Source organism: Rhizophagus irregularis, chromosome 6, assembly GCF_026210795.1.
Source record: "Rhizophagus irregularis chromosome 6, complete sequence".
Lineage (NCBI taxonomy): Eukaryota > Fungi > Glomeromycota > Glomeromycetes > Glomerales > Glomeraceae > Rhizophagus > Rhizophagus irregularis.
Genome location: NC_089434.1, coordinates 1,761,084 through 1,816,668, shown reverse-complemented (window position 1 = coordinate 1,816,668; position 55,585 = coordinate 1,761,084). Strand labels below are relative to the sequence as shown.

The 55,585-nt window shown below is 26.7% G+C and overlaps 12 protein-coding genes across 13 annotated transcripts; 6 read left to right on the top strand and 6 right to left on the bottom strand.

The window, feature by feature from the left end:
- Positions 1-2,404: 2,404 nt before the first annotated feature.
- OCT59_026139 (uncharacterized protein) lies at positions 2,405-3,772 on the top strand (the record flags this gene model as incomplete). Of its 2 annotated transcripts, none has more annotated exons than XM_066142979.1 (1): positions 2,405-3,772. In XM_066142979.1, the coding sequence occupies one exon, from the start codon at positions 2,405-2,407 to the stop codon at positions 3,770-3,772; it is 1,368 nt and encodes a 455-aa protein (XP_065992544.1). The 2 variants fall into 2 exon arrangements, with proteins under 2 accessions (XP_065992544.1, XP_065992543.1); XM_066142978.1 differs by having other exon boundaries at positions 3,416-3,772.
- Positions 3,773-18,646: 14,874 nt separating this feature from the next.
- Positions 18,647-19,463, top strand: OCT59_026138 (uncharacterized protein; the record flags this gene model as incomplete). Its single annotated transcript, XM_066142977.1, has 7 exons — positions 18,647-18,668; positions 18,730-18,771; positions 18,832-18,900; positions 18,962-19,018; positions 19,105-19,161; positions 19,238-19,306; positions 19,459-19,463. 7 exons carry the CDS (start codon positions 18,647-18,649, stop codon positions 19,461-19,463), a joined length of 321 nt encoding a protein of 106 aa, XP_065992542.1.
- A 4,122-nt stretch (positions 19,464-23,585) lies between these two features.
- Positions 23,586-24,569, bottom strand: OCT59_026137 (uncharacterized protein; the record flags this gene model as incomplete). Its single annotated transcript, XM_066142976.1, has 6 exons — positions 23,586-23,705; positions 23,793-23,857; positions 23,934-23,996; positions 24,094-24,150; positions 24,208-24,238; positions 24,558-24,569. The coding sequence occupies 5 exons, from the start codon at positions 24,567-24,569 to the stop codon at positions 23,808-23,810; spliced, it is 213 nt and encodes a 70-aa protein (XP_065992541.1). The 3' UTR covers positions 23,586-23,705; positions 23,793-23,807.
- A 3,470-nt stretch (positions 24,570-28,039) lies between these two features.
- On the bottom strand, positions 28,040-28,285 carry OCT59_026136 (uncharacterized protein; the record flags this gene model as incomplete). The annotated part of the gene is made up of 1 exon (XM_066142975.1): positions 28,040-28,285. One exon carries the CDS (start codon positions 28,283-28,285, stop codon positions 28,040-28,042), a length of 246 nt encoding a protein of 81 aa, XP_065992540.1.
- Positions 28,286-30,882: 2,597 nt separating this feature from the next.
- OCT59_026135 (uncharacterized protein) lies at positions 30,883-31,552 on the bottom strand (the record flags this gene model as incomplete). The annotated part of the gene is made up of 4 exons (XM_066142974.1): positions 30,883-31,037; positions 31,117-31,331; positions 31,412-31,439; positions 31,522-31,552. 4 exons carry the CDS (start codon positions 31,550-31,552, stop codon positions 30,883-30,885), a joined length of 429 nt encoding a protein of 142 aa, XP_065992539.1.
- Positions 31,553-31,842: 290 nt separating this feature from the next.
- OCT59_026134 (uncharacterized protein) lies at positions 31,843-32,611 on the bottom strand (the record flags this gene model as incomplete). The annotated part of the gene is made up of 2 exons (XM_066142973.1): positions 31,843-32,252; positions 32,329-32,611. The coding sequence occupies 2 exons, from the start codon at positions 32,609-32,611 to the stop codon at positions 31,843-31,845; spliced, it is 693 nt and encodes a 230-aa protein (XP_065992538.1).
- Positions 32,612-33,341: 730 nt separating this feature from the next.
- On the top strand, positions 33,342-33,815 carry OCT59_026133 (uncharacterized protein; the record flags this gene model as incomplete). Its single annotated transcript, XM_025330823.2, has 1 exon — positions 33,342-33,815. One exon carries the CDS (start codon positions 33,342-33,344, stop codon positions 33,813-33,815), a length of 474 nt encoding a protein of 157 aa, XP_025168221.1.
- Positions 33,816-36,504: 2,689 nt separating this feature from the next.
- OCT59_026132 (uncharacterized protein) lies at positions 36,505-37,462 on the top strand (the record flags this gene model as incomplete). Its single annotated transcript, XM_025332714.2, has 8 exons — positions 36,505-36,637; positions 36,712-36,723; positions 36,803-36,844; positions 36,905-36,955; positions 37,022-37,078; positions 37,168-37,236; positions 37,307-37,375; positions 37,455-37,462. The coding sequence occupies 8 exons, from the start codon at positions 36,505-36,507 to the stop codon at positions 37,460-37,462; spliced, it is 441 nt and encodes a 146-aa protein (XP_025168220.2).
- A 2,958-nt stretch (positions 37,463-40,420) lies between these two features.
- OCT59_026131 (uncharacterized protein) lies at positions 40,421-40,792 on the bottom strand (the record flags this gene model as incomplete). Its single annotated transcript, XM_066142972.1, has 3 exons — positions 40,421-40,582; positions 40,682-40,716; positions 40,789-40,792. The coding sequence occupies 3 exons, from the start codon at positions 40,790-40,792 to the stop codon at positions 40,421-40,423; spliced, it is 201 nt and encodes a 66-aa protein (XP_065992537.1).
- Positions 40,793-41,918: 1,126 nt separating this feature from the next.
- OCT59_026130 (uncharacterized protein) lies at positions 41,919-42,164 on the bottom strand (the record flags this gene model as incomplete). The annotated part of the gene is made up of 1 exon (XM_025311802.2): positions 41,919-42,164. One exon carries the CDS (start codon positions 42,162-42,164, stop codon positions 41,919-41,921), a length of 246 nt encoding a protein of 81 aa, XP_025168219.2.
- A 10,887-nt stretch (positions 42,165-53,051) lies between these two features.
- On the top strand, positions 53,052-53,980 carry OCT59_026129 (uncharacterized protein; the record flags this gene model as incomplete). Its single annotated transcript, XM_066142971.1, has 8 exons — positions 53,052-53,160; positions 53,237-53,248; positions 53,320-53,361; positions 53,424-53,492; positions 53,553-53,609; positions 53,685-53,741; positions 53,818-53,886; positions 53,970-53,980. The coding sequence occupies 8 exons, from the start codon at positions 53,052-53,054 to the stop codon at positions 53,978-53,980; spliced, it is 426 nt and encodes a 141-aa protein (XP_065992536.1).
- A 977-nt stretch (positions 53,981-54,957) lies between these two features.
- Positions 54,958-55,449, top strand: OCT59_026128 (uncharacterized protein; the record flags this gene model as incomplete). Its single annotated transcript, XM_066142970.1, has 2 exons — positions 54,958-54,990; positions 55,246-55,449. The coding sequence occupies 2 exons, from the start codon at positions 54,958-54,960 to the stop codon at positions 55,447-55,449; spliced, it is 237 nt and encodes a 78-aa protein (XP_065992535.1).
- Between the last annotated feature and the right edge of the window lie 136 nt (positions 55,450-55,585).

The following is a 55,585-nucleotide window of genomic DNA, read 5'->3' as shown; positions in this document are numbered from 1 at the left end:
ATTTTGAATTATTTAAACACTAAGGCTAGAGAAGCAAAATATTTTATACATTCCTTAGTTTGTAATTTAAATAATTTATATATATATATTATGACTTATTAATAAATTTAAAATCAATATTTTTACTTGTTAAATTAAAAAGAGAAAAAAAAAAATTAATAATTGAAACTTTTAATGTAAACATATAGGAAATGTCAATTGATATTTTTAAAAATATGAAATTTTATGGAAGATTGCTCTTTAATTTTATCACATGATTTTATCATTAATCTTGAAAATAGGCTACTATAGTACGATAACAGAAATTTGATTTGGAGTAAAAATATAATCAACTGAGTTTGGTATATTATAAGCGTTTAAATTTAATTTTACAGAAATCGTAGGATGCCTGGCATGCAAAAAATAAACGCGAGTTAATGAACAATTATTAAATCATTATAATGAAATGTAATCATATGAATTTGCTTATTATGCTGTTGTACTATATTATTTCCTGTTTCTGAGTTTATTGTCCAAAGCGTTAGCAAAGGACTTTCTATTCCACTCAAAAAAGCATGCAATGTCTGTCCGTCACGCCATATGTATGGTCAATAAAATTTTATGAAACTATTATATAGAAACAATAATAACTAATGTAATAACATAGTAACAAAAATAAACAATAAATTATGGCCAATGAGATTTTAAAATCAGGCGTACGCTTGTGTAGAAACAAAATATAAATGTTATACATTAATTTTTGTAACGAATTATGAATTATAATAATAAATTATCTTTAACTTTAGCAATACATATTTTTGTGTAGACAATTTCAATTTTTTACGATGAGTAATTGATTATGATTATAATGCTTCGGATACTCCAACAGTTCCTGTTTCCTAGTAGTAATTATGTATGAATTAAAAAAAAATTGCAATTTAAAAAATACAATTTATTAATAAGTTCAATATAGTTTAGGTTTAAAACAAGCTAGGTTGTTTATAGAAATCAGGCTTATAAGAAATTGAGTTTAATGTTATAATGTTAGTATATTTTACAATAAGACTTGATTTACTCAAAAAGGTCAGTATAAGATTCTTAATTTATTTGTTTGATACTTTTCTTAACTCATAGAATTGTAGAAATATTATCATCTCAAATAATACGAGTCTATTCATTCTGCTTTATTAATATAATTTATTTTTATTTTATTTACTAATTTTAAAGCTTTTTTTTACAGGAAATTTTCCATGTATAAAAAAAAAATTAATGTATCACTAATGCAATAATCACTACTACTGTCAATGTTATTTTTAAATTTTTCATCACAATCCGTACTTTAGATTCACGCTATCTTCTATTTTTAGTTTTTTTTTTAAAAAAAAATATTTATTTATAGGGATGATCAACAAGCATATCTAAAAATAGTTTATTTTGTTTATCTATTGTGTAATTGTCACATGACATTATTCTGATCATACTAAAAATTCGAATTTATAAATACACGTCAAAAATTGGTGAGGAAAAAAAAAACTCTTTCCGCTCTACCCAATTTTTGTTAAAATGGCGCAGTAGAATTACTTTTATTATTACGAACTAGACGTTTTTTTTATTTTATTTTCGCTAGCTATTACATTTTCTTTTAACTTACAACAACTCGCGAATATACACAAGTCACTCCATATCTTTTAGTATATACATATGGTAAAAGTTTTACTTTTAATAGAATTATACAGTCAAGAAACAACGTCATATATACCCCCTTTACGTAATATACACCCCAGTAGTTATATAAGAGTTTTTTTTATTTTTTACTGTTGCTACATTATATACTTGAACCTTTATATTTTAATATTCAAAATATAAAATTTTTACTATCTTTTATTATTATATATCCCTTAAAATGTCTTCCAAAAATTTTTCTTTGGAAAAAAATTTTTCGAAAACTCCTTTGCAGGTATCCCTGAAAAAATTCCATGTGACCAAACCAAATCGATCAGGTTACAACAAGATATATGAAATACGTTGATCAAGAAGTTTCTTTTTTGAGCTTGCTGATCATAATTCGAACACCAATAATATTCAATTAACAATACACACAAATGATTATCAGATGAACACAAAACCTATTAATTATAAAAACACGAGTTCATTTCCAAATAACAAATACCAAATTAGTGTTATGCTCACACACTTTTTTTCTTCACAAAGAGTTATACCCCGACGTATTCAACAAAAATATTTCAATATGATTCGTAATAGATTATTGGACCGAATCAATATTATAGAATCACGTGGTTCGTTGGTAACGTCCAGAAATATTCACACTCGAACTTTTTTTAATTTTAGTTACAAAAAATATAGATTTTATTTTGGAATTTTTATACCCTGTTCTCATAATCAATCAACTCCCGACACCTTCCCTATGTTAGGCAAATGTAGAATTCCTGCTCCTTTTATTATGTCACGTGATAGACGTGCTTGCGTCAATCACCAACCACAATTTTTTAAAGAACAGATTTTTCATAATATTAAACCCAAACCTGAACACAATGATAAAGATATCACGCCTGATTTTACTAATAGTAAAACTTCACATGCTAACCTGTTGTATTTTAGATGGTTAGCTGGACGACCAAAACATATTTTCTCTAAAAGAATGGGTATATCCTTTATTTCTTCTTACCATGCTCAGGACAATGTATCGGTCCTGAAATTTCACAACAAACACATGTACAGAAAAAGACTATCCAACTTTGAAAAGATTCCAAGTCCTAATCTTCGTACACGGAAAAAACAAGAAATTCGTTTTAATCGCGCTTGTCGTCGCATATTCAATAAGATGAAATTACCTCCTGGACGTACCGCTCAACACTCAGATTATTTGGCTATGGGAAGAAAATACCGATTCCTATTCGTTAAATCACAGTATATCAACAAACCAATCAAACATTTATTATACAAAAAGGACAACATCGCTCCGAATGCTGACAACTACCAATTTTTTATACCTTTTTATATAAACAATTCCCAACACGCTACTACAATCAAGGCGAATGTGAATCATCTTGGGGCTCGTATTCACATTTCTTCTACTTTACTATCATTCGATAATTTGATTCCTTGGGTTGAAGAATATAATCCTATTCCTAACATGTTTATCCCGTTAAAATACCGAGATATTATCCCAAAAGAACCTATTTACATTTTGACTGAAGAAGGTGATACTTATATTCCACCTGGATCTAGACAGTGGTTCACTTATATGTACAATTTAGAAAAGAGAATCAGAAGACAACAACGTTTCGATGAACAGGATCGCCAACTCCAGGCTGAAGCTCTAGCCGAATGGAATTTACGTGAACAAAATAATAATGCAAGGGCCGCTTATTATGGTACAAGTCGCAAACATTTAGGATCACGTTTACGAGGTCCAATGATACTTACAACTGTAACAAATTGCTATGATGAATATATACGCCGTCATATTAAAGACAAGAATCACCCCGATCATATCAATAATGAAAGAAAACAGCGTAATCTTAACAAAAATTTATCTAAATTTTTGAAACAATTTACATTCAATTCTCTTACTCGTCAAGACGACTTATCAGATGATACAAAAATTTTAGAACATCGACCCAACAAACACGATTCAACTCGATTTACTAATACAATTTCCAACAATTTATCACATCCTAACAAACGTCCTCGTCCTTCTACTGATACATTAGACAACTCCACAGTAGCTGGACCGTCAACTAATTCAGAAAAATTTTTTATTCATATGTAATTTTGATACATGAGGAGTTAAATACCTTTATCAAGTAGTTTAATCTACATTTTATTTCATCTAATTTTTTTTATATATATATATTTTAACAAAAAACAACTTAAAATAGAGTGAAACATTCCACTTCTTACAGTATTTACAAGTGGCGACCTTGGTCGAAAGAAAAATACGGATTCTTATTTTTTAGTTTGAATTGTTTTAGGTTCTCTCGTTACGGATGGGTCTTTAGGTTTTATTTTTTTCTTTTCCCCATTCGAAGTATTAGCGTAGTTCTAGTAGTTTGAATAGTATTGTTCGAAGGGTGGGGTCCCGTAGGGGATTAATTTCCAAAATTCTATACTAGCCTATTTGTACCATCATGTAAATGATGTTTTACTCTTATTTTGTAATAGTTTTGGGAGTACTACTCTTTTAGTAATAAAATAAAAATAAATAAATAAAATAAACACGTCAAAAATTCCTTTCCCAGTTCATTTACTTATTTTTTTTTTTTAATACCAATAAAAATTTTCTTTTTAAACTTTTTTAATTAAATTGCATTATGTCTACCATTCGATATGAATTAGTTAGTGCAACAGTTCAAAGAGCATATTCGTTAATTAATTATAATATTCACACTGATACTCACAAACGACATGAATTTCAAAAACAAACAATTCTTGCTGATAAACTTCTTACAGATGATGAAAAAGATGAAGCAATAAAACATATAACTAAAGCTTACGACCGAGATAAAATTCTTCAAAATACAGGAACAAAAAGAATTTGTGAAAATTGCAATCAAAAATGCTTAGCTACATTATATTGTGAATATTGTATTCGTAATTATTTAAAAGAAGAATTTTCACATTGGACATCTGGAAATGATAATATTGATAATTTAATACAGAAATGTCAAATGGAATCACTTATGCCAAATACAATAGTTGAATGGATTCCATATAATAATTTAAAAAATATTAAATATCTTACAAAAGGTGGATTCTCCGAAATTTATACTGCAGATTGGATTGGTGGAAATTATGATGAATGGGATTCTAAAAAACAACTATTGAAAAAAATTGAAAGACCTGGAACACAAAACTTTGTAGCAGGTGTAGTACTCAAAAAATTAGAAAATGTTGAAAGTGCAAATCAAAGTTGGTTTGAAGAGGTTTGTATTCTAAATGTATTCATAAATTAGCCATTTGTTTGTTTTACAATAAAAAATTTTATATTTACAGGCTAAATCACATTTAACTATGAATAATGAATGTACAGAAATTGTCCGATGTTATGGAATGACACAAACTCCATCAAATGGGAATTATATGCTTGTAATGATGAAAATGGATATGGATTTAAGAAAATATTTACAACAAAATAATGAACGACTTACATGGAAAGAAAGAATTAAAATTACTTTTGAAATAACTAATGCACTATATTGGATTCATGATGAGAAGGCAATTCATAGAGATTTGCACTCTGGAAATATATTATTTTCACAATTTAATGATAGATGGTATATTAGTGATCTTGGATTTTGTGGACCTGCTGATAAATCGTCAAAAAGTATATATGGAAATCTTCCCTATATAGCACCAGAAGTTATTAATGGAAAAGGATATACTTTTAAATCTGATATTTATAGTGTTGCAATACTTATGTGGGAAATTTCATCTGGATATTCACCATTTATTGATTATAAGCATGATGATTATAATCTTGCAATGGATATAATTAATGGTATGAGACCAAAAATTATGTCAGATATTCCTTTAGAATATAAAAGTTTAATGGTACAATGTTGGGATGCTGATCCATTAAAAAGACTTGATATTGAATCCCTTCTGAATAAAATAGGAGAAATTCATTTATCATATCAAAATATGCCAAATGAATTATTTCAATCAAAAGCAAAAAGTAATTTTGAAACAAAAACTAATACAAATTATATGAGTAGTAGCAGATTATTTACAAGCAAAATTCATCAATTTGAAAATTTACCTGAACCAAAGAATGCAATAGAAGGTATTGTTTATAAAATTTTTTTGTTTATTGATTAAGATATGACATTACTAATTTCTTTTTTAATTTAATGTTTATAAAAGGACAAGAAGGTTAATATTTTTTATTACTATTTTTTAACTATTATAATAATTTTTTAACCATTTTGAAATAGCATTTCATAGTAAAACATATGACTTTAGTATTCCTGATAATAGTAAGTATTTATTAAAATTTCATTTGATGAATTATTTATTAAACAGATTTTCGTTTTTTAGTTGAAGATTTTAATAATTCAAACGATCAGAAGATTAATAAAACATCAAAAATGAATAGTATTTTTAAAGGTAGTAATTTATTTATATATTCAAAATTTTTGAAATAATATACAAATTTATCTCAATTATAGCCAGCAGTAAAAGTTTGTCTAAAATATTTAAAACGTTAAAAATAAATTCCAAGAATGGTATGTAAAATAAATTTAAATCTTAATTTCTTGTTTAAGCAATATTTATTCAATAAAATTTTATTTGTTTTATTTAAAAAATATAGAAATTCAAAATAATTATAATTATAAAAAAGAAACAATACAACATGTGAAAGGACCTTGTATTGGTAAGTAGAATATTTGTTATAAATTTTTAATTTTGCAATATTTTAATTAAATAAGTACTTTTTTATATTTTTATAGATGATGATGAAATACATAATAATCCAAACCTTCATTCGGAAGAACAAGATGAATTTGAGATTCCTGATGGTTAGTTTCTTAATATTAATATTTTATAAATAATAATATTTTAATTACTAATTGTTGTTTATTTATATGCATTTTTTTTTTAGATGGATTTTAAAATTATAAACAAACAATATTGAATATTTTATTTTGAATTATTTAAACACTAAGGCTAGAGTAGCAAAATATTTTTGCATCCTTAGTTTGTAATTTAAATAATTTTTCTATTAATAAATTTAAAATCACTAGTTTTTTACTTGTTAAATTAAAAACACAGAGAAAAAAAAATAATTAATAATCGAAACTTTTAATAATGTGCAAATAACAGGAAATGTCGATCGACATTTTTTTAAAACATGAAATTTTATGGACGTGCTATCGAAACTTTACTGCTTTTTATTTTACCTTATCACTAGGGTTGGATCGGTCCTAGCAAAGACCGGTCCTGCGTCGGTCTTGGGACCGGGGACCGATCTATATGATTAATATCCAATAAAAATGACTCATTAAATTAATTAAAAAACGTGAGAAATCGTTTTATTTTATTAAATTACTTAATAAAAAACGTTTTCGCAACGTTTTTTGTTAAAATAATTAAAAAAACGTTGCGAAACGTTTTTTATTTGTTAAATTATATGTCAAAAAACGTTTCGCAATGTTTTTTGACTGTTTTAATAAAAAAACGTTGCGAAACGTTTTTTATTGTTAAATTGCATGTTAAAAAACGTTTCGCAACGCTCTTTAACTGTTTTAATAAAAAACGTTGCGAAACGTTTTTTCATTTGTTAAATTACATGTTAAAAAACGTTTCGCAACGTTTATTAACTGTTTAATAAAAAACGTTGCGTAATTTAGAAGCTTAAAATCATAGGGACAAATTTCTTAAGTTTAAATTGGTCCGGTCCCGGTCCAGTCCGGTCCAGGTTGAAAGACCGGTCTTTTTGGGACCGGACCGGACCGGACTAATCCAACCCTACTTATCACATTGATTACGAAATTATTTTTTTTTATCAGTAATCTGATGTGACTAAAATTTATTTTTGGAGTAAAAATACCACACTAATAGATTTTCCAAGCAATTGAGTTTGATATATGAGTTAAGCATGGATATATTATGTAGTTATTCAAACGAGCTTATTATAAATCCCAATTTATTTTACTAAACAAAACTTGAAGTAATCATACTACTGTTGACGTTATTATTCAAATGTTGTGTTGAAGCATCAAGTTATTATTGGAGTTATAATTTATTATTATTTGAGTCACACATGAACTTTAATATCACAATTATTTGAATTCTCTTTTTTTTTGCCAAAAGAATGTTTGTTTCTTTATTGTAAGTTAAGGGATTTTTTGATTTAAGTTATATGATATTTGCAATATATTATCAGTTGTTACTTTTATAAATTTTAAACTAATAATTTCATGCTATTGTTCCTTAAAGGCAAAGTAGTATGAATATTAAAGTCTCATCCTAACATAAAAAATCTACATATGAATGTTAAATAACCTGAAATGTTTAAATTGATAATTATAATATTATTTGAACAATGATAAAAAAAAATATTAAGAAACTAACCATCAGGAATCTATGAATTCATCTTGATCGAGGGTTTGGATTATTGTCTGAAGCGTAAGCGTTGGACACTTCAGATTAGAGGTCTTCAAACGGGACCCGGAACCCAGAAACCCTAACCCGGCCCGGACCTGGATCCGGGTTTGGGCTGGCAAACTTTATTCAAAATTCACCCGGGCCGGATCCGGGCCGGCACATGAATTTTCGTTAAACCGGATTTTCATAATTCTGGCCAAAATCGTCTTAATTCCAGCCGAAATTAAACTGGCCAAAATTAAGTTGGCCGATTTTTTTGTTTTTACAACAAAATGATATAATAAAAGTCCGGGTCCGGGTCGGGCCGGGCATTTTATGTTAATTTCCAAGTGCGGGCTGGGACGGGTTGTAAAATAGTGGTCGATGCAGACCTCTACTTCAGATACCCTCTAAACCAGATTTTCTATCTGTCTGCCCGCACGTGTGTAAACACCAATCAAATTTTTTGATACATGATTTTATTTAGCAAGATTTTCTTTCAACTCGGTACTTGAAACTTTCAAATACTGTACTGTCACGCCGTGGTCGCCGTGTGTATATTCAATGAAATTTTAGAATCAACATTGATGATTATGTGATCATTACCTAATTATTAGTGACACGTGATGATGTGCAATGATAACTGCGATTCAGGAATGATAATGGTTTCCGTTTTCTAGTATGTTTCATCAAAGGATAAAAAGTATTTAATTAAAACATATAAAATTAATTCGTAATTTGGTCAACCATATGTAGTATTTTTATATTCAATTTCGGGAAATTAATATTTATAAGTACAAAATGACATCTTATACAAATGATTAGATATACTCCATTCTGGATTCTTGTCTGTCTGCGCGCGTTTAAATACCAATTATATTCTAGTATATTTTGGTGGTATGACATTCGTGATCATATTTCAGGTGAATTTTTTATCTTGATATTTCAAATTCAATTGATAAAACAAAGGGAGTATTACTATTTGTGGATTTAAGCAATAAGGTTTTAGAAGAATTACCACCAATTTATGCAGCCGCATTAAAAAAGTTAACAGAAAAATCAAAATGAAATTCAAGTTTTTACCTTTTCTTCATCTTGATTATTTTTACTGCTGTTACTTTAGCACTTGACGATCATTTGGTAAAACGTTAAGGGAATGATGTAAAAGATGTTGAAACCAAAGTTTTTGCCTGCTATTCTTATCTCTCTTGCTAAGAAATATAGCGTCTCTCTTATTGCAAAGTGTCGTGCTAAGTTTTGTCGTGGTAGATGTCCTGATCAACTTTGCAAAGTTCCTAATCTTCTGTCTTGTTGTAACCTGGCAGTCCTGCCATGCAAAATCGGAATTGGTGCTCCCATTCCCCGTTTTAGCGGTCGGTGTTAAATAATGAAAAACCCTTAGAAAATTCATATATTTAATTATATACTTTATATTAGGTTAACGATTCAAAATAAACAAGACACGGATATTTATTCAGTTTTAATCCAAGTCACTCCCAGCCAAGGCATCACATGAAAATAATATGAAAGTTGTTACGGTGCAGATAGAAAGTGACCTGGAACTCTTTATTCGGAAATTCTTGATCACAAAAATATTGGTAAAAACTAATATAAAAAAATTCAACAACCTATCTTATTACCGGAAATAAACTTGTGACTGGATCATAAATTCTTTTTAGTACATCGGATAAATAAATTTTATTTATCTAATACTTTTACGCTAAGTTTATTACCATAAATGTGGGATAATTAATTAGTGAGTTTATATATTTTTTTAAAATTTCTTTCAAAAACAACCGAAGATATAATGAGTTAGTAAAGTATGAAATTTCATTTTTACGTTAGATCTTAAATTTTTTCCTAAATTGTTTCAACAATAATAATCGATATTAAAAAAAAATTTCAAGTAATCTATGTTAGATTTTTATATGACACTAACTAATGCTCAGTTAAAAAATGATGAATATTTTTAATTCAAAACACCGATCGATAATATAATTTTAAATTTGTTATATTACAATTTATTCTAACTTACTAAAAGGAAACGAACATTTTTTAACAAAATGAATTATTATTCGTTATTGGAATTCATGTATACAAAAATAATAAAAAATTTTCAACTCTAAATAATAACTTGAGCTTAAATTCAGCATTTGAATAATAACGAATTAACGATATTTAGTCAACTTTATTGTGTACCGTCTGAAAATATCTTTTTAAAGTTTAATAATCAAGCTTCCTAATTGAATATATTCCAAAGTTCAAACATACTTCGTTAGCCCAAGCTTGTTTATCACAGTATAAAATCAGAATTTATAATACTTGTAAGCAGATTTAAATTAACACAATTTGATTTAATATTTGGTACTTAAAAGCTTGTCTTAGTTTGTCTGAAATTAAGTTTCCGTTACGTCATTACCTTTTATCAAGATTATTAATAAAAAGTTTTTCATAAATCATGCGGTGAAACAAAATTTTCATGTTTTTAATAAAATTAGTTTTTTAACATGTAGATTATTTTACAAGTAAAAAATATTGATTTTAAATTTATTTGGTAACTATAATATATATTTTAAATTATTTAAATCACAAACTAAGGAACTTTTAATATTGCTTGTTTATGATTATGATTTTAAAATCATCTAAAAAATATATATAAATAATATTAATATTGTATAAATAATATTTTTAATTTGCTAATTTCTACTATTTATATTTAAGAAACTAACCATCTGGAATCTCAAATTTATCTTGATCTTCTGAATGAAGATTTGGATTAAATTATTATCTTTAAAAGGACAAAAATATTTAATTTAAACATTGCAAAATTAAAAATTTGTAGTAAAAATTTTACTTACATTAAATGATACTTTCACTTGTTGCATTGTTCCTATTTTTTTATGAATATTTTGTATGTCTAAATAAAAATTATATTAAATAATAAGTTAACGATAAATGTAAATCAAGAAGGATGTTCTTATTTATTTGAGATTAATAACTAACACAAATTTAAACAAAAGTTGTAAACAATTCTATTTAGATCGATTAATATTTTAAAATACCGAAATGGGTAAACTTTATTTCAAACGCTTGCACATAGAATTACGTGCATGTGAAACTTTGTATTGTTTTATGCTAATACAGATTGGTGTGGTTTTACGAAGACAACACATTTATCAGTAATCAACGCATTGGTTTGTCTACATTGATGTTGAAATTTTGTAAAAATGAATCGTAGTTTTGAGTATGAATCGGAAATAATGCTTGGTTTTTTACCTCACTCCCGAATTTATGTTATAGGTCCTTGATCTCGAGAAAGTTCTCGTGCGGAACTTAATGTTTTTATTGTATATCCTATATTTACAGAATTTTATCTATCAATAATTTATTTCAGAAATCTGGTGTAGTAAAAGAGTGTGGAAGTGTAGAAGTGAGAGTTACATAGTTAGAAATAAAAACGAATTAGCTATAGATATTTTTCTAAAAAGTAAGAGAGCAAAGAAATAATATGATGCTGGGAGCCTGGGACTTGCATTAAATGGCCTAGAATCCGCGTACTCCCCACTTTGATAGCATCATTTGTTTCTCTTGTTATCTCTATCATTTTCTGATTCTGAAAAATCATTGATAAAGCTTCGTTCACTTGCATCAAAAAATTTTTTGAGTAACGATCAGAATCATGTGACTCACATGATTAATATCATGTGATGGTCAGAAATTATTTTTTGCGTGGCTTGGATCGCGTGAAAATTTTGTCACGTTAAACTACTTGAAAGTATGGGTCCCATAACTACAAATCTCACATATTCAACACGCCACATAATTATTGGTCCATTCCCAGATATTATGAATTTTGAAAACAACAAGGTGATTTTAATAATATTTTTCATGAAGAGAATACCTGGCTTAAAAAAAAGTCTGGAAAAAATTACAAATAACAAAAAGAGCTGTTTTAATTTTGAAGTGAAACAGGCTAGCAAGTTGCTTTGCGCGCCATGACTATGCAGGGCACCTTCCAGAAGCTTTGTTGATGACCTTCTAGATCGTTGTGGTGAAATGAAATTAAAAGGCACCTTTTAGATGTTCTTGCTAACGTATCAGCCATGACTATGCAGGACACCTTCTAGATATCCTGTTGATGACCTTCTAGTTCGTCATGGAAGATCTGACTCATCTATTGTATTTTTTTGGTATTATCTAGAACCAAATGTTTGATCCAAACGTTGCCGCTTTTGGAAAGAGGTAGACTGAAGAATCCGATCGAGATCGCACGGTACTTTTTATATTGGTGTTAGATAATGTCATGTTCAAAATTAGCAAAAGGTTTTAAGTTCCCGCAATATCAACGACTTTTCATTAAATTAGCGTAACATTCTGGTGTAATTTTAGGTTGTTCTCCATCAAGAATTTAGGTATTACTCCATATATTTCATTATTCGAAATGTTATTTGTATCTAAGTTCATTGATGATTTCGATCATTATTTATGTCACTAAAATGATTAATAATCAAATTTGAATATTTACTCAAAATATAAATACCTCTTTGAAATTTGTCGTAAAATAAATAATTTTTCATTCCAATTAATTTTTGTAAAATTATTTTGTAAATCTCCTTCTGACGACTATAATATTTTTCAGTAAAACATTTGTTGTAATGATTTTAACTATTAAATTTAAGTTTAAATTAATTTAAGTATTAAATTTATTTATTAAGAAATTATTCAGTTCAGAAAAGTATCTAAAGTATTTACCTCATTGACCAATATTTTTGGAATTTCAAATCTTTTTAATATGACAGTTTCATTATTTCTTAACCAAGTTGCTTTATATATAACACCATATTCTTAATATATCCGTGTGATGGTTAAGAATATTGCATAACGCTTATAGAATTCGTAAGATTTACAGTATCATCTAAATTTAAGTTATCATTAAAGGCGTCTACTAAATCATTATCTTCATTGTTGTTTATAATAAGTAATATTTTTTTACATTTTTTTACATTGAGATTGACCTCTAAGTCCAAAAATAATATTTGTATAAAGTTTAAGACATTTCTTACAATATTTTGACAGTCTGATAATAGTCTGATACATTTCTACAGAACTTTTGAAATATTTCGTATTATTTTCTCCTTCTTTATTTCATGTTTATTACATTCCAAATCCATTTAGTAAACAAATATATATAGAGTAATAAAACATTTTTTACAATATTTTTGTGTTTTAACGAAAAGCGTCTTGATATATTCTTTTTCCACAATAAATACAATTTTTATCTTCACTATTAACAGAAATAAATTTAATAAGTATAGGACTAGATTTAATTTTGTTGCTGAATCAAAAGAATTTTCATCATTTATATCTACAAGTTCCATTTTATTATATTAATTATTACTTGTATGTTATAATATGTTATAAACAGGTATTGATAACGATAATGAATTTAGAAAGTTTGAACGTCTTTTATTTATATTTATATGATACCTTTATTAAGAGTTTAGAAAAATGATAGAACTTTCTGTTAGTGATACAGAAAGTATTTTCAAATTTATTCATAGAATTTTAAGAATTTATTATAAATACTATAGAAAAGTTCGTTTAAAAATTTTGAAGTACTTTATTGAAAGATAAAATGCATAATGATTGCGTCGACTTCTATTATTTTTGGTTTAGTTAAGATAGCACATGATCAACTAGTGGAAGTATCTTAAACATTTCAACATAGAAGATGAATCAGGGTTACAGAATAATTTTTTATAATCTGTATACCATATACATTTTTTTTTTTGAATGAAATATTGTAAAATAAAACTTTATTTAGTTATAATTTCTCATACAAAAAAAAAAGAAATAAAATCACTTGATTCATACATAATTATATAATAAACGTTTAATAACGTATTAAATACGATTATTGATATGTTAAATATTTTTTGGTATTTGATTGTTTTGTATCACATATTATGAGTACCTTGATACACTGATATGAAGTATGTATTATATTAATAAACAAATATTTGAAATGTCATGAAAGTATCTCTTATTTATATTTATTTTTTATTTATTAAAAAATTTATTATAGCTTCAATTGCTTCAATTACAAAATCATAATATTATTATGCAATCTATATAATTAAAAGCAAAATCTTACTAAAAAAATTCACTAAAAAACATTAAAAGAAAATTTTCGTGTGATCTTATTAGTCAGGAAACAATATCATTGACCAAAAAAATCTCACTAATCAAAAAAAAGTTTCCACTAAAAAAAAATTTTTACAAAAAAAAAAAAATTCCGTACAAACTTATTAATCGGGAAACAATATCAACTAAACAAAAAAATCGAAAAGCCGTAACACCACAGTATCGATCTGATGGGAAATGATCGCAAACGAAATACAATTAATAAGAAAAAGTATACTTTTTTTTTTAGTATTATCAGAATGAAAAAAAAAATCCGATTAAAATTTAATTAACCGGAAAAAGATTGGCTACCGCAGTCATGTGTACATTCTTAAGGCCAATCAAATTAAATTATTTATACAGAGTAATCTAAGCATGACAATTTTTTTTAAAATTAATATAGATGGTACTTTGCTTTACCATCCTTTTATATTTAAACTTGCTTTACGTATTTATTTATAAAAACTTAATAGTAAATCAAATGAATTTCATAAATTCATCAGCAACAATGAAATTAACAACATGAATATTTAATAACTCGTAGTTTTGCTTTCATCTTGAGTTTCATCGCTCTATTTCAGCTATCGAAAGAAGTGATTTTTAAAATAACGTCTAAAAAAAAAGTGTTAGCCCTAATTTAGGAAATAAATTAATCTAAAAATAGATATCATATTTATTATAAATTCATTATTTTGTATGGAGATTATAATTGATTTATATGAAAACAAAACGCGAATTTAAGTTCTAAAAATAACATGGATTCCAATTCCTATTAAATTATTTTTCTTCTAAATAATGAGAAGTCTAATAAAAAATCATATAAAATATTATTTTTTAATACGTTTTCCTATAATATATTTTAAATTGAATTTAAATAAAAAAAAATAAACACTAATGTGAATATTAAAGCTAAATAAAATAAAATAACATCGAGACAGAAAATATTTATCACTACAATCATGAGTTCAACCATTTAAAAATTTTTGATTTCTTCTCTTTTTTAAAGAGAGGTTGAAAAATTTGAATTGTAGAACTTAAATCCTGTAATGATAAACTAAACTTTCTTTTTTTTTGTTATTTAAATAACTAAGAGCATAAAATATTTTCATAAATCAAATGTATCATTTTAAATTACAATTAATTTTTTATAGTAACACCTTGTTAGTCTGAAGCGTAACGAAGGACTATATACTTCTACGCTTGATGACGTCATGTCCAGATGTCCGTGTAATTCCCAATAATTCCGCTCATCCTAGAAACTGAACCTATGTTCCTTAGATGACAGATTCCGTAATTTAATCACTACTTCGGACTTAATGACGCCTTCCGTTATCCTAGTTTATTGCCAAATGATATAATTGGTAGATGAACGTAGAGTCATTAAATATTTGTAATAAAGATTGTTTCATTTTATTATTATTTTATAAATAATTATCTTGACAGTAAATTTGATTTAAACCTGATCAAACCAGTCGCTGACAAGCGTTTAAGTTTAATTTTACAGAAATCGTAGAATGCCTGTCATGCAAAAATAAATGAATTAGTTAACGAGTTAATGAACAATTTACTATTAAATCATTATAAATGAAATGCAATCATATGAAATGTGCTTATACTGTCGTACTAGTATACGATTTCCTGTTTCTGAGTTTATTATCCAAAGCGTTAGCGAAGGACTTTCCATTCTACTCATGCAATGTCTGTCCGTCACGCTAGTGTATGGCCAATAAAAATTTATGAAACGATTACAGTAATAACGTAGTAACAAAAACAACAAATTATGCTATGGCCAATGGGATTTTAGAATCAGACGTAACGCTTGTGTAGAAACAAAATATAAATGTTACATATTAATTTTTGCAACGAATTATAAATTATAATAATAAATATCATTGGCTTTTTAAAGTGGTAGTAATAAATATTTTTATTTATAACTGCATCTTTTAACTATACATTTTTTAGCAATACATTATTTTTAACTTTAACAATACATATTTTTTGTGGACAATTTCAATTTTTTGTGATAAGTAATAATTGATCATGATTATAATGCTTCGGATGCTCCAACAGTTTCTGTTTCCTAGTAATTATGTATGAATTATAAAAAAAAGAATTGCAATTTATAATGAAACGAAAAATATTAATTTATTAATAAGTTCAATATAGTTTTGGTTTAAAACAAGCTAAGTTGTTTATAAAAATCAGGCTTATAAGAAATTGAGTTTAATGTTATAATGTTTGTATATTTTACAATAAGACTTGATTTTACTCAAAAAGGTCAGTATGAGGTTCTTAATTTATTTTGTTTGATACTTTTCTTAACTCATTATAGAGTGAGAATTTCAATAAAACTTGATAGTAATGTAGAAATATTATAATCTCAAATAATACGAAAGTATTCATTTATTCTGCTTCATATAATATAATTTATTTTTATTTTATTTACTAATTTTAAAGCTTTTTTTTACAAGAAATTTTTCCATGTATAAAAAAAAAAATTCATGTATCACTATCACCACTACTGTCAATGTTATTTTTAAATTTTTCATCACGCTATCTTCTATTTTTAGTTTTTTTTTTAAAAAAAAATAATTATTTATAGGGATGATCAACAAGCATATCTAAAAATATATTATTTTGTTTATCTTTGAACTTTAATTGTGTAATTGTCACATGACATTATTCTGCTGATCATACTAAAAATTCGAATTTATGGTTACACTATTCGGGAATCTTTTGAAACTTAAATTTCGTTGTCCAAAAATTCTTTTCCCAGTTCATATACTTATTTTTTTTTTTAAATCAATAAAAAAATTTTTCTTTTTAAACTTTTGTAATTAAATTGCATTATGTCTACCATTCGATATGAATTAGTTTATGCAACAGTTAATAGAGCATATTCGTTAATTGATTATAATATTCACACTGATATTCACAAACAACATGAATTTGAAAAACAAACAATTCTTGCTGCTGATAAACTTCTTACAGATGATGAAAAAACTTTTGCAATAAAATATATAACTAAATCTTACGACCGAGATAAAATTCTTCAAAATACGGGAACAAAAAGAATTTGTGAAAATTGCAATCAAGAATGTTTAGCTACATTATATTGTGAATATTGTATTCGAAATTATTTAAAAGGAAAATTTTCACATTGGACATCTGGAAATGATGATATTGATAATTTAATACAGCAATGTCAATTGGAAACAACTAGACCAAATGTGATAATTGAATGGATTTCATATAGTAATTTAGAAAATATTAAATATCTTACAAAAGGAGGATTCTCCGAAATTTATACTGCAGATTGGGTTAATGGATGTTATGAAGAATGGGATTCTAAAAAACAACAATTAAAAAGAATGGGAGGTCATGAAGTAGTACTCAAAAAATTAGAAAATGTTGAAAGTGCAAATCAAAGTTGGTTTGAAGAGGTTTGTATTCTAAATGTATTTATAAAATTAGCCAATTTTTTGTTTTACAATAAAAGTTTTTATATTTACAGGCTAAATCACATTTAACTATAAATAATAAATGGCCAGACATTGTTCGATGTTATGGAATGACACAAAATCCATCAAATGGGAATTATATGCTTGTAATGATGAAATTGGATATGGATTTAAGAAAATATTTACAACAAAATAATGAACGACTCACATGGAAAGAAAGAATTAGAATTACTTTTGAAATTACTAATGCACTATATTGGATTCATAAAGAGAAGGCAATTCATAGAGATTTGCACTCTGGAAATATATTATATTCACAATTTAATGATGGATGGTTTATTAGTGATCTTGGATTTTGTGGACCTGCTGATAAATCATCAAAAAGTATATATGGAAATCTTCCCTATATAGCACCAGAAGTTATTAATGGAAAAGGATATACTTTTAAATCTGATATTTATAGTGTTGCAATACTTATGTGGGAAATTTTATCTGGACAACCACCATTTATTAATTATAATCATGATGATTATAATCTTGCAATGGATATAATTAATGGTATGAGACCAGAAATTATGTTAAATATTCCTTTAGATTATAAAAATTTAATGGTACAATGTTGGGATGCTGATTCATTAAAAAGACCTGATGCTTTATCTCTTCGGAGAAAAATGAGAGAAATTCATCTATCATATCAAAATATGCCAAATGAATTATTTCAATCAAAAGCAAAAAGTAATTTTGAAACAAAAACTAGTACAAATTATACAAGTAGTAGCAGATTATTTACAAGCAAAATTCATCAATTTGAAAATTTACCTGAACCAAAGAATGCAACAGAAGGTATTGTTTATAAGATTTTTTTGTTTATTGATTATAAGATATGACATTACTAATTTCTTTTTTTAATTTAAATGTTTATAGAAGGACAAGAAGGTTAATATTTTTTATTACTATTTCTTAACTATTATAATAATTTTTTAACCATTTTAAATAGCATTTCATAGTAAAACATATGACTTTAGTATTCCTGATAATAGTAAGTATTTATTAAAATTTCATTTGATGAAATATTTATTAACCAAATTTTCATTTTTAGTTGAAGATTTTAATAATTCAAACGATCAAAAGATTAATAAAACATCAAAAATGAATAGTATTTTTAAAGGTAATTTATTTATATATCCAAAAATTTTTGAAATAATAATACAAATTTATCTCAATTATAGCCAGCAGTAAAAGTTTGTCTAAAGTATTTAAAACTTTAAAAATAAATTCCAAGAATGGTAAGTAAAATAAATCTAAATCTTAGTTTATTGTTTATGCAATATTTATTTGATAAATTTTATTTATTTTATTTAAAAAAATATAGAAATTCAAAAAGATTATAAAAAAGAAACAATACAACAAGTGAAAGGACCAGTTATTGGTAAGTAGAATATTTATTATAAATTTTTAATTTTGCAATATTTTAATTAAATAAATACTTTTTTATATTTTTATAGACGATGATGAAATACATAATAATCCAAACCTTCATTCGGAAGAACAAGATGAATTTGAGATTCCTGATGGTTAGTTTCTTAATATTAATATTTTATAAATAATAATATTTTAATTACTAATTGTTGTTTATTTATATGCATTTTTTTTTTGATGGATTTTAAAATTATAATTATAAACAAACAATATTGAATATTTTATTTTGAATTATTTAAACACTAAGGCTAGAGTAGCAAAATATTTTATGCATTCCTTAGTTTGTAATTTAAATAATTTTTTTTTTATATATTATGACTTATTAATAAATTTAAAATCAATATTTTTTACTTGTTAAATTAAAATACAGAGAAAAATAAATAATTAATAATTGAAACTTTTAATGTGAACAATAGGAAATTTCAATTGATATTTTTTTAAAAAATATGAAAATTTATGTAAGATTGCTTTTTATTTGACCTTATCACATGATTAGGAAATTATTTTTTTTTATCAATGATCTTGAAAATAGGCTACTATGATAGACAGAATTTAATTTGAAGTAAAAATACCACGAATAGAACTCCTAATCAACTGAGTTTGATATATCATATATAATTTAATCATGGATATACTATGTTGTTAAGCCAAACGAGTCAATTAATTCTGCTTATTATAAATCCTGATTTATTTTGCTAAACAAGCTTAGAGCAAAGAAGTATTTTTACTTTGAAATGTATTCAATTAAAATTATTAAAGAAAGCTTTGTTTAATTAATAATTTAAAAAAATCTCCAGGCAATACCTAATCATCAATTCCATGATAACCGTTATCATTATTATTCAAAGGCTGTTTCTTTTTTCCTATTTTTGCTATCAAAATATTGTAAGTAAAGGGATTTTTTTGATTTATGCAGCGCTATAATATGATATTTGCAAAATTTATCTGTTGGTACTTTTAAAATTTTTAATCAGATTTTTACGTAGGCCAATAATTTCGTGTTATTATTCATTAAGGGCAAAATATGAATGTTAGTCTTATCCCAACATAGAAAATCGATAAATTGCATTGAAATTTTTAAAATCGATTATTATTGTTAAAACGAATTAAAAAATTTCCGAGATATTATAGATCTAAAATGAGAATAAATTTCATGTATCGCTTACTATACATTTAGTTAGTTTTATTCGTTCTAATGGAAAATTTTAAAAACTCACCCAAATAAATATCCCACATTTAGTCGGTACAAACTGGTAATTATGGTCTACATATCCCGGCCGGGTCATTAAAATCGTACCAATTTTTTTATATATAATAGACCAATAAGAATTGCGTTTAATATCATGTGATAAATTAGCATTGTATTATCTGTATACAAGTATATCTTGAATTTTTGGCTCTTGTAATCGTCACGTTGAAAAATAAAAATACAGTATATCTTGACTAAATAAAACATTACATTCAATATCTGAAAGCTTTCCTTTATCTTTACTGCCCTGTTTCCACCTCAGACGTCTCTTTGAAACGCTAGAACTGCTACTTCAATTACTAAACGTGGATGTTCACTATTTGCTAATCTCATAACATCCAAATTTAATTCAACCGTTATATTTTATAAAAAAATAAATTATTTGATGTAATTCATCGAACACTTAAACAATATTTGTGAAAAAATAATTATAGATAAATTTTATTACATCATGCGCAGCACAAAAATTTTTTTAATATAATTTTAAGTGAGTGACCAGATTGGTAACTAATGTTAAATTTTATTAGCCAAAAAATTTTTTTGACTTAAAAACAGTTGACCGGGTCACACTAAGCCAATTTTAGATAGTATGTAAACCATAAATACCAGTTGTGTCGCCTTAAACTTTACAACTTTGCAGAAAATTTTATTAGAGACGAGATTTTTAAAGCTTTCAGTGCTAACTCTTTTTGGTATTAATCCTACATTTAAACTATTGATCACTTATTCGATACACAATAAGTGTTATATTAAAAAAAAGTTAAAAGAAAAATCTTTTTAATTTCATCCCTTAATTAAATAATGGCGACACCATTAAAATAATGATGTAATATATAAATATATCAGTTTAATATTGTCAAACTGGAAGTATATAAATATAATTTTTTTTAAAATTTTTTAGATGTTCGGAAAATGATTTACTAAAAAAAACAATGTTCAATTGATAATATGAAAAAATAATTGTTAATTACTTTATGTATGAAGTTGAAGTATATAATAATCCAAACCTAAATTATTAATAATACTAAATTCTTTAAATACTAAGTCAAGGTAATTTATACATTTCCTAGTTTGTAATATGAATAATCCTTTTATATAGATTACTTTACTCAGTTTACTGTATATTTAAAAAAAAAATTATTATCTACTTCTCTGGACAGTCTAGTATTGCACAAAATATCGCTTTAAGCGCTCTTTACTTTAAAAGAGACTGATATTTATTCAGTTTTAAGCCAGCTTTTTATTATAAAGTCCTTCCCAACCAAGGTATCACATGAAAATAATATAAAAATTGTTATGGTGCAGATAGAACATGGCCTGAAACTCTATTCTAGAGATTTTTGATCACAAAATATCTATCATCGACAATTACCGGAAATAAACTTGTGATTGGATCATAGTTCTTTTAGTACGTCGGATAAATATACTAATATTTTTACGCTAGATTTAAATGTGGGATAGTTAATTGGGTGAGTTTATACCTTTATTAAAATTTTTATCAAAATCAACTGAAGATATAGCGAGTTAGTAACTTAAAAATTCATTTTTACGTTAGACCTAACAATAATAATCGAAAAATTTTTCAAGTAATCTATGTTAGATTTTTATGATATTCAGCTAAAAAGTTAGTAAAATGATGAATATTATGCTAAGTGATAATATATTTTAAAATGTTATATTATAACTTAGGTACAGTACATCCTCCTACTTACAATAAAGAAATGAACATTCTTTTATTAGCAAAAAGAAATTATTATTCAGTTAGTATTTATGTATGCAAAAATAATAAAAATCTTTAACTCTAAATAATAACAATAACAACTTGTATTTCAACTCAGCTTTTGAATAATATGACATCAGTCATCTTATCATCTTCATTAGGTATCGTCTGAATATTCTTTTTAAAGTTTATAAATCACCTTAATTGAATATATTCCAATATTTCAACTTGTTTATCACTGTAATGATGCAATTTTTATTTGGTTTATTTAATCTCAATCTCAGAAAAGATATCTCCCATGAAATCAAGACATAAGTTTTTCGCAAATAAAACCATCTTATTGTTATTGTTGTTATTTAAAGCTCATGGAAATTTATTGAAATAAAAGTCATTCTAAAAGGGAGGGACAATGATATATGAGTCAACAGAAATTCTTTTTATTGTTATATATTATTAAAAGATTTGTATGAAGTTAACTGAAGTTTTTAAGAAAATTAATTTTTTGAGCATTTCCAGATTTTCAAAGGGTTAGTAAAAAGTTCCTATCGTCCATCTTTAATCATTTCAAAAAGTTGTGTGCATTCGAACAAAAATTTTATATCGTCATATGATTGCACATAGGGTTGCAGACATTAGTTTTTGAGGTAGCTGCTTCTTGCATCAACCCTTTAATTGGCAACCCGGATAAGATCGTCACTATTTTTATAAATTAGGTACTTAATAAAATTACTAATAGTCTGAATCTACTGTACATAGAAATAATTATAAATTCGAAGAATTGATTTTTTGAGCTTATAAGAAAGCACCTTTTATATTTTAAGAAAATCTTTGAAAATTTGTCAAAATACTTAATTGGTATATGTACATATACAGTAAAATAAATAAAATTATATTTTATATTTATGACTTATCTACGAACGCAGCTCAGATTTCAAAATGATAAAAAATCATAATAAATTTCCCCAACATTTACTAATACGTTTATCAGTATAGTGATAGTGCCAATCTTATCCGGATGGCAATTAAGTATTTTTTGTCATTAATACATACGAGGTAGTAAAGTAATAATTTAATTTAATTTTGGCCAAAATAAATGTGAAAATTATTAGCGGTGATCAATGAACAAGCAAGATAGATTTTTAAATATAAAAAAACTCTTATTTGTATTACAGCATATGTTGTATCTTACTGTGATTTGCACTAGTACCCTTAGCATAAAAGCCCTAATTACACAATTTTGCAAAATTTTAATGCTCATATTGACCACTACACGAGATAAACAAATAAACCCATTGCTGAAATTGTGATAATTAGTGTTATTATAGCATAAATCGTAAGTAAAATAAAAACATACTATTTAATGATAATTTAATATGGCAAAAAAAAAAAAAATTATTTAAATTACAAACTAAGAAATTTCTACTACTTTTTATTTTTTCGAAATTGAAATTATTTAAGCACTTAAGATAAATGATATTACTTATAAATCTAATTTATTTAATTTGTAAAATAATTCAATATCCATCTAAATTAAAATAAATGATATAAATAAATGCATTAGTAAATATTAATATAAATAGTTTTATATAATTTTGAAAAAAAATAAACAAACCATTAGGAATTTCAATTATTCTTGTTCTTCTGAATGAAGATTTGGATTATTACATTCATCATCATCTATGAAACAAAAATAATATACAATTAGTTATTGTCTAATAAAAAATTTTTAATAAATAAATAATAGTTTACCTACCATCAATATCACCAGTTTGTGGCTGATATATTGTATCTCTATAATTGTTATTTTGTATATCAACTATTATCAATAAAATAACATTTAATAAGTACTTATTTTTTATAAATAAACAAATAAACTCTAATTTGAGTATTTATTTATTTAATAATTTACTTACCACTTTTTGAATTTATCTGTAAATTTTTAAATACCTTGGACAATCTTTCACTACTAGCTAAAATTAAAATACTAGTTAGTAATTATTTAATATAGGCTGAATATTTGTAATTACCTTTAATAATATTATTTATTCTTTTACTATTCTGATTACTTGATTGACCAAAATCATCAACTAAAAATAGAATAATTATTTACACTAGACCATATAATTAAACATAAACTTAAAAACACTTACTATTTTTTGAAATATTAAAGTCATATAATTTACTATAAAATGCTATTAAATAAACAGATATATTTTTAATTTGTTAATGATTAATTGTTTTTTAATAAGAATAAGTATTAAATTCATATCACCTTCTTGTTCTTCTGTTATTATTTAAATTAAAAAAAAATGATTGAATTAGTAATAATAATAACAGAGAAAATTAAATATAGTTAACAAATATTAATAAATTATACCTTCTGTTGCATTTTTTGGTTCAGGTAAATTTTCAAATTTATAAATTTTACTTGTAAATAATTTGTTGCTTTTGTTTTCATAGTTTATTTTTTTATCTATATTTACATTTAGTTGAGGTAATTCATTTGGGTTATTATGATAATATAACATAATTTCTCTTATTTCTCTTAAAAGCATATTAGTATCAGGCCTTTCTAATGAATTAGCATTCCAACATTGTATCATTAAATTTTTATATTTCAAAGGAATTTCTGATATAATTTTTGGTCTTATACCATTAATAATATTAAGTGCAAGATCATAATCATGTTCATGATTATTAAATGGTGGTTGTCCAGATGAAATTTCCCACAAAAGCATGCCAATACTATAAATATCAGATTTAAAAGTATATTCTTTTCCATTAATAATTTCAGGTGCTATGTAAGGAAGATTTCCATATATACTTGTTGATGGTTTTTCTGCTGGACCACAAAATCCAAGATCACTAATAAACCAATAATTATTAAATTTGGAATATAATAGTATATTTCCAGAATGCAAATCTCTATGAATTGAATTCTCTTTATGAATATAATAAAGTGCATTAATTATTATAAAAGCAATTTTAATTCTTTCTTCCCATATTAGTTGATTATGATTTTGTTGTAAATATTCTCTTAAATTAGCATTTTTCTTTCTCATTACAAGCATATAATTTTCATTTGATGGATTTTGTGTTAAACCAAAACATTGAACAATTGATGGATGTTTATTACTTATAGTTAAATTTGATTTAGCCTGTAAAAAATAATTTTAAATTCAAATTATAATTTAAACATTAAATCCTTTAAAAGTAAATTATTAGTTTATTACAAACCTCTTCAAACCAATTTTGACTTGCATTTTCAATATTTCCTAACTCTTTTAGTATTACATGATGAGTTCCAAATCTTTGTAATTGATGATTCTCAGAATCCAATTCTTCATATCCTCCATTAATCCAAGTTGCTGTATAAATTTCAGAAAATCCACCTTTGGTTAGACATTCAATATTTTGTAAATTATTATATGGAATCCATTCAACTATCATATCTGGCATAAGTGACTCAATTTGACATTTTTGTATTAAATTATCAATATTATTATTTCCAGATGACCAACTTGAAAATTTTGTTTTTAAATAATTTTGGACACAATATTCACAATATGATATAGCCAAACATTTTTGGTTACAAGTTTCACAAATTCTTCTTGTCCCTTCATTACGAACAATTTTTTCTCGATTACAATCTTTATTAAATGAACTTATTGCTTCAATTTTTTCATCATTTGTAAGAGAATTATCAGCAAGAATCGTTTGTTTTACAAATTCAAATTGTTTGTGTACACTATCGTAATTATTATAATCAATTAATGTAATTGCTTTATTGATTGTTGCATGAATTAATCCCTCTCGAATAGTAGACATAATATTATAAAATTTTAATTTGTTAAAAAGAGAATATCTACTATATTTATCAACTCTAAACAATAAATTGGTATAATAAACAAATAGAAACAAAAAACAAGTCTTTACGCCCTTTTAAAACTATACATTCAAATTTAGCATGATTTACTATTGTATAATGTTACACCATATAAAGTTGTAATCTTATTTATTATAAACTCATTAAATTAGTATACATTTATGGTTAGAACTTAGAAGCGTATTACCTAAATGCCAAATGTAATTTTTCTTGTACTTTTTGTACAAAAAAAAAATTTGTTACTATGTCACGGCATTATACAATAAAAAAAAGTATTTTTTTTTCTTCTATGATTAATATTTTTTTTTAAAAAAAATAAACCTAAAAATAAAAAAAAATTCAAAGAAATTAATGGGCTAAAAAATAATTAAATTATCATATCAAGTAATAGCTTTGCTTGAATTGATTCAAAATAATAAATCGCTTTGTTTTGTTTTTTAAAAAAAAGCAAATATATAGATAAAAAAAAAGCAAATAAATAGATAAAAAAAAAGCAAATAAATAGATAAATAAATAAAAAGTAAATAAATAGATAAATAATAAAAAGTAAATAAATTAATCAATGAATAATTGAAAACACAACAAACTTTTAATATATTTAAAATGCTGCAGTCAGCTGGACAATAATTTTCATAGGAATTTTGTCTACACGTAATGAACGATCAATGTCAAAATCATCAAGAAATTGGATTAGTGTAATAATAATGCGTCTATCTTATCAATAATGTTGAACTTTCACAAAAATGATATTAGAAACACGCTGCATGAATAACTTAAACAACAAAAGAGGAAAAAGTACATTATAGTAATATTATAAATAAATAAACGCGAACGTAATATATCATTACGTAACAGCAAATCATCTTTTTAATAAAGTTAAAAAAAGAAATCAAATAAATAAGTGAATAAAATAAATAAATTAATCAACGAATAATTGAAAAAAACAACAAACTTTTAATGTTGAAGATTATAAATTTCTTAGTATTGCGCCTAGAATCTTATTAAACTTTCATAAAAATGATATTGGCAATATGCTGCATGAATAAATTGAACAACAAAAGTGGAAAAAATACATTATGATATTATAAAATTGGGTAAATAAATGAACGCGAGCTCAATATATCCTTATTCATCTTTATAGTTACATATATAATAAATTAATAATATTACTTGAAAATTTAAAACTTTAAACTTTTTTTTTTAGCTTTTAATATATGACTTACGTCATTTACGTTAACGTTAAAAGATTTTAAACCACGTAATGTTAAACACTATTAAAAGTTATAACGACGATTATAAAAAAATTCTATTAATATATATAATAAATATATATTCCATATTTCTAAAATAGATACCTAACATCATGTGATAAGATCGAATGATAAATATATGATAAATATATCTGCATTGCACTTTATGAATTAAACACACGAATGAAGGAGGAATTCGCGCAGTTATTGAATTAACAATAGTGGACCTTTAATTAACATGATAAAAAATTATAACAAATAATTGGTTTAATTATCTTAAGGTAAAATACAACGAAGATTAAATAATTCGTAGGATGGTATCTTTAAAGTAAGGTCTACGAAAATATATATTATTGGGCAAACTCATGCATAATACATAAAGTTTTATTGTTGCAAATGTTGCAAATGTTGCAAATATAAATATAAATAAAAAATAAAAAATATTACAGTTACGTACTGCGGACAAATAAATAAAATTGTAAAGTTAGTCAATTAAGTGTTTGGGAAGATAAGAATAAAGGAAGATTTTGAAAGTCTGAACAAAAGCTTAATAACTTGTAATAACACCCCAACAAGCACATACGAAATTAAAATAAATAATATCGATAATTTTTAGTGCCTTCTATCTATTCTTGAGTTTTTTTGTCGCCGTAATAGATTTTCTTTGCGATGAACTTCTGTTTCGTTTTACCGGTGTGATCTTATTTTGATAACATATTTCTTTCATTTCTTAAATAAAGCTTTTGCTTTCTGACGTAAGATTAAGAGTTTCGGTTTATTTCCTTTGCGTTTAATTTTCTGTTTTATAGTTCTATAATATTTCCTCAAGTTATAAGTTCTTTGTTGTTTGTCTCCTTGATTTTCTATTTGGTTTAATACTTCTTCGAATTCTTCTGTTGCATTGCTTATAACGCTTCCTATTGTTGCTATTGTTTCATTAGAGAGATTATTTAGTCGATACATATTCATATTCGTCTGTTCTTTTTTTTGTAGTTTGTCATTTTTGCTATTGTTTATATAGGCGAAAAATGTACTTTGTAACAAATGATAATGCAATGGAAGTTACATGAACTTTGTCAGCGGATTGCTAATATAACCTTTTGGGGCTTCGTATTCACTATCTTAGATAGTATAGAAAAATTACCCCTGTTATACGGCAGGTAAATTTAACTAATGTTATACTAAAGATATACTACTGTACGACAAATTACTCATACCAATAGTCGCACCATTTTTTTTGTTTCATGATTTTACACAGTCTCTAAAGCGGATTGTATTCATATAGTACAGTAAACTTACCCGATCGGCCGACCCTATGCCGATCATAATACAGTCACGGGATTCTCCAGTCACATGAAATCATTCACATGTTTCTTACACATTATGTATGACGTTTCTAATCATTCTTATACTAATGTAAAGTGTAAACGATTATCTGAAAGAAAAGATTAAATTTAATAAGGTTAATGGATTATTTCATAACTTACTAAATTTAAAAAAGAATATAAAGATTTATTAAATAGACAAAATATTACTTTATTATTTTAATGTTATTTTTCAAATCTGGATTAAAAATGACAACAAAATTAGTATTAAAAATTTTGCCCATCTTTTCTTTACCTTTCTTCTCTTACCCTATCCCCCTGTCGTGATTGATGTTTCTCAGTGTTTGGTGATCAGTCTTCTAAAGACTTGTTTAGGACAGCAATGATCTTTTTATTATTGTTTTTCTTAAAGAAAAAAAATTTCATGATAGTTACATATCGCAAAATTCTGTTCAATCTGGAATTAATATACATTTGCTTTACATGGAGTATTTATCCTTTCAGTCATTTTTATAAGTATTCTGGATTTTGTATAAGAATTCAGCGAGTATGCAGACGTTACAATATTTGTAGATTTTATATCACATGCCAATTACAGTTTTTTTCATCATAAAAAATTCAGTTACGTAATTATGTCACGCCTTCACTTTGTTTTAATAAAGTATATTAAGTATTCTGGGAACAGAATTTTTTTTTTAATATTTTTCCGTAGAGATTATATAAAAATTTTTGGTTGGTAAAAACTTATTTCACTTCTTATCTGCCACACTAACAATTGCACCCCTTTTTGTGTGCCAAAAAAAATCACGTGTTTTTCCTGACGGGCCGTCGGGCCATAAGCGAAATTTGTCAAGAAAATTTTTTATTAAAATATGCGAAAAAATAGATACAAGATCGTAGTACTAGACTACTAGTGTCCTATATAATTATTTTTTCTTGATTATCTCTTCTACACGGCGCTTCTTATTTGCGGGTTCTTCACTATCCGATACCCTATCTTTTAACACGGCAAACACTATAATTTCAAAAACCCTCTTCACATTCTTGCGTGATTTTTGATGGCGTCTTCCGTTAGTAAGATTCGATACTCAGTCTTACTTGTACAGTAGATACCTTCGGTACTATGTAGGATGAAATACCAGTCCGTGGCTAAGAAATTGTGAACCGAGTTAGTGAAAATAGTGATGCAAAGCAAAAAAAAAGATTGCTAGAGACATTTTCTCACCTGTTGAAAAATGCGCAGTAGGATATCGGAAACATGTGTCCGTTAAACGATCACTACTAAACTGATGTGTTATGCTATTTTAACGAGTGTACGCCCTTCTTTCGATTATAGATCTCAGGAAAAAAATTGTTCATAACCTTCTCACTAATGATGATTTTAAAAAAAAAATTTATTGCATCACAGAAATACAGAAAAACATGACAGAAACAAAATGTTTGTTTGGGTCAATTTCACAATAGTTATACAAATTCATAATGCTTTATCTGCTTTTTCATGTATTTCATTCTTGAATCAAACTTCTGATATAGTCGTTATCTTGTACTTAGTGCTATCGTATCCATCATAGAACAGATAGACAACTCGAAGGAATTCTGGATCCTAGCAACTTTTGTGTAGAAGGGAGAGTGATATTATCATCCTTATTATTAAACTGTTCTTTTTTTAATAAACTTCCTCCATTTTCAGGATACTTTCTCTCGTCAGCATGTTTCCTCACGACAATTCTTCAGCAGATGGCGATTTTACTGCTCAAGCATATAACAATTCTTGATTTCTCTCCCTATCATTACTATCTTTTGTAATTCCGTTGAACATTCCGTAACTATAATAAACTTCCTCCATTTTCAGGATACTTTCTCTCGTCAGCATGTTTCCTCACGACAATTCTTCAGCAGATGGCGATTTTACTGCATCGCTCAAGCATATAACAATTCTTGATTTCTCTCCCTATCATTACTATCTTTTGTAATTCCATTGAACATTCCGTAACTATAATAAACTTCCTCCATTTTCAGGATACTTTCTCTCGTCAGCATGTTTCCTCACGACAATTCTTCAGCAGATGGCGATTTTACTGCATCGCTCAAGCATATAACAATTCTTGTTTTCTCTCCCTATCATTACTATCTTTTGTAATTCCGTTGAACATTTCGTAACTATCAGGATTATAGCGAATAAAGAGAGTAGGGATGCCAAGTGCTTGCGCAATATCCCACAGAATAAGTATACAGGTAAAATTAGACCCGTATGCCGTAAATAGCTTCTCTGAAGTATATAAGTGTGGAAGTAAATTCAGGCGCGTACGTCGTATATACCTCGGATAAGCTTGCCTCTCCAATTTTTGTAGCATTGTTAAGGGCAAGTTTACTTAGAATGATAAAAGCGGGTTGTGCTACAACATGATGTTATGATGAACGATTTCTTCATTAATTTTATTATGAAATTCATCCGTCACATTCTTTTTACCTCACAGTTATATTCCCCTTTCTTGTGTTGATACTCATCTACTTCCAGTACAACTTTATGTGTGTCTGCATCAATGACAAAGTCTGAACGCTTTTTTGAACACACACAATCTTCTACAATGGAATCGTATGCTTCGTATAGAATATTGTTCACGTCTAAAATATATTTCACTCGAAGTTGCTTTGCCAAACGTGCTCTTGCTTTCGCTTTAGTATAAGTGCTACAATCAGCGCACTTTTGATCCTGTAAAAGGATATCAAGTAATCCACAATTAGAACATATTTTTTGGACTAGATCAACCATATTATCTGTGGAGTGTTTTTCGCACCTAATTGGGTTAGAAAGTCCGTGAGTAGCAGGCTTTTTACAATCTGAGATCATGCATAAACGTGAAGATTGTGCTATCATACCTTTATCTTTATGTGTGAAGCATCGTGACATTTTATAACATATAGTGCTCTTTTTTGACAATTAATATTATTACACTTCGGGCCAACAGCATTAACCATTTCAGGGTTTCGGTGGGCTTCGCAAAAACGTGCACTTTTTTCTCCAAAAGATTAAAAGTCGGTATGGTCATACAACAAGCTTTTTCACACCGCCGATTTACTACGTCAACCATACCAGCTGTTTTGTGTCTAGCGCAGTATTGGCCTTGTGCTTTCCCAGGACATTAAAGTAAGGACGAGTATAACAATCTGAGTGTGCGCGCTTTCTGCTTGCAATAATAATCATGCCATCCTGCTTATGCTGACCACAGAAAGTTTGTGATGACCCTCTACAGCAAAGAGCGCCTTTTTTTGACAACCCGAATATTTACAAATTTTAGTTTGGATATCAATCATTTCTGGTTTTTTGTGTTTAGCGCGTTTAGCGCAGAATTTGCCCTTATCTAAGCCAACAACATTAAAAACCGCGCGTGTAGTACATCCAGGTTCTAAGCATTTTCTGACCCTTAAGTGAATCATTCCATCTTTCATATGAGTGACGCATGAAGTTGCTTTTGAGCTAGAGAAACCTAAATGAGGAAACTTATAACAGCCATCTTCTTGACACTGTGTCTTCACGTTAACATGACCAATTGGCTTATGCGTAGCACAATAACGTGGAGCTTTTGAATCTTTTGGGCCAAACGAAGCTCCTTTTTAACAATAAAATTGTTGACAGAGTTGTGGCATTTTTATGTTAAACTAGAGGTGTCTAATTATAGAATATACTGTAAATTAAATCACGACCGGAACTTTCAGCACCTGTTACTGTCATCTGAGGTAAGATAAGCAAATCTTTAAGAAGACTGACAGCTGTGTAAAGAATTGTTGAAATATATTCACAGCGCATAACCTCATTTCTGTCAACAACTGGACCCATATTTTTTATTCTGCGAAGAATGTCGTCAAATAGGCTCTCCTCAGGATAAATTTGACAGAGAAAGTCATTATGATTGATTGGCCCTAACTTCTTTAACTTCTTTCTTACTTCTTCTTCAATAATCAGAGACATGTTTATCCTTAGAAATCTCAATCACGAAAATTACGTTTTTATTTCCTGCATTACGATAACGGAAGTTAAGACTTATAATTCATTATCTACACTGGAAGACATCTTGATTTCCTAAATACAAGGCCACAGTGAGAAACTTTCATTCTCATCAAGCGTAACCTCTGGTATATACATACCTTATTTTACGTTATTTTTTTGGGAATATTTTTGCGGGAAGGTTGGCTGAACTTCCACGAGTTCTTTCATGCTTTATATCTTGCTGGGGAAAAGTTAAGGAGATAAGAAAAGTGATTAGCATTGTCGTATGATGCCAAGAGCTCTATGAAAGCACATGTATATGGAATCTTCATACCTTTTCACATGGAGATCTACCCGCAAGACTCAAAGTTGGCTAATTCGTGTAGATCTTGAAATTGCGAGTCCCTTAGCTCTTCATAACATATGCTTTTGTCGTCAATATTTACTTTTACGGTAGGTCCTGTATTGCGTGTAGACTTTCTTTTACATTTTTCTCATGTTTGTGTGGGAAAAAAATAGAGGTAGTTAGCATATATATTTTCTTTGAAAATTATTATGTCGCACAGACCCTATCCGGTGATCAATCTATTTTGTCGCACAGGAGTACATGCATGTGGTTCAGTTCAGCAATAAATCTTCCGAGCTGATGATCACAGCTCCGGAATAGCATATCAATTTGAAATCTAAGTATAGAACTTACATGTTTTAAAATATGAATCGATTAGAAAGACGTATTCTTCTCATTTATCCAAGCGACTTGGATGGATTTGCAGGAGAAATGTATATTTATGAAGATCCTCTCAAAATATTAGCTGATGGCGCATACCATAAAAACTATGAGAAAAATATATTAGGCTCCGGAGTAATAATTTCTCAATTCATTCAGAATCGGTATTTACTGATAACGGAGGCTGGGTATCCCTTTGGATTAATTATGATTGTAGACATTGTGAATAAAGATGTTTTAGATTTAACGAAAGATACAATTGTCTCGATTTTATTAGAAGAAAAATTTTCTGAACCTAGCATTATCCTGACGTTGATCTTCATAAACATAAGAATAAGTCCAATAAAAATTACCAATGATCATGCAAACACCTGGTTCTTCGAACCCCTCTGGCTCGGCCCACTTCAAACCATCAATCGCTTAACCTTTCTCGGTCGTGCCTTCCTTCGTTGCTTATGAGGGATAGCCTTTTTTTCTCTTACCACGATTGTCTCAACTGAATCAAAATCTTCGGATGAGTCTGTCTCAAATGAATAGGAGGAATCTTTATTCCCCTCGGACCTTTTCACTAATTAATGAGGGAACTATTTCATGTAAGTCAACCACAGTTTCTCTATCTACACATTCGTCCAGATCTTCTAAATCAGTCTATCAGAAAACTAATTATCTAATAATCCTGAATATTTTCAGGTATAAAGAATGAAACCTTATTATTAAAAGTGTGTGTATATATACATATAACATAAGCAAAATCGGTCATTTTCGAAAATATAATATTTGCAACGATGATAGTATTATCGACAACGCAGATAAATTCTTAAATAAATCATTCTGTTCAGGATTAAGCCAACATTATCCGATACAGAGGCTTGCGCCGGACTGAATTGAGTGATTGACATAAAACTTAATATTTACATATATATTTTAATCCTGACTTCTAATCTGTCATGTACAGTATGTTACGAAATATTCATTATCTTGATAATTGATAAATAATAAAATGTATAAAAATAACGATAATTGATAATAAATAATAAAATCCACTCGACCATATTTTCAGCAATGCAATGAAATTGGCTTTTACTTTTCCTTTTTAATAAAGTTATTTACAATGCATGCAAGATATAAACAATAAAAAAAGTTATTATTGTTGTCTGTTTCTTTATTCAATGTTATAAAGAAATTTGCGTAAACAAACAAAAGAAAAAGTTTACCAATCATAATCAACATAATTAATTCACAAAGATGTAGTACGACAAATAAGTAACACGTAAATTACTTAAAGTTTTATTATTGAATGAAATTTGTTCAAAATTAGATCTCCATTTTAAAATATTTAAAGAAATAAATTAAATGTATTACAAGAATACAAGGAGTAGTAAATAAATTGCTAAAGAAAGAAATTGGTGAAAGTCTGATCCTAGATCGTGGGAATTTACTGCGGAATAGAATATAAATTGATTAAAAACCCCGTATTTTACACGGATATTCCGGTTGCTAAGCTATTTGAGTGTCCTTAAAATAGATAATAACCTAGACCTCAATTGAACTATCACGGGAAAGATACTTAAAAAAATTATTTATACATAGGGTCTAGGATAATAACCTTGAACCCAGAGTAAAGTAGAATAAGTTCGTCCAAACTATTATCCGAAGTCACGTGATTTATAAAATTTAGGGCCGGCACTGTAAAGGAATTTTTTTTTAATTATCCGTTTTATCCGGATTAACACAAAATCGGATATTCTACTGAACGGACTCTAAAATTTCGCTCATTTTTTACCGTATATCAATTTAATAATATTAATTGAATTTGTAATTGAAAAATTTTTCATTATGTCCAATATTCGATATGAATTAGTTTATACAGCGGGTATGAAAGCATTTACGTCAACTGATTATAATATTCACAATGACATACACAAACAATATAAATTTTATGAACAAACACTTTTATCTGATAAATCTCTTACGGAAGATGAAAAAACTGAAGCGATAAAAATATTATATAAATTTTATGATCGAGATAAAATTATATATAATTCAGGAACAAAAAGAATATGTGAAAATTGTAATCAAGAATGTTTGGCTACATCATATTGTGAATATTGTGTTCGAAATTATTTAAAAAAAAAATTTTCAAATTGGACATCTGAAAATAATGATATTGATAATTTAATACAAAAATGTCAAATGGAAACTTTCATACCAAGTAAAATAATTGAATGGATTCCATATAATAATTTAAAAGATATTAAATATCTTACAAAAGGTGGATTCTCCGAAATTTATACTGCAATTTGGATTGATGGAAAATATGAAGAATGGGATTCTAAAAAACAACAATTAATAAGATTTGGAACTCATAAGGTTATACTTAAGAGATTAGAAAATGTTAAATGTGCAAATCGAAATTGGTTTGAAGAGGTACGTTATCTAAATTTGTTTATTTAAAATTCATTATATTTTTATTAATTAAAAAAAATTTTAAATCCCTATATAGGCTAAATCACACTTAACTATAAGCAATAAATGGGAAGATATTGTTCGATGTTACGGTTTAACACAAGATCTATTAAATGGAAATTATATGCTTGTAATGAGAAAAATGGATTTTGATTTGAGAAAATATTTACAACAAAATCACAATCAGCTTACATGGAAAGAAAGGATTAAAATTATTTATGAAATAATTAATGCAATTTATAAAATTTTTAAAGAAAATGCAATTCATAGAGATTTACATTCTGGAAATATATTATATTCACAATTCAATGATTATTGGTATATTAGTGATCTTGGATTCTGTGGACCCGCCGATAAATCGTCAAAGAGTATATATGGGAATCTTCCTTATATAGCACCTGAAATAATCGCTGGAAACGAATATACTTTTGCATCTGATATATATAGTATTGCAATGCTTATGTGGGAAATTTCATCCGGACAACCACCATTTATAGATCATGAACATGATTATAACCTTGCAATGAAGATTATTAACGGTATGAGACCAAAAATTGTATCAGCAACTCCTTTAGAATATAAGATATTAATGAAACAATGTTGGAATGCCGATCCATTAAAAAGACCTAATATAAAGACGCTCAAGAAGCAGATAAGAGAAATTCATTTATCATTTCAAAATATGCAAAATGAATTATTACAACCAAAGATAAATAAAATTAATGGTTTAGAAACAAATTATATAAATGATAGGTCGTCTTCAAGTGGTATTTATAAATTTGAAAATTTGCCTGAACCAAGGAATGCAACAGAAGGTATAGTTATTTTCTTATTATTAATAAATTTATTATTATTTAACATCTTAATTTTTTACTATTTATAATAATAGAAGAACAAGAAGGTATGTAATGATAATTTTTATTTAAAGTTCGTCAGATTTTATTAATATAAATAATTTTAAAATCATATTATGCAAATAGGATATTATAGTAAATCATATGATTTTACTATTCCTGATAATAGTAAGTAATTATTTATATGTATAAAATTATTGTATTACGACTTACTTACGCTTACTTTAGTTGATGATTTTGATAAATTGAATACTCAAAATGGTGATATTTCTATTAAAGGTAATTAATTTTTATTTATGCATTAAATTATGATATAATCATTAATTTGTATGTTAATAATTTCAGTTAATAGCAAAAGATTATCCCAAATATTTGAAACGTCACAAGTAAATCTAAATTATGGTAAGTACAATCATATATTCATCTAAAATATTTAATAATGATAATATTATTATTTCATTAATATTCAATGATTTTTATTTAAATACAAGATGTACGAGATTATTATAAAAAAGAAGCAATACGACAGCAAATGAAAGGAACGATGATTAATATTAATGGTATGTGAAAAATATTTATCAAAATTTAATTAATTTGTATTATTTGTAAATTAAAGAATATATTTTATAGATGAGAATGAAATACATAATAATCCAAACCTTCATTCGGAAGAACAAAATAAATTGGAAATTCCTTATGGTTAGTATAATCATTATTTTTAAATAATATAAAAAAAAAATATACTCTTTATTAATTTGTATTCACTCATTTTTTTTAGAATTATGATAAATTGTATCATAAATTGACTTATTAATATAAATAGTTTTTATTAATTACTTAAATCTTTATCTTGAGTTGTAACCTTCCTTTAAGTCAGGTTAAGTTTTAACATACAAAATTGAATTATAATTTACGTTTACTCAGAAACTTTGGCCTTATTAATATCAGAAAACCGTCCTGATATTATCCATTCGGATTTTAGGCTGTTTTTCTTAGTATATTATGATGTATTTATCTCTAACTGTATTCTGGCTATATTTGCCTGGAATTTATTAATAATTTTAGAAAAGTGGGATAACATATTTAGTTACTTAATGTATTATTTTTACAACCAATTGTTAATAAATATATTGTTTATTTCATTTTATTTGTTAAACATACAGTTTAATATTTTATACAAGATAAAAAAGTCTATTGTTTTTTTGTTATGTGTCAATAAATTTATAAACACAAACTAGAATATTGAACTAACAATTTTATAATGCAAAATTCACCATTGATTGACGAATTGGGCCAAGGTCAAATCACACTAAATTTGGTTTAGTCTCGTCAGATATCAGATATTACTTTGTTGAAATTTCTATATTTCTACTTAATAAAATGTTCTTGTTAAGAATATTTTTACAGAATTTGTTTATGTCATGATAATTTCATAAAGTTCACAATTACCAATAGTTCTTGCAAAGAATATAAGGCTTCTTTCATTATACTATACAATTTACCATAATTGGATAAAATAATCTTTTATGACTTTATATTTTAGTTATTTTTAGTTTCCATCAGGAAATTTGTTAGTTTGTAATCTTGTGTTCTTACAAAAATCCATGTAACCTTATGTAAACTTACATGTGGAAAATGAGTCAAGAAAAATTTCTGACTTGAAAAGTACCCAAGTTATATAACTCGAGTTGATACTTGAGTCTTCAACTTGAATTTTGACTCGTGGGTGCAATGAAATATTTTATATCTAATGTAATATCAAATGATTGTGGATTTATCATTGATCAGCTGATTCAGTTCATGTGATGATCATTCAACGGTCGCACAGTAACGATTCAGCTGCGGAATTATTATTGAAAAGTGATCATGTGGACAGATCCAATTTAACAATCAAATTAACAAAGTAAATTTTTTTTTTAATTAGAAAAATAAAAATAAAAAGATTGATTTTTTATTAATAAAAATAGAACCGATAACCATTCTATATAATGTTGATATATAATTATGATTACAATTAATAAAACAAAAAATAATTCAATTTTCTTTTTTTTAACGAAAAGTACGAAAGTAATATGATTTTTTAATATTAGTAAATACAACTGACATTACTACACTTTTGAAGTCATATTTTCATTTAATCTACAAAAGATTATTTCATAATAATAATATCACCTGGTTAAAATTTTAAATCTATAAACACATTCTTAGTTTACACATGTAAAGGAAATAGCATCATATATCGTACAAATTGGGTTCAAATAAGTGTATTCTCAATATAGTACCAGAAAATATTTTTTAATGAGTTAGTAAATATTCATATTTTTAAATACTTATATTATTCATTTAATAAAATGATTTAATTTAAAATCCTTGTTCCTTTATTATATCTTTTCAAATTTTTTCGTTTCACTTATTCACTTATTCACTTTATACATCATTTGAATCAGCCATGATTAATAATCCTACAGATACATTATGGATTTTTGTGTATATTTAATCAAAGAATTTAAGGCTTTAATTATTACCATATCTATTTATGCTACAAGTTGGTATATTCAAGAATATGTTTTAACTAGTTTAATGAACGTTTATTTTGAAAGAAGAAAAAGAATGATATACAGTGTTCAAATCTGAATTATTGAAAATTTTTTCATGGAATATATTTCATTTTTTTTTAACGTTTACGAAATATTTTTTTTTCTTATATGAATAGAGTTATTACATACCGACAGCTTAAATTCTAAAATAAAGAATAAATATATTTTAGTCGTATCTTCCATTGTTTATATGTTTTTTACACTAATACAATTATGTCTGTGTACTTTATTATCTTATATACGTACTATATAGCTTCATACGCTCATATACATTTATACACAAAAATTTTCCCAAATCCAATTAATTATAAAGATATCATGAATGTAAAAAACTTATTATCTCTTTTTCATTTAAATAAAAAGCTACATATTTAACAAAATAACATAATATTACTAAGTCGATATTAAATGTAACATCAAACAGAATGAGAAACGAAAAAGAAAGAATAGTTACATCTATAATTAAAAGGAAAAAAGAAAACAACAAGAATAAAAAGAAAAAAAACTAAAAATAAAACTAAAAAGAGAAGAAAAAATGAAGAGTTCTATTTGTCTATGGAAGTAAAAATCTATATCCCAGTTTACATCTTCAACTGCCCTTCAAAATTACCCTGATTAATAGCCATAATTGCATAAGAAGTAAGAATTTCACCTGGCGCCAACGTTAAGACACCTATTTTAAAGAAAAAATGAATTGATACATGCCCTACAAAATTTACAAAATTTTTTAGTCACTATCACCTCATACCATATGAGGTTTACCACCCTGTTAATTATGCCTAAGCAGGGAACCCCAGGACACCCATGTGACCATCATAGGATCTATGGTAAATGGACTCATATAGTATTCAATAACAATTACTAAGTAAGTGACATGGCATAGGAGATATGTGTCATTTCCAACGGGAACCTGGCCTTCCCTTCCATATGGATCAGCTTGGGGATCACCTATATGGCATCATTGTAGCTATGCCTTCGTGCACAAAAGCAGATAGCTACTAGCCTGTAGCAAATGGTACGTACTACGAGCACATAAACCCCTATGTCAATTATAACAGTTCACCATCCGGAAGACTTTCAGTGAACCCTGCAGTGTTACACCTACACATACGTCCATCCGGTGAACTATTATAATTATACTTACCACTTAATGATATGACCTAGCTTCGTTTAGTGTCAGCTTGTCCACTATTGAAGGAGCTCTAGTAGTAGAAGAAACGGAACCAGAAGCTGGAGCGTGAATAGAGGCTTCAAGAGAAGAGTTTTCCAGAGCGGTAAGTTCAGCGGTATTTTTAGTATTCATTACTTCCTATACAAGCTCTATTGAGAAGTGAAAACAAGTGAATATTCGCGATGCATAACCAAAGGAAGAATGATAACAGTAATAAAATTGCAGTATCGTAAATACAGTAGGTACTAAATTTGGCAAGAACCACAAAACGTCTAAACTGACAGGAGTAGTTAGAATGGTTTTTCACTTACAAACAAGTTTTAATAGCTAATGAAAGACATTACCCATATGTTGTCCAAAGGCAGTAAATACAGTTCTTGATGTTGATATATCTTTTTTTTCCGTCTTAGTAGTTAGTATTTACTTGCGCGTGAAAAGAAATTACTTGCGCGTGAAAAGAAATTACTTGCGCGTGAAAAGAAATTACTTGCGCGTGAAAAGAAATTACTTGCGCGTGGAAAAAATTACTTGCGCGTGAAAAAAAGGTATTTACTTGCGCGTGAAAAAAAAGATATTTACTTGCGCGTGAAAAAAGGTATTTCTCTTGCGCGTGAAAAAAAGATATTTACTTACGCGTGAAAAAAAAGATATTTACTTGCGCGTGAAAAAAAAGATATTTACTTGCGCGTGAAAAAAAAGATATTTACTTGCGCGTGAAAAAAAGGTATTTCTTTTGTACTTACGCGTGAAAAAAGAAGGTATTTATTTGCGTGTGAAAAAAGGTATTTGTTAGATATTCATTTGAAAAGAAAGTATTTATAAAAAAAGTATTTAGTTGTGTTTGAAGGAGGAATGAAAGAGATGGAGGAGAGATATGTATTAAAAAAAAGAAAAGAACTGTATAAATATTATTTTTTTGTTGTACAATGATCATAGAAAAAGTATAAATGATATCAATATCTGCAATCAATTAAATCAATTACTCAACAGTATCAATACGTATGGTTATATTATGGCTTTTAATTACCTAATCATGACGTATTTTGTTTTTTTTTTATTAAAACTTGTAACGTATCTTTTATTAGGATAAAATTGCATCCATAAAATATAGATACCTAGAAACGCCCGTGCAAAACCGAAACGCCTCTATAACAAGAGTATATCTATCTTAATGAAGAACAAAACAAAAAAAAAATATAATAAATATAAAAGAAAATCAAACCCGTTCCTAATCCTTGAAAAAAGAAAAACAAAATGAGTGAAAATTTATAATAAATACTGAAGCTTAGCGCTATAAAAATAGATGAGTCCCAACGGCCCCACGCCCAGTAAACAATTATTCAATCTTTTAAAGTTAATAAACTAAACTATTAAATTACATTTATTCTAAAATTTATTATCGGTAATATTTTTTACGTGAAATCACGTGACTTCGATTAACAAATGTAATTTTCTCTTGTTGGTCGTGCCCTTCTTAATCTTCACGTTGCTTCTTCTTCCCATCCTTCTCATCATCTTCTTTCTTCCTTGTAATCTCAACAGCTAATGGTGAAGCTGGTTTTGGCCATTTCTCTCCAGTCTCTTTTTCATCTGTCCATCGGTGCTCCTCCTTTAGTTTATTTGTGAAATCATTGAGCTTCGTATATTCCTGCAAAATCTTGTTTTGCTCCGCGTGACTGATGATTCTATTACCCAAAAGAAGGAAATTATTTGTTTGCATCGCCCAATCTTTAAATTTAGGTAATACATCTCCAACGGCGAAACGTTCTCTTTGAGTTGACGGTGCACTTCCCTCTGATTGAGTTGATGGAGTAGCCCCTGCACTTCCTGATATCCGATGGTTGTTTAGCGCTTCCAGCAGTACTCAGACTTCCCTCCTGTTAGTATAGTAAAACTTGGAAATGGATGTTGAGTATATTTTTTTCATTATTAGGTGTAAAAATGATTTATTTAGGTTAAAATTTTTGGTACATTTATTGCAGTCTTTTTGCAGTGGAAAAAAGAAAGTAGTACAATGAACTAATTAAGAATGTAACACAATTGCGATAAAATCACGTGACTCGGGCAATCTGTTTTGGTCGATAATCGAAAATAATACATATCACATTATGATAAAGATATATTATTTCAATGTAATATGATTATCAACTTAGCTTTTAGTTTGATCTCTCCCTTTTAAATTTGGAATGTCCTTAGGATATTATAATATCCCATAATAAAACAACAGGATATTTAAACAGAATATTTAAATTCTATCATTCAGAAAAAAAAAGATTAATTTTCATATTATTTTCGAACCATGGATTATCCTTTTTGACTGTAATTTTTTTTTTTGTTAGACAATTTTTTAGAATTTTTTATAAAATGATTTTTTTTATATTTATAAAAGAATTTTAAATAATGCGACAGACTTATAATTATTCCCGTTTTCTTAGTAATACGTTAGATATTCTAATCAAAAATTTTTGGGATGCATTTCAGTTTGCGGAGCATAAAGTTACTGGCCTTTTTTATGCTCGTAAGAGTTTTGTGAGTTTACATTTGTTATCCTGATATCAAAATTACAGTAGGTTCTAATTTCACTTACGATGAACAATATTCAATAATATTGGAAGATATTAATATTTTCATAAATTCATAATTTTCACTATTGTTTATTTAACTGGTTCTTAACCAGTTAACGTTTTTCAGGTTTTCGGACTGTTCATTTGTACCTATTTTAGCTATATAAATAATATTTACTTTATATATACATTGTTACATACTAATTGTTAATAATGTTGGCTTGCGCTAAACCATCAATAAATTATTTGTACCCTCATCAATACTGTACTTCATTGAAAAAAAATTTAAGAAAAATATTCTTGCTATGAAAAGGAAAGAAAAAAGGGAAAAGAAACCAAACATTATTGTCAACTATTTCTTTCCGAATCTATAATTAGATTGAGATAATATAGTTTAATCTAGTGAAACGACCAACAAAATATATATTCTTAGGCTTTATGTTCTTTGCAACTTATATTGTATAACATGATTTAAAAATATTTAAGTTGTAAAAAAAAATAGAAGGGATGATAACTCTTTCTCGTAATTTTTGTTTACACTTTTTTTTTTATTCTTGTAGTTATATTTTCGTCATTTACGAGTTTTTGAAAATTTAGGAACAACCCTCAACTTGTTTTACTAGCCCTTTTACGTCCTTCTACTTGCAAAAGCTTTTTCTCACCGTCTTTATGTTTACAAATTATACTTCTACACCCAAAAGGCTTATTTTACAGCTTTACAAAACAATAAATTATTATCCAATTTCCATTCTCAGCTGTGCCCCGCCTCAGGATGTGATAACTATGGTGATACATTGTACTTTTATGACTGGATCCGAATACCATCGAATTCCCAAAACAGTTTAGGTCCTCCAATAAGATACGTGATAAGTTTATTTCTCACGTTGATGATAATCATCAGTTTTCCAAAGAGAGAACCGTTCATAAATATTTTCAGCATAACAGTCAGTTACTCAAAGATAAATTTATTGCCTTAAAAAATAGAATTTTCGCATTTGGAAGACCTCAAATACACCTAATAATGATTTGCTAGTCAAAGAGCATAATTGTTTTAATAGATAATAAAAAAATTATTGTAGTATAAATTGAGTTGATTATTTTGAAAATGATAATAAAAAATCGGTGATTCAACACATGATGGACGTGATGTACACGTGTTTATAACATGACTCATGGTTAATATATAAAATAGCCACTTTTTTCTCTTATTCTCTTTAACCCCTCTCTCCTTTCTTAGTTATTCCTTCTCGCTTTTCTTTTTCTTTTATTTTTTTTTCTTGTTAAGTATGGTAATAGGTAAGGTACAACCAACTCCACACCTCATTTTAAACCATAGGTACGACCAACTCCACGTTAAAATCTTTAAAAAGTTAAAGCCATACTTTAAACAAAATTTTTCAATAAAATTGAGTAGAGAAACCTGTGTTTAATGCTCGATCGACTTTCCCACATTACGTATATATACGTACGTATTTTATGTATGTATGTACATAGTACGTATTGTGTATATATGTAAACCAAATAATTTGATGGGGGAATGAGAAAGCTTATTTTTGATTTTACAAAAATAATTTTCTTTCTTGTTCTGATGCACATGTGCATTATTTGTTTTATTTGTTTTGATTTTTACATAAATAATTTTATAATTTTCTTTCTTGTTTTTAATGCATATGTGCATAAGTAGTAGTATCTAGGGCCAGAACATAACTAAAAAAACACAGTTTACATATAGAATTTGTTAAGTTGTGAATGTTATTATATTATATATCTATATGTCCGAACGTCTCTGCTCAATTTTTGTTCTTAATGACCCAAATATTATTATTTTTTTTTTTAATCCTATTAATTATAAACTGGTTGTATAAGAATACAGGTAAGTGGTTTCTTTTTTTCCCTGAACGAAGCTTGCCACCTCTACGTGGTGTTCGGGAGTAACAGTTGTAAGTTTATAACTGGCCAAGAGCAAGCAATATTTTACATATTTTTGGATTTTTAGCACCATTTTGTATTGAATATCACGTAAAAATTTTATTCATAATATTAGCGTCATATTGCGTATAATGGATCGTAAAAATCAAAGTTTTGGGTCAGTCCCGACCCGTTGAGTTGGAAACTTGGAGATAATGGCGTCACAGCTCTTTTTTTAAAAAAAAAATCACTACTGAAGTTAAGTTATTAATATATAATTTTTAAGATGTAGATATTACTAAAAAATAAAATGTTTAAATTGTTTAATAAAGATGTAACAAAAAACTTTAATATTGTTTTAAAAATTGTTATTAAAGAAGGGAAATACGCGAAAATGATTGAATTATACTTTACAGAAATATGAATCTAATTATGTTTTCCAGGTTAACATTTGTAGTACACTCAGCACAATTATTGCCAATGATAAAAAAAGTGCTTTTAGATTGCACATTTCTAGATTATCTGAATTTTTGGACCACAAGAAACCATCGAAGCTGCATTATCGGGTAATTTTACTGAGGGTGCCACTAAGAGCTTGTAGACAATATAATGAAACCTGTAAATTATAAGTTTTATAAACCTTCAAAGATCACATTCATATTATTATACCATTCCTTCTTATTTTAACTAAAAAAGATTTTGTGCGAGCGTAATAAAATAAAAGATCTTGCGCGAGCATAATAAGATTTTGACTATAATGTAAATTTAAGTTAATTTTAAATATTTATATTATTGGAAATAATTAAAATACTGCTTCACACTATGAAAAATTATGTAATTTTTGCAAAACTATGATCATTATTCCAAGCAATGCTTCCTGATGAACATTATTACAATATTTTCATTTTCATGTTTTAATTGTTTCATGATTTATAATTGTTTTACAATTAAAGAATGAAATAAAATCTAAATTTTTAAAAAAATTAATTATTTATAAATACATAATTTTATTGTATAACATCTAGAAAAATAATGATTTGAACATTTAAATTTCTTTTAAAAAAAATCACTTTTAAATAATAAGATTTTCCGTATTTTTTATTTATTTTAAAATATATTAAAGATATTAAACAAGAAATAAAACTAAAATAAAATATTTTAATTGACTAGAAACATGGGCATCATATGAAACCTATTGTATATAACTTAAATAATTAGGTCAATAATTATGAATACACTATTGAAATGTCTAATTTCTTTTCAGAATAATTCTTTTGACCCACTATCATAATTTTTACTTACCAGTTAATCAAAAAACAAAACTATCAATAAAAGTAATTTAGAATATTGTATTTTTTAGTTTAATAACTATATTAATAGATAATTATTTTAACAAAGAAACAAAGCAATTAATAGAATTAAGAAAAAAGAAAATAAATTGCCTGCATGAACTTCATCTTCTATTTCGTATTTTACCTCAGTCTAAGCAATCAAGTATTATGTACTTTGAAAGGTTTTCCATCCCATATCTGAAATATGATTTGAAGTAGCCAAATGATAAGTATCCTTAAATAATAATATATTTCCTGGATGAAAATCACGATGAACAATCCGTTTTTGATGAATTTCTTTCAGAAACAAAAGTTTTAATTGATGGTAATATACTAAAGCTAGGGAATGAAAAGAAATATGATGAATATTTTGGTTGGGATGACATTATTAAAAAAATGATGAAATGTTAAATTGTATATCGCGAGGTAATTGATAAAATGAAAAATAAAATGACAATAATTGGAAATTATCAACATATTTTATTATTGTGATTTTTTCATACTAAAAAATTTTTATAAGGTTATGATTTGATTGTTTGTTTTTTGGAAATTCGTGAAGCCACACGTTGTATTTGCTTATTTATCTTAATAAAAACCTTGCGTAGAGCTAGCTATTATAAAATTTTTTGACACCTTATACAGTATATATTTGCTCAGAGTCCTGATATACCATATATTTTTAGAATTCCATCAGAAATTATCAAAGTTATTATCCCTTAAACTGTTTTGCGGGCAAATTTGCCCGCAATTTCTAAATTAGAATAAATGACGCTATAAAAAATTCTTTAATTTTGGCCAGATCGTCACATAATTTTGCAGCCAAATTGATCTACATTCTGGCCATAAATTGTATGAGTTAGATATACAGTTGATCATTAAAATTGGATTAGAAATTAACCCGCAAAAATAGTATCGGAATTTTTATATAATAAAATTTAAACTTTTCTTACCATATTTTTTCTCTATTTGAATATTTATTATAACTTTTTATTTTTATTATAAAAATTTTGCATTATAATAAACAAAATAGAGATAAAAAAAAATCAATTATTATGAATATATAATTAAAATGCATAATAAAATTTTCATTAAGGTTCTATATAAAGTCAAAATCCTACTTTTAAATATCAAAAATCATATTAACAAAAGTCGTTTCTCATACCAAATTCTACATATTCTATTAAGCTTTTATATAGCTACAATTAATTATCAATGAAATCGTCGAAGTTAAGTGCAAAGTTTTTTAAAATTTTGTGATTATCTTAAAATACAACTTTTGACCAATGGGTAATTTTCGATTTTCTAATATATAATTAATAAATGATAATAATTGCTGCACAATATATAATTTAAACTATCTTGGAAAAAAATTTTATTAAAATTGCTTTATTTTTCATAAAATTAGATGAGAGCTGAAATTTGGTAAAATTGCGGGCAAATTTGCCCGCAATTGCTTACAGTTTAAGGGATAATTATCAATTGAATATGTTTTAACCTAAAGAAAGAAACCAGTTAATTATAATATTTAAAAAAAGTGTTCAAATAGTTAAATATTTACATCATTTAGAAAATACTGGAAATCATTTAAACATTTTAAAGCCATTGGATTCATTTAATTGTATATCTTTATGATAAACTAATTTTTAATTGCATTTCTTGAATTAATCTATCAATTTGTTTATTATTACTGGACCAGTTTGTAAAATTTCATTTAAATAACTTTTTTACATCATTTATATTCTGCATGATTTATTAATAAATAGTTCAATTAAAAATTTAAAGTATTAAAACATATTGTTATTTTTCAAAATTCATATAATCAAATATTTAAACATTAATAAAATTAATTATATGTGTTTATAAACTAAAAAATACTGTCAGAATATATGTTCAAAAAAGAAAAAATATTATAAATCGATTTATGCTTATCTTGTGGAACGTAATAAGACGTAAAGAAAGGGGCTTAAAAGAAAAAGACCTAATAAAGAGCAGACCTAGACAGAGAGAGAAGATAGACCTAAAAAAAAGAAGACGAAAAAAAATAAGTTAAAATACCACACTCCCACACTCCCAACCCGCACTCCCACACCCACACATCCACACTCCCACACTCCCACACTCCCAACCCACACGCCCACACGCCCACACGCCCACACTCCCACACTCCACACTCCCAACCCATCCAAACCCGCACTCCCAATCCACATACCTAAAAGAGACATAAAGAAAAGGGCCTAAAAGAATATTTAATAAAGAGAAGTCCTAGATAGAGAGAAGATAAACCTAAAAAAAGATGACGAAAAAAAAATAAAATGAAACACCACATACACAAACCCACACATAAACCCACACTCCCACACTCCCACACTCCCAACCACAAACCCACATATTCCCACACTCCCACACGCCCACACTCCCACTCCCAACCCGCACTCCCAACCCACACTCCCACACTTCCAACCCACACTCCCACACTCCCAACCCACACTCCCACACCCACTCACACTCCCAACCCACACTCCAACACCACCACGCCCACACTCCCACACTCCCACACTCCCAACCCACATACCTAAAGAGAGATGTAAAGAAAAAGGGCCTAAAAGAAGATAGACAGAGAGAAGCTAAACCTAAAAAAAAGATGACGAAAAAAATAAAATGAAACACCAACCCACACGCAAACCCACACTCTCACACTCCCACACTCCCAACCCGCACTCCCACACGCTCCCACACTCCCAACCCACATACCTAAGAGAGAGAGGCCAAAAGAAGACCTAATAAAGAGAAGACCTAGACAGAGAGAAGATAGACCTAAAAAAAAAGATGAAAAAAAAGTTGACGAAAAAAAAGTTGATGAAACGAAAGAAAAAAGATGACGAAGCGAAAAAAAAGATGACGAAACGAAAAAAAAGGATGACGAAATGAAAAAAAAGGGTCTAAGAAAACCTAATAAGAATAAAGATGAAAATAAATATGATAAAACCACACACAAACTCAACCACACTTCCCCCCACACTCTAAAGGAAGATGTAAAGAAAAGGGCCTAAGAGATAGAAGACTAATAAAGAGAAGCCTAGGCAGATAGAGAGAAGATAGACCTCGAAAAAAAAGATGATGAAAGTATATATTGTGTATATATAATATTGTTGACGAAAAAAAAAGATGATGAAAAAAAAGAGGGGTATTGAGGGTATATAAATACTTTTTCGAATACACAGTGACTAATAATAAGATATATAGTATCTTGCATAATACAATTGTTTGACAATATGACAATATGAGTAATTTTTCATGGTCATGACTAATAGATGGCCTAAATAACGATATATCTGCGATATCTGCGTCTGATCTATTTCAGTTGGTTGACTCGTGAAGATTTTTGTGGCTAATTCAGGAAAGCTTGATCAGATTTTTTTTTTGTTATGATACTACGGTAGTTTATTCCCCTGGGTGATGCGATCAGCCGCAGTATATCGTGTTGCCGCTTACCTTTTTTTTATTATTTTTTTTTATTCAGTTTTTTTTTTCAAAACCAGAAAATATTTTTTTTTCTTATTTTTGGTCCTCCTTTTCAAACCCAAACTAGTTAATATATTTTAAAAGAATAGTTAGGAATTTTCTATGTCACGTGACTGGTCGTTATTTACCAGGACATAATTTAATTTCACATGACGTTTTAATAAATTTATTAATAAAAAAAGTAATTATGTAAATAAAATCTGGACGGATTATTTAAGGGTAATACGGCGTGTATAAATTGGTAGTTTTAAATTTCAATAAAAATGAAGTCTTTTCTATTTGAAGCGGTCCTTGATCAATGGCAAATGATGACCAACAGATCTCTGAATTCTCTATCGTACATTCAGACATTCTAATATGAGATAAGCCGGCTGTGATATATGGCATTTTTATTTTGCGAATTATCAAGATTCGTCTCTTTTGGCTCATGACTCATTTCCATGAAAAATTCTGAAATTAGGTTTGTAACAAAGTCACATTTTCCGCACTCAAATGCGGGCTATCGTATGACCGAAAAATTTCATAACAATAATTCAACAAATACTCATGATAAATACTCATGATAAATACTCATGAGAATTTTTCATGTAAATCATATTAAACATTTCTTTCGCATAAATTTTTAACTAATAAATTAATTTTTTTACTTATTATTTATTCATTATAATCCACTGAACAAGAGTCTATTTTATTATTAGTCATGATGAATCCGGAAAGATTTTTGCAAGTATATATATACCTTCAAACTTTCAAAATTCATTTTATTATCACTTCATAGAATTATCTCCGAAATGGTTGTATCATTCCTAGGAAAGATTTCTTTTTAGTGATACTTTCTCGGTTAACGTTTGTAATAATAACCTTATTAGTGACGTTAAATCGATTGTGATAAAATTGGAGATCTCAAGTTTCTTATCTATCGAGAGATAAGTGATAAAGTTAATCATAGGAACCGTACCTTTGAAAGGTTGACATCGCTTACAATGATAAAAACAAGCTTAAAAATGTTACTACCGAAAGTGAGATGTTGATGTTTAACTTCTCGTTTAAGATATATTTTTTAGATCAAATGCTTATAGATGAGAATATTTATATCATCGTAAAAGTGCATAAAATAATTTACATTTACTGTATAATTACTTCTATTGTACGAATATTATGTGTATGTTCCTACGTTTATATTGATTCGATCTAGTTTTTGGCGGAAAAGTATTAAGAGGTGCATTATCAACTTGCAAGACAATATTATAGAAATTTGAACTATGAACTTGACTTTTGATAACTTTATAAAAGAACGTTTTTTCTAACATGTTGTTTATTTTCTTATAGGTTTTTGCTGTGAAAATTTGAAACCAAAAATAAATACTATTTAATAATTATAATTTTATGAATTTTATAAATTGAGACACTGTTCAAAATTTTTTATTTATTTTATTGATAAATTTGTTAGTATTATAGGAAAATTTTATAATATATAGAATTGAGTTATTCTTTTTACATAATATATACTTTTTTTTGGTTCACTGATTTTACAAGAAAATTTTCAGTTTGCAAAAAAAATCATAGCCACGAAGTAACGATAATATAATCACTACTATTTTCATTCTTTTAATTCTTTCGTCAAATTAAAAGAAATTATTTTATAACTTTACACTTAGATGTATTTTTATTTTTAGTTACAGTATTTATTTATAGAAAATGTAAAATTTATTATAGCGATAAACATGTTTAAAAATAGTTTATGATGTCTATTTTAAACTTGTTTGTGTAATTGTTACATAACATTTCAGATCATTCCAAAATTCTTTGTTTCGGAATTTTGAATTTTAATTTTTTTTTGAAAAAAAAAATTTCATTTTTACAATTTATTTTTATTTTAATAATAAAATAAAAAAAAGTTTTCATTTTAAACCTTTATAATAAAAATTGCATTATGTCTACTATCCGATATGAATTAGTTTATGCGACAGTTCAGAGAGCATATTCGTTAATTGATTATAATATTCACACTGACATGCACAAACAATATGAATTTCAAAAACAAATTATTCTTGATGATAAACTTCTTACAGATGATGAAAAAACTGAAGCGATAAATTACATAACTGAGACTTATGACCGAAATAAAGTTCTTTCTAATTCAGGAACAAAAAGAATTTGTGAAAATTGTAATCAAGAATGTTTAGCTACATCATATTGTGAATATTGTGTTCGAAATTATTTAAAAGCAAATTTTAAAAATTGGACATCCGGAAATAATGATATTGATAATTTAATACAGAAATGTCAATTAGAAACACTTGTGCCAGATACGGTAGCTGAATGGATTCCATATAATAATTTAAAAAATATTGAATATCTAACAAAAGGTGGATTTTCTGAAATTTATACAGCAAGTTGGATTGGTGGAAGTTATATAAAATGGAATTTTAGTGAACAGCAATTAGAAAGATTTGGAGATGAAAAGGTAGTACTTAAAAAATTAGAAAATGTTGAAAATGCAAATCAAAGTTGGTTTGAAGAGGTATACACAATATGATTATATTTTAAATTTTTTTATGAGATTTAAAGTTTTTTATATTAACAATGGCATGTATCATTTAGGCTAACTCACATTTAACTATAAATAATAAATGGGCAGAAATTGTTCGATGTTATGGTTTAACACAAAATTTATCAAATGGAAATTACATGCTTGTAATGATGAAATTGGATATGGATTTAAGAAAATATTTACAACAATATTATAATCTACTTACATGGAAAGAAAAAATTAGAATTGCTTTTGAAATAATTGATGCACTTTATTTTATTCAACTTGAAAAAGCAATTCATAGAGATTTGCACTCCGGAAACATATTATATTCACAACATAATGATAGATGGTTTATTGGTGATCTTGGATTTTGTGGACCTGCTGATAAATCATCGGAAAGTATATATGGAAATCTTCCTTACATAGCACCAGAAGTTATTAATGGAAAAGGATTTACTTTTGCATCTGATATTTATAGTATTGCAATACTTATGTGGGAAATTTCATCTGGATATTCGCCATTTATTGATTATAAGCATGATGATTATAACCTTGCAATGGATATAATTAATGGTATGAGACCAGAAATTATGTCAGATATTCCTTTAGAATATAAAAATTTAATGGTACAATGTTGGGATGCTGATCCATTAAAAAGACCTGATATTAAATCTCTTCAGGAAAAAATAAGAGAAATTCATCTATCATATCAAAATATGCCAGATGAATTTTTCCAATCAAAAGCAATGAATAATTTTGAAATAAAAACTAGCATAAATTATATAAGCAGCAGATTATTTACGAGCAAAGTTCATCAATTTGAAAATTTACCCGAACCAAAAAATGCAACAGAAGGTATTATTTGCTAAGTTTTTTGTTTGATATGATGACGTTACTAATTTTTTTTAATTTAAATTATTATACATTATAGAAGAACAAGAAGGTTAGCTTTTTTATTGTTATTTTATTAACTATTAAATAATTTATAACCTATTTTTCTTATTTTTTAAATAGCATTTCATAGTAAAACATATGATTTTAGTATTCCTGATAATAGTAGGTATTTATTGATTGTTTCATTTGATGAAATATTTATTAATCAAATTTTCGTTTTTTAGTTGAAGATTTTAATAATTCAAACGATCAGAGAATTAATAAAACATCAAGAATAAATAGTATTATTAAAGGTAATTTATTTATATATTCAAATTTTTGAGATAATGATACAAAATTTATCTCAATTTTAGGTGGTAGTAAAAGATTATCTAAAGTATTTAAAAGCTTACAAATAAGTTCAAAGAATGGTAAGTAATACTATTTTAAATTTTAGTCGTTTATTAGAAAATATTTATTATAATCTTATTTATTTAAAAATTTAGACATTCAAAATGATCATAAGAAAGAAACAATGCAACAAATGAAAGGATCAGTTAATGGTAAGTAATGTTTTTTACTATAAATTTTCATTTTATTTTTGCAATATTTAAATTAAATATTTTTGTCCTTTTATAGATGATGACGAAATAAATAATAATCCAAACCTTCATTCAGAAGATCAAGATAAATTTGAGATTCCTGATGGTTAGTTTCTTAATATTTTCTTAATATTGTATAAATGATATCTTAATTACTTATTTATATTATTATATGTATTCTATTTTTAGATGGATTTTAAAATAACAAACGATATTGGAAATTTTATTTTGAATTATTTAAACACTAAGACTAGAATAGTAAAAATATTTTACGCGTTTCTTAGTTTGTAATTTAAATAATTTTTTTTTATTTATCATGTATTATCAATATTATTCAATAAATCTAATTCATTATTTATTAAATCAAAAACGCAAAAAAAATCCGTGAAACAATAGTATGAAGATTAAAAACAAGAAAGGTTATTTAGTCCAGAAAAAAGCAAAAATATTAGTAAGAATTTAAATCGAATTGTTATAAACTAGAAAGATTTTTAAAAAATTAAAAATAACTAGTATTCACTTATAATATTCATAAATTTAAATTCCTTAGTTTTAAAAAAATTTCCAAATCTTACAATACTTCGCCTTGTTTATGTACTAATAATGTAAGGCACTTTTCCGCATCATAATTTACTTCTTTGACAGTTCTTTATATAATTTATCATTTCCAATTCCTTTTTGGCTTGTTCATATTAATATCCAAGTGTAAAATAAATCTAATAAGCTTTAATTTGTTTTTGTATAATCATTAGATGATGAAAATATCAAGTTTCATATTTCTTTTAAAATTTATGAGCATTAAAAGTTAAAATATCAATTGTTCAGTAATCATATTTGATAGTAATATAGGAAATTAAAATTGTTGCTTCCATAATTTCCATAATATGTGCTTTTTTTGTTTTACTGATTTTAGGGTTTTCAAAAGAAAAAAATTCAGCTTGCATAAAACTCAAATTAAAATAAATTAATTTTTATAACTTATTCTTGGTAAATTCTTTATAAAAAATGTAAAAGTATTTATTATAACTATTAAGCATGTTTAAAAATAGTTTATTGTGTTTATTTTAAACAAGAGGCAAGTTTCTATGGAAAATAATTATACGAAAAAATGAGTTAAATTCCAAGCCAAAATTTTAGTGGAAGAAAAAACATTTTTATAACAAAAGATATATACAAAATGTCAAAAACAAAAGCTGTAACGCAGGAAGAGGTTGTTTTACAACTTACATAACAATATTTGTTGAATAGTTTATCGAACTTGGAAGATAAGTATTGCAGGAGATATACAAAGTGAAGAGTGTGACGAGTTTTCAACTAAGATAAATACACTGTTGGATACAAATGGACTTACAGGGACAACTGACCGCGTATGTTTAAAGATGGACAAGCTAGGCCAGAGAATTTACAGTTTACAGTGTGTTTTTTAGTAGACTATGATACTTCAGCTTTTTAAAAAATTTTTAAGAATTTCCTTGCACTTCTTACCGGTGAGTGCAACAACACAATATCACGTGAGCTGGAAGAAGAAAAATTACGCAAAATAGAAACTGAAGTAAAAGAAAAGGAACGAATAATATCGAGTAAAGATGAGGAAATAGATAAATATAAAGAAACGACTACAAATTTGGAAAATCGACTTAGGGAGTTGGAAGTTGATGTTAACGGTTAAAGAACGAATAAAATTAGAGTAAGAAGTAGTTAGAATTCTTACCGGAAAAGTGAGTTTATCTCACAAAAATGTCAAGGATAACTCGGTTAAAAAATTCAGATACACAATTACCAAATGGAAAATGGAAAGTAAATAG